At 42.9% G+C, this 72,089-nt stretch overlaps 1 protein-coding gene across 5 annotated transcripts; it reads right to left on the minus strand.

Annotated features, from left to right (window-relative positions):
• Positions 1-1,204: 1,204 nt before the first annotated feature.
• Positions 1,205-52,239, minus strand: SPDEF (SAM pointed domain containing ETS transcription factor). Of its 5 annotated transcripts, none has more exons than XM_040337773.1 (7): positions 52,117-52,239; positions 51,252-51,384; positions 45,925-46,316; positions 15,675-15,872; positions 12,753-12,800; positions 3,351-3,503; positions 1,205-2,103 (listed from the first exon to the last, which is right to left on the minus strand). In XM_040337773.1, exons 2-7 carry the CDS (start codon positions 51,275-51,277, stop codon positions 1,925-1,927), a joined length of 996 nt encoding a protein of 331 aa, XP_040193707.1. In that variant the 5' UTR covers positions 51,278-51,384; positions 52,117-52,239; the 3' UTR covers positions 1,205-1,924. The 5 variants fall into 5 exon arrangements, with proteins under 5 accessions (XP_040193707.1, XP_040193706.1, XP_040193708.1 ...); XM_040337772.1 differs by having other exon boundaries at positions 51,679-52,239; XM_040337774.1 differs by having other exon boundaries at positions 52,177-52,196.
• Positions 52,240-72,089: the final 19,850 nt, after the last annotated feature.

Below are 72,089 nucleotides of genomic sequence, written 5' to 3' on the forward strand. Positions count from 1 at the left end.
CTGTAAGGAATGTCATTGTCATTGGAGTTATTGGACAAAAAGTCAAGTACGGTAAAACCTTGGTTTGAGAGTAACTTGGTTTGAAAACGTTTTGCAAGACAAGCAAAAAGTAAATAAAAAATTTGACTTGATATACAAGCAATGTCTTAATATACAAGTAGCGTCTCGTCACAACTGAGTATAAAAGAGAAGAGAGGCACCTCTGAGGCCCCATACACACCATAGAATCCATCCGCAGATAAATCCCAGCAAATGGGTTTCAGCGGATAGATCCTATGGTGTGTACACGCCAGCGGATCTTTTTCCGCGGATATATCTCCCCTGGGATGGATTCCAGCAGATCGGATATTCGCCGACATGCAGAACAAATCCATCTGCTGGAATCCATCCCAACGGATGGATCCGCTGGTCTGTACAGACTCACCGAATCCATCCGTCCGAAGGGATCCCCCGCATGCGTCGCAATGATTCAACGCATGCGTGGAATTCCTTATATGACAGCGTCGCGCACGTCGCCGCGTCATAATCGCGGCGACGGCGCGACACGTCATCGCCAGAGGATTTCGGCGCGGATTTCAATGCGATGGTGAGTACACTCCATCGCATTAAAATCTGCTGAAATCCTCGAGAGGATTTATCCGCGGAAACGGTCCGCTGGACCGTATCCGCGGATAAATACTCCTGTGTGTATGGGGCCTAAGTGTAGCAATATGGTTACATTTAATGAAGGTACAACATTTAGCAAAATATTGCTACACTTAGAGGCGCCTCTCCTCTTAAACCAGATCATATGAGTGTTCATACCCATCTGGTTTAGTCAAACGTACTGCGACCTACTTTTGGGGTGTCGTTAACTTTTAATCGACTCCTCCCGCAGATCACTGCAATGAAATTGAAAAAAAAAAGTAGTGCAGGAACTTTTTTCAATGTCGGTGCTAATTGAGTCGCAAGGATTTGAACGACTCCATTGCTGGCAATGGGGTGCGACTTGTTAATGCGATTTTAAACAGGGCTATAAAAAAATATATATATATTCTCTACAACATAAGAAACACATCACATAATACTTCCAGCCGTTAAATACAAATATTATTTAATGTGTCACTTGTAAATAAACTGTGGAAGGCACAAAAAAAAAAAGCACTAAAAGAAAGCAAAAAGAAAAATGTGTACAACTATACATTTTTCTACGAATGTTAAAATGTATCTATAAAAATCACTTTATTTGGCAGTATTGTGAGCTAGGCTGAAATGTAAAATAAAAAGTGATCACATGAATAATCCAGCAAAACAACTGTAGGTTTTACCTAACAGTGATATATACATACAATGTATATTCATGTACTTTTACACCCATAATGGCACTATGAGTTCTGAGTTTTATTCAGTATGTTGTACAATTAATTTATGTGTTATGCTGCTACAATAAATAATTCATCTAAAAAAAAAAATTACCACTTCATGTAGTACAGATCCAAAGCATACATTCGTGTCAAGTTTTTCTCTAATGTATTTGATTTTGTATTATTTTTACAGTGCTTTGTGGTCACTCTGTCCTACTCTACCCACCTCCTATTGTCCTATAAGGTCACTGAGTCCAGCAGGTCTCACATCAGTGAGTATCTCTAAGAAAGAAGGCAGTGATGATAACTGAGTAAATGGAAAATGTACTGGATTCTACGTCTCCTGTGCTGGTTGAAGTCTCTTGAAGCATAACATTCAGCAAATATTGAGTTTTTGCTGATCTAAAAGCCTTGATCAGCTTGTTGGAGAAATTTTTTTCTGTAATAAATATAAACTCTGAAACAATGGGACTGCTGTATTCCAGTGTGTGGATCATCCAGTGTTTTGGGCCTCGTTTCCTCTTTCTGTATTTCACTTACAACGCTTTACTTTGTTATGGATCCATATAGATGGACATCTCCTATAATGGTTGCACAAATTGGTAGACAAGGCGCTGTGATACATCCGGCTTGCGGATAATTCCCTTTTTGTAATATTGTCGAATTGATCGACTCAGTTTATCATAGTTCATTGCTGGGCGGTTTTTGCGAATACCCCAGAGGCGTGCAACTTGAGCAGAGTCTTCAATTTTAAAAATACCTGTAAAAATAGCACACAGTATAGTCAAATTAGCAAAAAAAAAAAAAAGAAACATAGAAGGATCAATGATCCAAAGCATAAAATGAAAGATTTACTTTGTGTGAGAGCCACCAGTAACATTCACAAATGTGTAATTCTCTACAACCTGCACAGAAATGTCTCATATAATCTTAAAAGAGGAGTTTTTTTTTTAAATAATCATACTTACCTAGGTGGATGTCCCCTGCCAGCTCTAAGACTGAGAACGGAGCGATCAAACACCACTGATCGCTCTGTTCTCAGAGCTCCATGAGCAGAAAGCTGGTGACTGACACAGCTGTCTGCTCTGCCCCCCCCCCCCCCCGGGCTCCCTTGAGCGCTGGGCTGTAGAGAGGGCAGGAGGAGTTGGCCCAGGCTCTCAGCGGCTCGCTGACAGACTAAGCGAGGTGCCGGTCCAGGGTTTTGGGCTGATCCAGACCATATGGCAGTCTTTCCCAAGCCTTGACTATTACATCAGCTGACAGAAGTACTTTGGCTGTACTTCTCCTTTAAAGTTGAAGTTTAGGTATGATATTATCACCAGCTTGGACCAATTGAGTTATGCATATCTCATACCTAACTGATCCCTATGTATGCTGCAAATCACTTCAATAGTCATCTAAAGTGATTTTCAGCACCTAGAGTCACTACTTCAGTGATAGCAGCAGTCTCCTGGGTCTGGTCCTAACTTTTGGAGAAAGCCTTGTATTTTTTAAGTTAATACAGGTTGTTCTCTGATTGGATGAGTTGGAGATTGTGACATCACCATCCCCTCTCCACCTCCTCCAATTAGAAAACAGCTTTAATTCACTGAGAAAAATACAAAGCTTTCTCCAAATGGTGACAGTGCCAAGTGTCGGATCTGTAAGGCTGCTATACAATCATGCCTAAATTTCAGTTTTAAACATGTTAAAGTGGTTGTAAACCCTTAAAGACCACTTTTACCTACAGGTAAACCTAGATGAAGGCTTACCTATATGTACAAGAAATATCTCCTAAACCTACACGGTTTAGGAGATATTTGCAGAAAAGGCTGCACCGATGTCTACGGTGCATGCACGCCATAGACAACGGTGCAGGCGCACTAAGCGTGCCATTAGTAAAGGCGATCTTGCCATCACTAGCGGGCCCCGCGCAAATGCGCAAGTGGCGTCACTCCGGGAGTAAGGCGGTGACGGAGGAGGCGAACGAGGGCCGCTGCGGGGGCTTCGATCTCAGGTATGTCTTACCTTTTTCTTTGTTAAGCCAGCGTATAGAACTTCCATAGTTGTGTGGCTTTAGCAAAAGCTCTTTCAAGAATTGCCATAAATGAATGGGCTGCCCAGAGCTGGAGGAATCTACTTCTGTGTCTGCCCAGCATTCACCAACGGATCCATTTCCACCTGAGAAGATACAACACACGGTTATTGGGTTTGCAGCAACAAATTTGTTCAAGAAATATACACAATACTGGGTGTAATTTAATATAATATAAAAACTGCGGGTGATTGGGTGTTTGAATGTGATAACAGTGTAATAACTGGATCGTTTCAACATACATTGGCAAAAAAAGCCATACACTTGGAATTTTAAAGTAGGGATACAGTTAAATAACATTATGGTGGCTACAATAATATATGAGGCTTTGCAAAGCTTAGTTACAGTTGCGGGGGCAGCTTCATCATGCAAACTAGTAAATCTAAAATGATATAGGACAAGCTTTTGTTGTGTACCCCCTTCGTCAAAGTTCCAAGCAGTTGGACACTTGTAGAAGGGGGTACACCTCGAAAGCTTGCCTTAAATATTTGGATGGTAGTGCAACTATAAGTATAATGGACAGTACTCAATGTTTTTTTTATTGCAAGTGCCCTACTACAGCTGCAATCACCTCTAGAATGAAATAGAATCCTAAGTACTTGCAAAAGATGCTCCAGTCGCATTACCCATTCATTAAATGACATTCAACAAAGTGCGTTCCTCCATTATTTAGAAGTGATTCACTACTGAATTCTCCAGATACTAAGGTCCAGGCAAACTTGAAAACAGTTAATTTGAATATGGTCTAATTTAGAAAGCTGTTAAACTTTTAGCATTGAAAAAACATATTTTTTTCATTCAGAAGGTTCGATTGATATACAGGTGGTTCTCAAAAAATTAGCATATTGTGATAAAGTTCATTATTTTCTGTAATGTACTGATAAACATTAGACTTTCATATATTTTAGATTCATTACACACAACTGAAGTAGTTCAAGCCTTTTTATTGTTTTAATATTGATGATTTTGGCATACAGTTTATGAAAACCCCAAATTCCTATCTCAAAAAATTAGCATATCATGAAAAGGTTCTCTAAACAAGCTCTTAACCTAATCATCTGAATCAACTATTTAACTCTAAACACCTGCAAAAGATTCCTGAGGATTTTAAAAACTCCCAGCCTGGTTCATTACTCCAAACCGCAATCATGGGTAAGACTGCCGACCTGACTGCTGTCCAGAAGGCCATCATTGACACCCTCAAGCAAGAGGGTAAGACACAGAAAGAAATTTCTGAACGAATAGGCTGTTCCCAGAGTGCTGTATCAAGGCACCTCAGTGGGAAGTCTGTGGGAAGGAAACAGTGTGGCAGAAAACGCTGCACAACGAGAAGAGGTGACCGGACCCTGAGGAAGATTGTGGAGAAGGACCGATTCCAGACCTTGGGGGACCTGCGGAAGCAGTGGACTGAGTCTGGAGTAGAAACATCCAGAGCCACCGTGTACAGGCGTGTGCAGGAAATGGGCTACAGGTGCCGCATTCCCCAGGTCAAGCCACTTTTGAACCAGAAACAGCGGCAGAAGCGCCAGACCTGGGCTATAGAGAAGCAACACTGGACTGTTGCTCAGTGGTCCAAAGTACTTTGTTCGGATGAAAGCAAATTTTGCATGTCATTCGGTAATCAAGGTGCCAGAGTCTGGAGGAAGACTGGGGAGAGGGAAATGCCAAAATGCCTGAAGTCCAGTGTCAAGTACCCACAGTCAGTGATGGTCTGGGGTGCCATGTCAGCTGCTGGTGTTGGTCCACTGTGTTTTATCAAGGGCAGGGTGAATGCAGCTAGCTATCAGGAGATTTTGGAGCACTTCATGCTTCCATCTGCTGAAAAGCTTTATGGAGATGAAGATTTCATTTTTCAGCACGACCTGGCACCTGCTCACAGTGCCAAAACCACTGGTAAATGGTTTACTGACCATGGTATTACTGTGCTCAATTGGCCTGCCAACTCTCCCGACCTGAACCCCATAGAGAATCTGTGGGATATTGGGAAGAGAAAGTTGAGAGACGCAAGACCCAACACTCTGGATGAGCTTAAGGCCGCTACCGAAGCATCCTGAGCCTCCATAACACCTCAGCAGTGCCACAGGCTGATTGCCTCCATGCCACGCCGCATTGAAGCAGTCATTTCTGCAAAAGGATTCCCGACCGAGTATTGAGTGCATAACTGAACATAATTATTTGAAGGTTGACTTTTTTTTTATTAAAAACACTTTTCTTTTATTGGTCGGATGAAATATGCACATTTTTTGAGATAGGAATTTTGGGTTTTCATGAGCTGTATGCCAAAATCATCAATATTAAAACAATAAAAAGGCTTGAACTACTTCAGTTGTGTGTAATGAATCTAAAATATATGAAAGTCTAATGTTTATCAGTACATTACAGAAAATAATGAACTTTATCACAATATGCTAATTTTTTGAGAACCACCTGTAGTATTTTACCATATGTATGGAAAATTGAGCATCTACGGAAAGCAAAGACCTTCTTTTCTAAATATATTTTCTTTGTACTTGATTTGCAGTGGAAACATGTAAAATCGTTCTCTGTTTAGTTTATCTATCTTGTGGACTTTTCCACAGGCACAAAGCAAGTCAAATGTGCATGAAGACTGTCCCATGGGCTGATGCACTTTCTGTGTAATCAAATCAGTCAGCACTTTTTCAATGCAATATGGTTCTTAGGGATTTATTTACTAAAGCTGGAGATTGCAAAATCTGTCTCACTTCATGCATAGAAACCAATCAGCTTCTAACCTCAGCTTGTTCAATCAAAGTGTTTGTTAACCTCCCACAAAAAAATTGATATCCTGGTCCCTTAAAGCGGGAGTTCACCCATTTAAAAAAAAAAAAAAAATCTCCCCTTAGCTTCCTGCTCGTTCGGTCTAGGGGAATCGGCTATTTATATTAAAATAGGTGCAGTACTTACCCGTTTTCGAGCTGCATCTTCTTCCGTCGCTTCCGGGTATGGGTCTTCGGGAGCCGGCGTTCCTTCTTGAGTGACAGCCTTCCGAGAGGCTTCCGACGGTCGCATCCATCGCGTCACTCGTAGCCGAAAGAAGCCGAACGTCGGTGCGGCTCTATACTGCGCCTGCGCACCGACGTTCGGCTTCTTTCGGAAAATCGTGACGCGATGGATGCGACCGTCGGAAGCCTCTCGGAAACCTGTCAATCAAGAAGGACCGCCCATTCCCGAAGCCCATACCCGGAAGCGACGGAGAGGATGCGTCTCGTAAACGGGTAAGTACTGCACATATTTTTAAATAAATTGCCGATTCCCCTAGTAATAACGAGCAGGAAGCGAAGGGGGAAAAGTGCCCTCTAAGGGTGAACCCCCGCTTTAAAGCAGATTACACAGCACAGTGCTTGTGCTGTGCAATCTGCCCCCCCTCTAAACTGTGAAAAAACCTCCCTGAACCTGTCACTTCCTGTATCCCCCTCTCTTTACCGACCACAATAATCAGGGCTGCTTAGCCATGACCACCGTGGTCAGAGTGTATCCCTCCGTCACCTGCAGCCTGCTCTCAGCTCTATTCTCTCCCACTCACCCCTTCCTCTCTGCCTGTCAGCTCCTTGTTGTGTGACTGTGTCTCCCCCCCAAAACTTTAAAATGGTCACTGCCAGCCCCTCTATGATACTGAGGCATACCACACTGTATATGTCTTTTCTAAAAACAAGACTTTTAAATACCTATTTCTTGAATTATAAAATGGTGAAAATTCTATAGCATTACCTAAATTGGTCCTTGTATCTCTTACTGTTTTTATGAATTATCAATTTTATTCAAAGCCCAGTTTGGGCCAGATCCACAAAGCAGTTACGCTGGCGTATCTATTGATACGCCGCGTAACTGCTAGGTTGCTCCGGCGTATCTTTGTTTTGTATCCACAAAACAAGATACGCCTGAAGCTGGGCTAGATCCGACTGGCGTACGTCTTAGTACGCCGTCGGATCTAAGGTGCATATTTAAACTGGCCGCTAGGTGGCGCTTCCGTCGATTTCCGCGTCGAGCATTCAAATTAGCTAGATACGCGAATCCACAAACGTACGTCCAGCCGGCGCTTTTTTTTACGTCGTTTCCGTAAGGCTTTTTTCGGCGTAACGTTACCCCTGCTATATGAGGCGCAGCCAATGTTAAGTATGGACGTCGGGCCAGCGTCAAATTTTCCGTCGTGTACGTCGTTTGCGTAAAACGTTCGCGAATAGGGCAATGCGTAGAATGACGTTCACGTCGAAAGCATTGGCTTGTTGCAGGTTAATTTGGAGCATGCGCACTGGGATACCCCCACGGACGGCGCATGCGCCGTTCAGAAAAAACGTCATTTACATCGGGTCAAAACGTATTAACATAAAACACGCCCCCATCTCATCCATTTGAATTGCGCGCCCTTACGCCGACACAGTTACACTACGCCGCCGTAACTTACAGCGCAAATTCTTTTCAGGATACGGGAAATACGCTGTAAGTTACGGCGGCGTAGTGTATCTGAGATACACTACGCCAGACGTAAAGAAGCGCCGGGCTACGTGGATCTGGCCCTCTATTTATAAAAAAAAGTCTTCTGGGGTAATTCCCTGTGGGGTAGCAGTGGTTGCAGTACAACCCAACAAGCAGATGACTTCCGGTGTCCCTCAATAGACCAGAAAGAAAAGTATTTTCATGTTTCACTTCTATCACAGATTCAGAAAAAAAGGGATCCAATTCTCATTTTAGGACTGTGGATGGAGCACATTAAAGCGGTTCTCCACCCTAAAGTGGAGTCCCGCTGATCGGAACCCTCCCCCCCTCCGGTGTCACATTTGACACCTTTCAGGGGGAGGGAGGTGCAGATACCTGTCTAAAGACAGGTATTTGCACCCACTTCCGGCCACACGCTACGAGCAAAAGACGTGTTTTTCTGACTTTCTGTCTGTCGCCCGTTGTGTGCTGGGAACACTCGGCTCCCAGCACACAGGGTGTGAGCCAATCGGCGGGCGCAGCGCGACTCGCGCATGCGCCGTAGGGAACCGGCAGTGAAGCCGTAGCGCTTCACTTCCTGGTTCCCTCAGCGTGGATGGCGGGGGGAGTAGCAGAGAGACGAGCGATCGCTCGTCCTCTGCTGCGATCGGCGCTGGACTCCAGGTGAGGTAAGTGTCCTGATATTAAAAGTCAGCAGCTGCAGTATTTGTAGCTGCTGGCTTTTAATATTTTTTTCCCATGGCACATCCACTTTAATATAAACTGCATACAACTGTTTCAGGCTAGTTAGCTGTATGTAGTTTGAAATAAATGACTTTATGATATTATATATTAGATATAAAAGTAGTATGATAATATTGAAGATATGTTCATAATTCATCTAAGTGAACAAATGTTCTTAGATCACTACCTGAATAAGTCTATAGACCTGAATCAAAGCAGAGCTAAAGTCTCCATACTTACCTGTCTAACAGTCATGCACCAACATCTTCTTCTGAGAGCCAGTCTCAGGACCTCTTCATTGGCCGACAAGGGATGACACATGCGCAGGAGGAGGTCAACCTGGCACTTGGGAGACCGGCCCAGCACTGTAAGCTGAGCTGCACATGCGCAGCTTAGCTTACAGTGCCAGAGGAGATGGAAAGCAGGCAGTTAGGGGCATTTTATTTCAGAAGTGACAGTGCATGTCGCTTCTGTAATAAAAGCCTGCCTTCTCACATTTTTTTACAGCAGGACTTTAGTTCCACTTTAACACCTAGGTGCTTACCAGTCTCTAACAGAAACCCTCCCTCGACTCCCAGACAATTGTATAGGCTTGTGCCACAAGGCAATGGTCACCTTGCTAGGAGCAGGACAAACCACACCTTTTGTGTGCTCATTGTTCCTAAATAGACAGTAAATTCACTGGTAATTTGTGTGAGATCGAATCTTATGGCTGCGCCCTCATGCTCTCTGTAATTGCAGTAGTTAACTAACAGGAGATGGGCAATCTGATTGCATGCTAATTAGTGTCATTCTGTGGATTTTATCATATCTGCCAAAGGCTAGAACATATCCTTTTACCAGCAATAGGGATCTGTATCTATGTAAGTCTCCCTCTAGTGGTGGCTGATGGGATGGCAGGGTATGACAACAAGTGCCCGAGTGTGCTTGCTGTTGTTTTCAATCACTACTTATTCTGGATCAAGAAACTGTGTTTTCTCATAATAATTTGCCAGGATGCTGGTTGATTTGCAAAAACTGTGAAAAGCAGGGTGAAACCATGTGCATCATCTTACTTCCCCCATTTCTGTGCCCTGATTTATGACTATTAAAAAGCGTTATCTGTACTATAAAGCAGGGATTCTGGGTGTACATTTGGCCACCAGGGCATAAAAGGAATATTTGCATCAATCTGCCCACTATCCTGAAAAGGCAATATGGGGTGAACAGTTCAATCTCTGTATTTGTGGACGATACTAAGCACTAAAAAGGGGAATAACTCCAGAGATAAAGCCTTAATTATCCCGCTCTACAAGACTCTGGTCTGGCCACACCTGGAGTATGCTGTCCAGTTCTGGGCACCAGTCCTCAGGAAGGAGGAGCTGGAAATGGAGCGAGTACAAATAAGGGCAACAAAGCCAATAAAGGGTCTGGAGGATATTAGTTATGAAGAAGGGTTACGAGCACTGAACTTATTCTCTCTGGAAAAGAGACAGTTAAGAGGGGATATGATTTTAATTTACATTGACCCCAAAATAGGGATAAAAGGTTTTTGCTGAAGACACGTGGCCACTCATTAAAATTAGAAGAAAAGAGGTTTAATCTTAAACTAAGTAGAGGGTTCTTTACTGTAAGAGTGGCAAGGATGTGGAATTCCCTTCCACAGGTGGTGGTGTCAGCGCTGGGCATCGATATTTTCAAAAAACTATTAGATAAGCACCTGAACGACCGCAACATACAGGGAAATACAACGTAATATTGGCATATATTTACACATATTAGGTTTGACTTGGTGCACTTGATGGACTTTTTTCAACCCCACCTACTATGTAACTATGTAATAAACTATTGTTTTGGGGGTCTGCAATGGAAGTGAAACATTCACATACCTGTTGTAGGAAGGTTCAACTATGTTTCTCATTAATTAAATCTGTATTTCTCCTTTGGATCACAGGAATGCAGTTCTTTCGAAATTCCTGTCACCTGTTTCCAGCCAACAACATACTAAAGCCCATTGTCGGCTGATGTCACAAAGCCAGTCCAGGCTCTGAAAAGATCCCAACCAACCAAAAGCCTGGACCAGCACCTGGCTCAGCCTCTACACGATCCAAGAGCCCAAGCCAGCCACTCCCACTCCCTCCACAGCCCAGAACTCCAGTGAGTGCTGGAGGGGCAGAGCAGAGAGTCAAAGACTGACATTCCCAGCTCTCTTCTCAGAGCAGAGGGGTAGAACTGAGCGATCAAGGTATTTGATTGCTCAGTTCTCACTGCAGAGACGGAAGGGGACAGATGCAGCATTGTTCTGACTCCACCTAGGTGAGTATAAGATTTTGTATTTTTCTTTTTTTGCAAAGCCCATACTTCTCTTTTAAGTGTGTGTTGGGGGGGGGGGGGGGGGGGGTTTGAGAGGTTTTGCTTAATTGCGCAGTACAGAATCACAAGACAAGTCTTCGGTCCAATCCATAATCACTTTGAAAACCCTGCTAAATCTGACTGCACTGTATTATATATAGGCTACAATTAAAGAGAAAGTTAAATCAATTTACAAATTTGCCCAGGGGACACAGATGGTCAGATCTCTAGACTATCTGGGCAATTATGGTGGAATCACAAGCTCTCTGTTGAATTTTGTATGTATGTTATATTATGGGGAATGCACCTACAACCCTGTTGCAGTAAGAAAGGTGAGACTCTAAGATGAGTTGTACCGGAACCAAGAAAAGTGAAGGAGAACTCTTACCACTAGTGAATTCAAGAAGAGATGGAAGCAGGGCCATCTTAATGCAAGGGCACTCCTGGGAACCGCCCAGGGGCCCCAGGTACATTGGGGGCCCCACAATAATCTTGCATTACATCATACTTGCCAACTGTCCCGGATTTGCTGGGACAGTCATGCTTTTTACTAAACTGTCCCGATATGGTCGTGTCCCGGGAAGCGTAACCTATACTGTGCCCTCCTGATCCCAGTGTCGTGCACTCCTGACCCCCCCCCCGTACTGTGCCCTTCTGATCCCTCCCCCGCGCCCCCCCCCCGTACTGTGCCCTTCTGCATTCCCCCCTGTACTGTGACCTTTGAGTTGACTAGTCTTTGATTTATGGAATGTTTTCATTTTGTAAAATCGATTTTATTGAAAGTACTAATGAATATTAGGTAGATTCAGTAAGAGTTAGGCCGACTTATCAGTAGATAAGCCGACCTAACTCAGAATCTACGCCGACTTATGTTTAAGCGTATGCTCAAACAGAGATACGCTTAAACATATCTAAGATACGACGGCTTGCGCCGTCCTATCTTAGATTGCAATATTTTGGATGGCCGCTAGGTGGCGCTTCCATTGCGGTCGGCGTAGAATATGTAAATGAGGAGATACGCCGATTCACGAGCGTACGCCCGGCCGACACAGTACTTTTACGCCGTTTACGTAAGAGATAGGCCACGTAAAGTTAGAGCTAGGCCCTATTGTAATGTCAAGTATGGCCGCCGTTCTCGCGGCGAAATTCAAATTTTTTACGTCGTTTGCGTAAGTCGTCCGTAAATCGGGATTTACGTCGTTTACGTCAAAATCAATAGGCCCGTGCGGCGTACTTAGCCGCAATGCACACTGGGAAATGTAGGCACCCGGCGCATGCGCAGTCATAGAAAAACGTGAAAAACGTAAGGTCAAGCACAATTAGCATACAACACGCCCCCCTAACACACATTTGAATTAGGCGCCCTTACGCCCGCCGATTTAGGCTACGCCGCCGTAACTTAGCAGGTAAGTACATTGTGAATCATGTACTTGCCTAGCTAACTTACGGCGGCGTAGCTTAAATGCCTTAAGCTACACCGCCGCAAGGTTAAGCTAATGTACCTGAATCTAGCTATATATGTTTAATTCTATCAACTATTTATACTTTATTTCTTGAAAGTAGGTGTGTAAGTTGGAACAAGCTGGTGGGGCCCCAGTGAATTACTTTGCCCAGGGGCCCATGATGCTATTAAGATGGCCTCGGATGGAAGAGATGCTAGTAGGCTCATCCCACTAGTTTTTGACCTTGTAAACATCAGTGGTGTACATTAATGAATTATATTAGATATGTCCACAACCCCCAAGGTTATGGAGAATTACTCAAAACAGTAATAACTGCTGCCATATGCTCAGTGCAACATAGGTGGTATACTTTATCGCTCTTACCACAGTATCTCATATCACTAGATCCTGTCTTCTCTTTCATCCAAGCTGCTGCAGAGACAAAAGCAACATTAAAGCATAAGTCAGGATAATATAATAAAACGTATATGCAGAACTTCTCTACAATACATGCGCATGCCCATATTTTATCCCTTTAAAGACCCTGCAAGTACATAAAACTGCCGATCTTGGATAGCAAATCCCTCCCCTGTTCCTCCCTCCTCCCCACCTCCTTCTCCAAGCTAACAAACTGACTTGAGACTATACTGTAGACTGTTAACTCTTTCCATTGAAGACCAGAGGTTCAGGGAAGCAGCACTGAGAGAGAGCAGGAGCCAGCAGCATTGAAAAGCATTGTAAACTGCAAGTGCTAGGATTCTCAACAAACGGTTTGTTTGTTTTATTGTGCTCAACTAAAAATCGTTGAGGGTTACATAGTTACACAGTAGGTGAGGTTGAAAAAAGACACAAGTCCATCAAGTCCAACCTATGTGTGTGATTATATGTCAGTATTACATTGTATATCCCTGTATGTTGTGGTTGTTCAGATGGTTATCTAATAGTTTCTTGAAACCATCGATGCCCCTCGCTGAGACCACTGCCTGAGGAAGGGAATTCCACATCCTTACCGCTCTTACAGTAAAGAACCCTCTACGTAGTTTAAGGTTAAACCTCTTTTCTTCTCATTTTAACCGCTTCCCGCCCGGCCCATAGTCAAATGACAGCCGCAAGAACCTTTCGTCTCCCTGGGCGGCCGTCATATGACGTCCTGGGATTCCCGCAGTGTGGAGCGCTCGCGCGTTTGCTGCATCACTGGGGACACGATGCGTGTGGACGGCGGCCGCGATGTCCGCCGAGCACCCGCGATTGCTCGTCACAGAGCCAGGGATGTGGATCTCGGTGTGTAAATACAGAGATCCACATCCTGTCAGGGAGAGGAGACCGATGGTGTGGCCCTTGTACATAGGGACACAGATCGGTCTCCTCCTCTTGTGAGTCCCCTCTCCCCACAGTAAGAAACACTCCCTAGGGAACACATTAACCCCTTGATCACCCCCTAGTGTTAACCCCTTCCCTGCCAGTCACATTTATACAGTGATCAGTGCATATTTATAGCACTGTTCGCTGTATAAATGTGAATGGTCCCAAAATGGTGTCAAAAGTGTCCAATCTGTCCGCCGCAATATTGCAGTCCTGACAAAAATCGCCGCCATTACTAGTAAAAAAAATAAATAAAAATAAATGTCATAAATCTATCCCCTATTTTGTAGACACTATAACTTTTGCTCAAACCAATCAATAAACGCGTATTGCTATTTTTTTTCTACCAAAAATATGTAGAAGACTACGTATTGGCCTAAACTGAGAAAAATATGTTTTGGGATATTTATTATAGCAAAAAGTAAAAAATATTGTTGTTTTTTTCTCAATTTTTTTTCAATTCTTTTTTTGTTTATAGCACAAAAAATAAAAACTACAGAGGTGATCAAATACCACCAAAAGAAAGCTCTATTTGTGGGAAAAAAGGACGTCAATTTTGTTTGGGAGCCACGTCGCACGACCGCGCAATTGTCATTCAAAGCGTGACAGTGCTGAAAGCTGAAAATATGGCCTGGGCAGGAAGGGGGCGGAAATTCCGGGTATTGAAGTGGTTAATGAGTGGCCACGTGTCTTGTTAAACTCTCTTGAATACCTTTAACTACCCAACACTGCCACATTCCTATCTCTACAACATAGACAATGAATATTCTGTAGCCCAAGATAAGAACTATGGGGTAGATTCACAGACAAGATACGACGGCGTATCTCCAGATACGCCGTCGTATCTCTGAGTCCGGCCGGTCGTATCTATGCGCCTGATTCTTAGAATCAGTTACACATAGATTTATATTAGATCCGACCGGCGTAAGTCTCTTACGCCGTCGGATCGTAACTGCATTTTTCCGCTGACTGCTGGGGGTGTGTATGCTGATTTACGCGTCGAAATATGTAAATCAGCAAGATACGCGAATTCACGAACATACGCCCGGCCAACGCAGTACATTTATGCCGTTTACGTTAGGCTTTTCCCGGCGTATAGTTACCCCTGCTATATGGTGGCGTAAGTGCGGCGTACCAATGTTAAGTATGGCCGTAGTTCCTGCGTCTAATTTTGAATTTTTTTGCGTAATTCGTCCGTGAATGGGGCTGGACGTCATTTACGTTCACGTCGAAACCAATGACGTCCTTGCGGCGTACTTTGGAGCAATGCACACTGGGAAATTCCACGGACGGCGCATGCGCCGTTCGGGAAAAACGTCAATCATGTCGGGTCAAGCCTAATTTACATAACACACGCCCACCCCTTCACTATTTGAATTAGGCGGGCTTACGCCGGCCTATTTACGCTACGCCGCCGCAACTTTCTTTTAAGAATACGACACTTGCCTGTAAAATTTGCGGAGGCGTAACGTAAATAGGATACGTTACGCCCGCACAAAGAAACGCCGTTCTACGTGAATCTACCCCTATGAGGTCTAGTTATTTTGAAATTACTAGCTTTACATACCCGAAATGACCAGCAATATGCTTTAAATGGTACATGTAACCATTAGTCAGTGTTATAAATTGGCCATGATGAAGGCCGGTAGCAAGGGCACACAGTTATGAAGTTATTGGGAGCCTATCCTACCAGCTCCCTATCATCGGTAGTTCACCGTGAACTGCCGTTGACAGCTTGGTCACAGTTCTGGAGGTGACAATTGAGCCCCCAGGCTCTAACAACGCACTTGCCCTCCGTATTGTTGTCAAAAAGAGGTAAACAGTCCAAAAGTTAGAAATCAAGAGAAGTTTGTTGTTGGGTTTTTCATGCACTTTAAGATAAGTGAATATAATTCTAGCGTCAATCATAAATGTAACATATGGTTCCCAATGTTCTTGCTTTACCTGACTTCCATATGTCCAGGTGAGCATACAAGACATCCCCACACAGTGGAGACCTGTCTCGGAAACCATCTTCATTTACGGCACACAAGTCTCTTCCAGTCAGATCCTGAAAGCTACGACCCACTTGCGGAAGGCGATACTGGTGCTCCGTCCATAGAATCCACTTCTGAACATTACCTGAGGACCATTCCATGGGATCTGATCAAACAAAAGAAAACACTAAGTTTAGGACAATAATCTTTTATAACGACCCCATGAGTTATATTTAAAGCGGGGTTCCAACCACAATTTCATCCTGCGTTTTTATAATATAAATCTGGTCACTTACTATTTTACAATCCGCCACCGCTCTGCATAGTTATTCAAAAAAGATAGGGCTAGATTTATAGAGAGTTACGCCGGCGTATCAGTAGATACGCCGTCGTAACTCTGAATCTACGCCGTCGTAAATTTAAGCGTATTCTGGAAACCAGATACGCTTAAATTAGGCTAAGATACGAGTGGCGTAAGTCTCTTACGCCGTCGTATCTTAGGGTGCATATTTACGCTGGCCGCTAGGTGGCGCTTCTGTTGATTTCGGCATAGAATATGCAAATGAGCTAGATATGCCGATTCAGAAACGTACGTGCGCCCGACGGATTTTTTTACGTCGTTTACGCAAGGCTTTTTCCTGCGTAAGGTTACTCCTGCTATATGAGGAGTAACCAATGTTAAGTATGGACGTCGGGACAGCGTCGAATTTTGCGTCGTTTATGTCGTTTGCGTAAGTCGTTCGCGAATAGGGCTTTGCGTAAATTACGTTCACGTCGAAAGCATTGACTATTTGCGACGTGATTAGGAGCATGCGCACTGGGATACGTTCACAGACGGCGCATGCGCCGTTCGTTAGAGACGTCATTTACGTGGGGTCATGTTTTATTTGCATAAAACACGCCCACCTCTTGTTAATTTGAATTTGGCGCGCTTACGACGGGAGATGTACGCTACGCCGCCGTAACTTAGGGCGCAGGTTCTTTGTGAATCCAGCCCCAGTATCACTAAGTTATGGCATATCTGAGATACGCTACGCCCGCACAAACTTACGGCGGGCTATATGAATCTAGCCCATAGTTTATAAAACTATGTCCACACCGTTATCATTTTGCTTGTGGGCATTGTGAAGCCCACAAGCACTTACTTCCTGGAAGTCTTGGATGGGGAGCAATAATTGGGTAGCGCACTGCATCCTGGGAAATGATGACACACATTTCCCAGGAGCATTAGAGGGAGATAATGTCAGGATCCTAGGTGATTCCAAAGGCAGATTTCGTGGGACTGCATAGCAACAGGCATTTCCAGATGAGTAAAAAATTTTTATTTTATTTTAATTTTTTTAGGTCTAATGAGCACAATAATTAAAAAAAAAATTGGGATGGAAACTCTGCTTTAAAATAAGATTTCAATTTTATTGTCTGTAGCAAATTACTAAATACACAAGTATTTGTGTATATATATATATATATATATATATATATATATATATATATATATATTATTTTTTTTTTTTTAATCTAGCTTGCTTTCAAATATTAAGTGGTTAAGCTTATGCAAAATCAAAACTATAAATGCAAGGCTGTTTATTTTAGGATCATAATACCCTAAGCACACGCGAGTGAAGGTTTCCTTTCATGCTTTTTTGTATGCAACCATTCTAAATGTTCTGAAAATGTAAATAAAAAATGCTTTGTTGAAAACGCCCTGAAGTCTTATTTACACGTAGCTCTGCAATTGTACTTTTGCCATGTCTAGCAATTTCCATTCACTGTGGTTAAATCTACAAACAGATAATCCGAAAATATTCACAAGGGCACAAGCTTTTGTTATGTAGGTAGGTTTATCTGTTTTAACCTCCCTGGCGGTATGATTCTTTCTGTTTTTTGGGTACAATTGTTTTGCATGGAAATTTGGCGTTTTATACTGTAGGCCTGTAATTCTTAGGAATAACTCACTTAAATCTGTCCAAACAAGAATCTAGGAGATATCCCGGGTATGGTAAAGTTTGAAACAGGAAATCATTAATTATAATATAATAAATAACTATAAATAATTATAACAAAAAATAATAACAATTATTCAATAATGTAATCAAATCAAAAACACAGAAATTTGCTCAGTTGCAGAACTGTCGCTGTCATTACTTTCAGTGTTTGATGACGAATTTCCCCACAAATCACTATCGCTCAATTCTGCAAGTGATTCTAAATTATTATCGCTGTTTTCTAGCTGCTCTAAAACCACTTTTGACATAAATTCATTCGATCCATGTAGAGTTAGGCAGATTGTACCCAAGTCATTGGTGGCACACCAAGAAGATGAGGAGCCAGGAATGCCAGCAGGGGACATGAGAAGAGGAAGATCAGGGCTCCTTTGTTATAAGATGTTTGTTATTTAAAATTTTTTTTTTTACAATCATTTGAAACACTCATGCACTCTGTATACCAGGTTGTAATTACATACTCCTGACCCCTGCACTCTGTATGTTACAAATTCCTGGCCTTTGCACTCTTTACATTAGATACTCCTGACCCCTACTATGTATGCTATATTGTACATTACATAGAAAAATAAAATTAAGCTGCGCTGCACAAGTAATATTTATCGTATCGCTTGTTCCTTCCGGATGGCGATGAGGTACACACAATAGTGGCGTCAGCACGCCGCTCCTCCCTACGCCGTTTCGTCCTATCGTGGACTTCTTCCAGGGGGAAGAAGTCCACGATAACGAGCGATAATGAGGAACGAGCGATACGAGAAAGCCGGCCGGCTAGAGACATAAAACGCTTACTGTTATTCTACCAAATGTGAGTGAAATTGACATTTTTTTATTAAACTAGCTTTGTTTGCAATACTGCTCTATGTCGATTCTTTTTTCCTTTTGGATATTATCTGCATGGCGACTTGTTGGAGAGCGGTAATGTGAACATAAGGGGAAAGCTAGATTGCAAACTAAGAAGTGAGGACCCTTTGCTTGTTGGATCGATTGACTGCCATCTGGGCTGTAGAGCCACAAGCGCATTTGATTCCTTACTATAGGGATCCATCCCATCCGGTAAGCAGGATATAGATAGGAGGTGGTGGCTTTTCATCTATCCTGCTACTTGGACACTTCTTCCTGAGATACTTTCAGCACCTTTCTTTCTGGCATTCATGTCCGCACAGAATTTGGAGTTTTGTTGAATTTTCCTTGGGACTTTGTACAATACGGATTGCACTTTATTTGTGTGCACTAAGTCACTTTATTCCTTAATATTTGTACTTATATATGGTTATATCTCTATTTTGTGACCTAATAGGATATAGACTGAATCCAAGCCATATTACTTGTGCAGCGCAGCTTAATTTTATTTTTCTATTGCACTTGATGTTTATCTAACATTTTTTTGCTGCAGCAGCAATCATTTATTTTCATATATTTGTTTTATTTATATTGTGGTACTATTTAGATCAATTTAATTTCCACGTAAATTTTTTAGACCAGCGCAGTATCACTTTAAGGCCCCATACTCACGAGCAAACATGTCTGCTGAAACTGGCCCGCAGGCCAGTTTCAGCAGACATGTTTGGTCGTGTGTGGGCGCGAGCGGGCCGAATTCCAGCAAACATTTGCCCGCCGGGCCTTTTTCCAGCGGGCAAATATTCCTGGACTTGTTTTAAAACAGTCCGCTGGAATTCAGCCCGCTCGGACATGTACGGTCGTCAGTACAGACCTACCGTACATGTCCAGGCGCCCGCCGTCCCTCGCATGCGTCGAATGACTTCGACGCATGCGTGGAAGCATTTTAAAGGCGGGCCGCCCACGTCGCCGCGTCATTGTCGCGGCGACACCGCGTCATCGACGCGGCGACACCGCGGACACGCCCCGCGTATTGTTTACGCGCGGACTTCTGTACGATGGTGTGTACAACCATCGTACAGAAGCCCTCTGGCAGACATGTATGGTGGAAACGGTCCGACGGACCGCTTTCACCATACATGTTTGTCCGTGTGTACCCGGCCTTACACAAATTTGTACATTACATACTCCTGACCCCTACTATGTATGCTATATTGTACATTACATACTCCTGACCCCTACTATGTATGCTATATTGTACATTACATACTCCTGACCCCTACTATGTATGCTATATTGTACATTACATACTCCTGACCCCTACTATGTATGCTATATTGTACATTACATACTCCTGACCCCTACTATGTATGCTATATTGTACATTACATACCCCTGACCCCTACTATGTATGCTATATTGTACATTACATACACCTGACCCTATTACTGTATGTTATATTGTACATTACATACTCCTGACCCCTACTATGTATGCTATATTGTACATTACATACACCTGACAAAGGTGTTTATTGTTTCAACATCTGCTGTTTTCTACATGTTTTCTGATCTTCAAGGGGACCCATCAATGCCAGACCAATGTAACTATGCAATAAAATTCATCCCTAAACTTAAATAATATGCATGTATTTATTAAATGAAAACAATGGCTAACCTATGTGCACACACCGATCTGAGTTAAAGCGCATAGGTGCGATGGCAACCACACACTATTTATGACGTTGTGGGACGTTCACGTTAGCCTCTCTACCCCACGCTGAGGAAGTTCCGCCCATAGGAACGTAACGCGTACGAGGGGGAGAAGCTTTGTGACGTCACCCGCGCTCGCCGACCCAACGCTGACGTGTGAGCTGTGTAAAGATTCGGAAGCCCTGGAGCTCCGTGTTATGCTGTCACGCTTTACACTCGGCTCTGAGTGTTGTATTATGTGAGTTTATTTTGATATTTTTACCTATTAAATCCAGTTTAAGACAGAGAGCACTAGTCTGTCCCCTTTTTGTCTTATATATTTCTCCGTGGTCTTTGGGAGTGCTGAGCCGTCTGCTGCCTGCTGTAAACCTTTTAAGCTTGGAAGCGTCCTTATACTTACCTTGGAGGTTTTTCAAAAGTTTTGTGACCTAGCCATGGTCGAATGGCTTAGGTGAGGGGTCATCTTTAGCTATTGGTGGAGGAACCTTCCTGTTGATCACAGATTTTGAGATTTATCACAATTAGTCACTACATTATTTGGAGCACCTTTTGGACTTTTTTCACTGATGCACTTTATGGATTTCTTGTGTTATTATTAGAGTTATATTTTTGTATATTTGATCACCATTTTTGTTATTGTTTAAATTTATATGTCTTTGCGCTGCACTTTATTGTTACTGATCACTATTGGGATTTCTATTTGAATTTATCCTCCAGTGCTGGCTTGCAATTTTTAGTTTTTTTTGTGTAATTTTTCCAGCGCGGAATTTCTTCTCTATTTTTGAAAGCGCATAGGTGCCAATGAGTTTCTGGTTCCCCTAAAATAAACCTGTGCTTTGTTCATGCGGGCAAGGTAACAGGTTCACTTTAAACCCTTTACCACCACTTTAACCTACAGGTAAGCCTAGATTAAGGCTTAACTGTAGGCGCTTGAAATATCTCCCAGACCTGCATGTTCTAGGAGATATTTGCAAATCGCCGTACAACGGTTTGTTCTGCGCATGCACCACGCTGTGCCCTTTCTAACTCGGGTCATGCTGTGAGTGAAGGCTCCCGCGCGCACGCGCGGGAGTGACATCACACGACTTCGGCCACTCACAGAGCCGAAGTTCGTGGCCCCCGAAGGCCTCACTACTCGCGAGGAAGACAGGGACATCGCGGGCTTCTCCTGCAGGTAAGTGTCACATAATGGGCTACTATGCGATGCATAGTAGCCCAATATGCTTTACCTTTGCAGGGAAACAAAGAGCAATTTAATTTCTTCTTCCCAGCAGTATTACTCTCTTTGCCCCCACCACTCCTTTTAGCTGCTAGTAGCTGGCATAGCTTTTTGTGTAAACTATGTGTCACTCAATAGGCATGTGACAGCACTGGTGATTAACTTTTGGAAGTATTGGGTATTTACCGAACAGAGCGGCATGGAAGTAAAGAAACAAAGTATTGTATGTGTTGCTGAGGAGGGGCAAAAACTAAAACAATTTCTGTTTTGCCCTCCATGGAAGCAGATTGATCAAAACCACATACTGTAAATGAGTACATAAAGCCTTGATATACCCCAAAATCTAGCACAACCGTATGACCCTGAAAACTGCTTTTGCACTATAGATGGTCTGATATTTGGCAGGTTAGTTTTAAACTATTTTGTTCAAGAAGATGAATATAAACAGCTTTATAGTTGAATGGTCTTTTTAATTTTTTCTTAAAGGGGTTGTAAAGGTAAAAAAATGTTTACCCTAAATAGCTTCCTTTACCTTAGTGCAGTCCTCCTTCACTTACCTCATCCTTCCATTTTGCTTTTAAATGTCCTTATTTCTTCTGAGAAATCCTCACTTCCTGTTCCTCTGTCTGTAACTCCACACAGTAATGCAAGGCTTTCTCCCTGGTGTGGAGAAAGCCTCTTGAATCTGATTGGCAGCATTTTACAGGGCACAGTGGGGACAATTGATGTGGGGACAATTGATGTGGGGACAATTGATGTGGGCACAGTGGGGACAATTGATGTGGGCACAGTGGGGGACAATTGATGTGGGCACAGTGGGGGACAATTGATGTGGGCACAGTGGGGGACAATTGATGTGGGCACAGTGGGGGACAATTGATGTGGGCACAGTGGGGACAATTGATGTGGGCACAGTGGGGACAATTGATGCAGGGACAATTGATGTGGGCACAGTGGGGACAATTGATATGGGCACAGTGGGGACAATTGATGCGGGCACAGTGCAGACAATTGATGTGGGCACAGTGGTAACAATTGATGGCATGGCACAGTGGCTGCGTTTGATGGCACAGTGGCTGCATTTGGCATGGCACAGTGGTGACAATTGATGGGCACAGTGGTGACAATTGATGGGCACAGTGGTGACAATTGATGGCACAGTGGCTGCGTTTGATGGCACAGTGGCTGCGTTTGGCATGGCACAGTGGCGAAAATTGATGGCACAGTGGCAAAAATTAATGGCATGGCACAGTGGCGACAATTGATTGCATGGCACAGTGGCGACAATTGATGGCATGGCACAGTGGCTGCATTTGATGGGCACAGTGGCTGCCTTTGATGGGCACAGTGAGGCTGCAATTGTCTTCTTTTTTTTTGCGCCCCCCCAAAAATGTTGTAGCACCAGCCGCCACTGGTCAGGACTCCCACTAACACACAGCTCCTTTCTTTATCTGCAAAGTAGAGAGCGTCCTGACCCTCCTGCTCGTCCCCTCCCCCCTCAAGAGGCTTTCTCCACACCAGGGAGAAAGCCTTCCATTACTGTGTGGAGTTACAGACAGAAGAACAGGAAGTGAGGATTTCTCAGAAGAAATAAGGACATTTAAAAGCAAAATGGAAGGATGAGGTAAGTGAAGGAGGACTGCACTAAGGTAAAGGAAGCTATTTAGGGATTTTGTTTTACCTCTACAACCCATTTAAGGCAGTTTTCCTCTACTTTGTGAGGCCTCTGACAACTTTTTTCCTTTTCTGAACTAGACCTAGCTTTCCAATTGCAAATATTTCACACATGAAATTTCACCCAAAAATGCTATATGAGCGCTATGTTGCTGTTGATATGTTAAATGAAATGCTGGCCTCTTTAATCTGCCAGTTTCATGATAAATCTACCAGGTTTTCTCAGTTCTGTCAAACTCAGTTGTGCATTCTGAGTCATAAGAGGTTTGGATGTAAGATTTTTTTATTATTATTATTATTTTATTACTAACTGCTTTGATTGTATGATCTGAAAATGTCATAACTAAAAATCATAAAACCGTTTAAAACAAATTTTATTAATTGTGTTAACACCTAGGTCTCATAGGCTTTCCCTGGTTTTAATCACTAACTTTTCTGCAATTATTGTTTAGAAATTAAGAATTGTTAACAATGTGCCAGTAAGTTGGTAATATTATTATCATTCGCGATAACAGTAAATAATGATATTTTGTGATATTATACAGAAATTGGATACAAAATGTAAGCATCTATTAGGTTCATGTAAATGGGCATTGTTGCCAATTGTTAACTTTGGGGGATATTTACAAAAGGCAAATCCACTTTGCACTACAAGTGCGAACTACAAGTGCAAAGTGCGCTTGAAATTGCACTGAAAATGCACTTGGAAGTGCAATCGCTGTAAATCTGAGGGGTAGATCTGAAATGAGGGGAAGCTCTGCTGATTTTATTATCAAATCATGTGCAAGCTAAAATGCTGTTTTTTATTTTCCTTGCATGTCGCCCTCGGATCTACAGCCACTGCACTTCCAAATGCACTTTCAGTGCAATTCCAAGTGCACCTTGGACTTGTAGTACAAAGTGGGTTTGCCTTTCGTAAATAACCCCCTTTGTGTTTAACCACTTAACCCCCAGACCATTTTGTTGCTAAATGACCGGGCCCCTTTTTGCGATTCGGCTCTGCATAGATTTAACTGACAATTGCGCGGTCGTACGATGTGGCGTCCTTTTTTTCCCCACAAATAGAGCTTTCTTTTGGTGGTATTTTATCACCTCTGCGGTTTTTATTTTTTTGCGCTATAAACAAAAATAGAGCGACAATTTTGAAAAAATTCAATATTTTTTACTTTTTGCTATAATAAATATCCCCCCAAAATATTCAAAAAAACATTTTTCCTCAGTTTAGGCCGATACGTATTCTTCTACATATTTTTGGTAAAAAAAAAATCACAATAAGCGTTTATCGATTGGTTTGCACAAAAGTTATAGGCCCAGATTCACGTAGATCGGCGCATCTTTGAGCGGGCGTAATGTATCCTATTTACGTTACGCCTCCGCAACTTAGACGGGCAAGTGCAGTATTCTCAAAGCACTTGCTCCGTAAGTTGCGGCGGCGTAGCGTAAATAGGCCGGCGTAAGCCCGCCTAATTTAAATGTGGAACAGGGGGGCGTGTTTTATGTAAATGTTATGTGACCTGACGTGATTGACGTTTTTAACGAACGGCGCATGCGCCGTCCGTGGACATATCCCAGTGTGCATTGCTCCAAATACGCCGCAAGGACGTAATGGTTTTGACGTGAACGTAAATTACATCCAGCCCCATTTACGGACGACTTACGCAAACAGCGTAAAATTTTCAAAATTCGACGCGGGAACGACGGCTATACTTAACATTGGTACGCCGCATGTACGCCTCCATATAGCAGGGGTAACTTTACGCCGGGAAAAGCCTAACGTAAACGGCGTATCTGTACTGCGTCGGAGGGGCGTACGTTCGTGAATTCGTGTATCTAGCTGATTTACATATTTCTAGGCGTAAATCAGCGTACACGCCCCTAGCGGCCATCGTAAATATGCAGTTAAGATCCGACAGCGTAAGAGATCCGCCCAGACTCAGAGATACGACGGCGTATCTGGAGATACGCCGTCGTATCTCCTTTGAGAATCTGGGCCATAGCGTTTACAAAATAGGGGATAGTATTATGACATTTTTATTAATATTTTTGTTTTTACTAGTAATGGCGGCGATCAGCAATTTTTATTGTGACTGTGACATTATGGCGGCCACATTTGACACATTTTTGGGACCATTGTCATTTTTAATAGCGATCAGTGCTATAAAAATACTCTGATTACTGTGAAAATGACACTGAGGCCCCGTACACACGGTCGGACCAAACCGATGAAAATAAACCGAAGTTCCGTTTCATCGGACCAAACCGACCGTGTGTATAGGCCATCGGTCTGTTTTCCTTCGGTCCAAAATTTTAAAACATGCTTCAAAACCGAACCGATGGACCGCTGCCCGATCGGACCAAACCGATGGTTAGTACAGAAAAGCATCGGTTCAAAACCTGTGCATGCTCAGAATCAAGTCGACGCATGCTTGGAAGCATTGAATTTCGTTTTATTCAGCACGTCGTGTGTTTTACGTCACCGCGTTCTGACCTGATCGGATTTTGAACTGATGGTGTGTACGCACATCAGACCATCAGGCCACTTCAGCGGTGAACCGATGAAAACGGTCCGTCGGACCATTCTCATCGGTTTTGTCCGACCGTGTGTACGGGGCCTGACAGTGAAGGGGTTAACCACTAGGTGGCGCTGTAGGGGTTAAGTGTGCCCTAGTGAGTGTTTCTTACTGTAGAGGGATGGGCTGTGTGTGACATGACACTTATCCCCGCTCCGATTACAGGGAGCAGAGATCAGTGTCATTGTCTCTAGGCAGAGCGGGGAGATGCTTGTTTACATTAGCATCTCACCGCTCTATATCTCCGTAGAGCGGTCGGGTTCATGGAGCTTGTGCGCGTATGAATGTATTTTATTGAGATTTTATGTGATAGACCAACATAATGTGGCACATAATTGTGAAGTGGAAGGATTATGATAAATGGTTTTCCAAATTTTTTACAAATAGATTTCTGAAAGGTGTGGTATTCAGCCCCCCTGAGTTAATTCTTTGTAGAACCACCTTTAACTGCGATTACAGCTGCAAGTCTTTTGGCGTATGTCTCTACCGGCTTTGCACATTTAGAGAGTGACATTTTAGCCTATTCTTCTTTGCAAAATAGCTAAAGATAGCTGGTAATTCATGTCAATGGGGCCACGCCGCAACCATGAGCTAAATGTTTGACTCCCAGTTGCGGCATATTAGCTCTATTATAATCCAGAATGCGTGTTACTGGGCAGATCACCGGTAAAATTTAAGGGGGAAAAGCCTTAAAAAACTTTTGTGTGATGGACTTGTGTATTGACCATCAGAAAATCTGACAACAGATCGTTGTCCACGGAAAATTTACTAGCATGTCATCCAACATTTGTTGGCCGAAAGTTGGATGACAATTTGGAGCATACTAACGGTCAGATTTTAGTCCAACAGTTTGCCAACAAACAATCCGCTTCGTGTGTACGAGGCTTAAGTCTCAGGAAAACTGGAGTGAGATTTGGTGATATCCCTATTGTACCCATGGGCATCCGCTGAATTTTTTTCAGAGGGGGGCGCTTTGCCAGCGGGGATACACAGTTGCATTTTACCCTTTCTTCGACCGCTAGCGGGGGTTAAAAGCGCCCCCCCATGTTAAAATGGAAAAACACCCCACTGTGCCCCCTGCATCTTTCAATATCTCTTTGTCACTACTGTGTACCCCCTCTCCACAACTGCACCTCTGGACCCCTTTACATTACACAGCACCTCACAGCTCTGGACCCCTTTACATTACACAGCACCTCACAGCTCTGGACCCCTTTACATTATACAGCACCTCACAGCTCTGGACCCTTTCACATTACACAGCAGCCTGCATCACTGGACCCCTTTACATTACACAGCACCCTGCACCTCTGGGCCCCTTTACATTACACAGAACCCTGCATCACTGTCCCCCTTTACATTACACAGCACCCTGCATCACTGGACCCTTTTACATTACACAGCACCCTGCACCACTGGACCCCTTTACATTACACAGAACCCTGCATCTCTGGACCCATTTACATTACACAACACCCTGCATCTCTGGACCCATTTACATTACACAGCACCCTGCATCACTGGACCCCTTTACATTACACAGCACCCTGCATCACTGGACCCTTTTACATTACACAGCACCCTGCACCACTGGACCCCTTTACATTACACAGAACCCTGCATCTCTGGACCCCTTTACATTACACAACACCCTGCATCACTGGACCCCTTTACATTACACAGCACCCCTTTCCTTTGACTGAAACACTACACTATATTGACAGTATATTTATTTCAGGTCTAAAAGAGGAATCTTTTGGAATGAGGGACAAATGGATTTGATTCCAGAAGAGGGACAGGCACTCTAAATAAGGGACAACTAGAGGGGAGGGAAGCACTGCAGTCACTGCTTAAATCGGCCCCAGGGCCAGTTCGGCCCTGCTCCTGGCTCTCCCTGGCAATTCCAGGGGGGGGGGGGGCAAACAACACCCCTTGCCCTATGGAGCGGATGCCCATGATTGTGCCTCTTGCTGTTGTTCTTCATAGAGGCTCTGAAATAAAGAAGCAAGACACTTCCTCGATCAAGATGTCTGCCCATACACAGAGACACAATCGGTATTGGGGAAAATATGAGCTGCAGGGAGACCTCAGGCAATAATGGTGACTAGTTACTTGCCCATTGCCTGCTTTTTTCTCTGGCACAACTTCCAGAGATCAGTTCCTTTTCAGGTAAATGGGAATCTGCTGACCTGTGTTTGGTACGTGTTTGAAAGACACGTCATATGCAAGAAAGCAACGCCCATCTCCATAAGCCTTTACAGTGCAATCAGATAGGTCACAAAGGGAAGTAAAAGTAATTTTAATCCTGTATATAAATGTAAAAAAAGAATAAATAATATATCCAAACACACACAGCTGCTTAATTACGTACATATTAACATTAGCCTATTACTTTCTCACCCCGCCTAGAAAAACTCGCTTTCCCACTTAACTGCTTTGAATATTTTGTGTCTGGAGGCAACAAAACTGTTTCTACCCCTGAGAAATAACTGAAATGTACTCATTTACTAGCAAAGTACATTTACTGGTGAGTGCAGTTGATATATTCAAAGTGTGTATAAACATACGACTTTGTAAAAAGTGTGTGATTTTAGATTGATTTTAATATTTTTATTTTACACTAGCAGAGTCCCCACTCCATCATTGGAAAGGCTGGAGATACACTATAATAAACAATACTAAAGTAAGGATTTAGTGAGTAGTATATGTATTTCGGAGTGTATAGCAGTAGGTAGCATGTACAGGAGAGGAGTGCAGGGGATATGACAGCAGGTAGCATGTGCACAAGAGAAGTGTAGGGGGTATGACAGCAGGTAGCATGTGCAAGAGAGGAGTGCAGGGGATATGACAGCAGGTAGTATGTGCAAGAGAGGAGTGCAGGGGGCATGACAGCAGGTAGCCTGTACAGGAGAGGAGTATAGGGGGTATGACAACAGGTAGCATGTACAGGAGAGTAGTGCAGGGGGTATGACAGCCAGTAGCATGTGCAAGAGAGGAGTGCAGGGGGTATGACAGCAGGTAGTATGTGCAGGCAGGATAGGAGTGCAGGGGGTATGACAGCAGGTAGTATGTGCAGGAGAGGAGTGCAGGGGGCATGACAGCATGTAGCATGTACAGGGAAGGAGTGCAGAGGTTATGACAGCAGGTAGCATGTACAGGAGAGGAGTGCAGGGGGTATGACAGCAGGTAGTATGTGCAGGGAAGGAGTGCAGGGGGCATGACAGCAGGTAGCATGTGCAGGAGAGGAGTGCAGGGGGGTATGACAACAGGTAGCATGTGCAGGAGAGGAGAGCTGGGGGTATGACAGAAGGTAGCATGTGCAGGAGAGGAGTGCATGGGGTATGAGAGCAAGTAACATGTACAGGAGAGAAGTGCAGGGGTATGATAGCAGGTAGCATGTGCAGGAGAGGAGTGTAGGGGGTATGAAAGAAAGTAGCATGTGAAGGAGAGAAGTGTAGGGGGTATGACAGCAGGTAGCATGTACAGGGAAGGAGTACAGAGGGTATGACAGCAGGTAGCATGTACAGTAGAGGAGTGCAGGGGGTATGACAGCAGGAAGTATGTGCAGGGAAGGAGTGCAGGGTGCATGACAGCAGGTAGCATGTATAGGAGAGGAGTGCAGGGGTATGACAGCAGGTAGCATGTGCAGGAGAGGAGTGCAGGGGGTATGATATAAGGTAGCATGTGCAGGAGAGGAGTGCAGGGGGTATGACAGCAGGTAGCATGTGCAGGAGAGGAGTGCAGGGGGTATGATAGCAGGTAGCATGTGCAGGAGAGGAGAGCAGGGGGCATGACAGCAGGTAGCATGTGTAGGAGAGGAGTACAGGGGGTATGACAGCAGGTAGCATGTACAGGAGAGGAGAGCAGGGGGTATGACAGCAGGTAGCATGTAGAGGAGAGAGCGCCAGGAAGCATGACAAATGGCAGTATGTGCAGGAGAGGAGACAGCAGGGGGCATGTGTAAGGGAACAGTGCAGGCAGTATGACAGCAGGCAGTAAGGTCAAGAGTGGAGTGTGAAGGGTGTAGCAGCAGGCAGTATAAACAGACGAGGAGTGCAGAGGGTACAGTATGGAAAGGGAAATATGTGCAGGAGAGAAGTGTGGTAAATGGGGTGATTATGTGCAGGAGGAGTGTGGAGGATATTAATGTATGTGCAGGAGAGAAGTGTGGTAAATGGGGGGATTATGTGCAGGAGGAGTGTGGAGGATATTAATGTATGTGCAGGAGGAGTGTGGAGGATATTAATGTATGTGCAGGAGGAGTGTGGAGGATATTAATGTATGTGCAGGAGGAGTGTGGAGGATATTAATGTATGTGCAGGAGGAGCGTGGAAGATATTAATGTATGTGCAGGACAGAAGTGTGGTAAATGGGGGGATTATGTGCAGGAGGAGTGTGGAGGATATTAATGTATGTGCAGGAGATAAGTAAGCAGGAGTGGGCTGTACCACAAGAGGACCTGCACATTGTCGGGAAGTGGAAAGAATGATACATATTCCTCTGCTCTTGCAGTAGATTAAAGTGCAGAGTAAGTGGAAGATAAGTAAATGCCGCTACAGAAAAGTGAACTTGTTATTTTGGCAAGCATGGACAACATTCGGGTTCACTTTTAAGAAGCTTTTAGCAAGCTTAATGAAAATTGAATCCTTCTGTAGCTAGCTATAACATGCTAAAAGCTCAATGAAGAGACATTGCTGCTCTAATCTAGGAGGGTTGAATATGGGTGTTAATGGTTCTTACTGTAACTTTAAAGTGGTTGTAAACCCTTTTTTGTGACTTCCACCTATAGGTAAGCCTAGAATAAGGCTTAGGTAGGTAGGTAGTGGAAATATCTCCTAAACGTGCGCCGTTTAGGAGATATTTCACTTGTAGTCCGCCGATAATGTAACCGGCGCATTCGCTGGGAAGACACAAAACTCTGTGACGTTTCTTACCTAGCCTGTGCCGTTAATGGCGGCTCAGCAGGAGTAACGTCACGCGGCTCTGGCGAATTACAGAGCTGGAGTCCGCGGCCCGGAAGGAGGAGGGGCCAGAAGATGGGGGACAGGGGACATCGCTGGATTCTTTTACAGGTAAGTGTCACATAATGGGCTAGCATGCAATGCATACTAGCCCATTATGCTTTTAATTTTCAGGGAGCAAAAGAGAAAGTAAAACCTGGATGCTCCTGGATGCTGAGAAATACTTGTTTTTATATGCTGTATGGGCTAAGCCCCAAATAGACACTGTCACTTTGCCCTTTTCTGTGTAAAGTCACTTTGCCGACACAAGAATATTCACTTCTGCAGTGATCAATCATGCTCCTTCCTCTGTAGCCGCTGCCACAAAATACCCAGTGTAGGGAAGCATGTGACCCATCTTTCATGTGACTCAGGCCTAGCAGCTAATTGATAGGCCTAAGCACTGCATAATGGGAGGAGGTCACATGTTGTTTCATACCTAGACGCACTAAGTTGCTAGCAGTGACAGAGGAGATGCAGTGGAGAGTCACCTGTTTGATACACTATATTGTCAAAAGTATTGGGACATGCAAGGTCCATAAACACCTGGATAAGCAAGTTTGGGGTGGAGGAACTTGACTGGCCTGCACCGAGTTCTGACCTCAATCCGATAGAACTCCTTTATGATGAATTAGAGCGGAGACTGCAAGCCAGGCCTTCTCGTGCAACATCAGTGCCTGACCTCACAAATGTGCTTCTGGAAGAATGGTCAAACATTCCCATAGACACACTCCTAAACCTTGTGGACAGCCTTCCCAGAGGAGTTGAAACTGTTATAGCTGCAAAGGGTGGGCCAACTGAGTTGAACCCTACAGACTAAGACACCATTAAAGTGGAGGTTCACCCAAAAACTTAATTTTTTATATTAGATTGAGGCTCATTTTGTGAAGGGGAATCGGGTTTTTTTTTTAAATAGAAGCAGTACTTACCGTTTTAGAGATAGATCTTCTCCGCCGCTTCCGGGTATGGGCTGCGGGACTGGGCGTTCCTATTTGATTGACAGGCTTCCGACGGTCGCATACATCGCGTCACGATTTTCCGAAAGTAGCCGAACATCGGTGCGCCCAGGCGCCGTATAGAGCCGCACCGATGGTCGGGTTCTTTCGGCTACTCGTGACGCGATGTATGCAACCGTCGGAAGCCTGTCAATCAAATAGGAACACCCAGTCCCGCAGTCCCCCAGCCCCCCCCCCGTTTTACTTACCTGAGCCTGTTCACCTGCTGTGTGCATCCCCCGGCGTCCTCTTCTCCACTGCTTCTCAGCGTTGATTGGCTAGATTGATAGCAACGCAGCCATTGGCTCCCGCTGCTGTCAATTAAATCCAATGACATGGCCGCCGAGGGGCGGGACCGAGTCATACACTCTGTGTCTATGGACCCAGCGTGTATGACAGGGAGCGCGCCCGCAAGCTAACCCCCTAGGGATAGAGCTTCCAAGAAGGGGTTAGCTATTGCGGGGAGGAGCCAAGACAGCCTCCGAGGGACCCCAGAACAAAACGAACTGCACAGTGGCGGTAAGTATAACATGTTTGTTATTTTAAAAAAAATATTTAAACCTTTACAACCACTTTAATATTTAATCCTTTCCAGCCAAAAAGTGGAGCTATTAGCTGTTTTTTACATAATTACCAGGTTATGCTTTACCACTTTACTGAAGAAAAAAAAACATTTATAGAGTTCAATAGCTCAAGCTTAAATTACACACATAAGTGAATAAGTCAGTTGAGTTACTTTTGCCCCCCTCTAGAGTTACTGTCTGGGCAGTATTTGTACTGGCCTGGCTGGAAAAATAGGATATGTTGCCAATAGGAAAGAGATTATAAGGCCACTATTTTTCCATAGAGAAGGCCACCTTCTCCATCCCTTCCCATCTCTTTTCAATCTGTACAGAATTTCAGCTAAAAAGAGCTAGTCTGCACATGAACAGCGTTTGCTGTGCACGCTTAGAAAACAGAATGCTCTATCTCAGTGGTGTTCTCAGCCCGTTTCGTGCGCTTTTCCCGCAATGCAGGTGATCACACCGCCCTTTTGATCTGCATGCAGGTGCCAATGTATTGTTCATGACACTCCAAGTGCAGATTGCAAACACAGTATGATTGTGGGCATCAAGGTGCATGGTACCGCAGTACCATGTGGTTGGGTGCAGTGCATTTCTAAAAGTAGTGCAAACACTTTTCCTATGGTCCAGTGTGTTATGCAGCCTATTCAAATGAATGAGCTGTTAAAATACACAGCATTGGAACACGTGGGCATCGCATGGTCCTGGTGTGAATCACTCCTTCTGAATTGTTTATTTCTAAAATATTTAGACTTGATCAACATACTTTTTCGTTTGTATAAATAAAATGTCTTATGGGTATGTTAATCCCCCAAATTATTTCATTTTATTTTCGTATTAAAAAAATGCAACCCTCAACAAAGCTTTTTAATCGCATAAAGACTTATCCTACTCAGGTTGGCATCCCACTTTATAGGGGAGGAGCTCTGTTAGGATTGGCTCAGCCCCTATTCCTTTATATTGTGAAGGAAGGAGCCAACCAGGGTCTTGGATACCAACAGCTATGATGATGACACTCATTTCCCAGGAGTCTCTGGGCATTAATGTGCCTAAAAATCGCCCAGCATGCACCTCTCCCTGAAAACCAGGAAGAAAAAGGAACTGGGATTCACATGCCCACACATATGATGGATACGGTCACAACATGAGCTGGAGGATATAAGGCAAGTGTTTGCAATGATTTCTGGAACGATTGTTGAGCTATTAATATGTTTTAGGGACTATTTCATGTGATTCATTTTAGCTTGCAAGAATTTCTAACTGTGCAGGCCTGGTCGGCTCGGGAGAAGATGGTGGTTAGGAGACAGAATTCACCCTCCTGGCAGTGAGCGAGAACCCCCTCACATTATATGCGACAGGTGACCAGGGCTCCCATGTGACATAGGCCTCAGATGACCAGGACAAAATTGCAGGGCCCTACATGAGTGGTAATCCGGGGTATAAGGGGTTAACAGGACTATGGAACAGGAAGATGAGTCAGTGAGGACTTTGGCCAGCATCCGTGCACGTGGACAACATGTGAGCTTGGGTGCTGGAAACAATGGGTAGGTGAAGCTCTCTCTGTGGGTGGGGGCTTAGCTGCACGTGCTGGTCACGCATACTGGAAATTGACAGCCTGCTCACAAGTTTATGCCATTTAGGTCCAATGTGGCTGCCTTTGGGTGCCCGTGCCATCGCCTTCAGAATTAACAACTTTGTAAGGTTATAAGTCCATCTAACCCAGCGGTTTAGTGCTTTTTGCATTTTGCAGATTTGCACTACAGAACGTGTTCCATAGGAGACCATGGTAACTGGACTGGAGTGCAAATCTGCAAAATTCAAAAAGCGCAAAAAATGCATAGGTGTGAATCAGGCCTTATGCCTTGTACACACGATCGGAATTTCCGATGAAAAAAGTCAGATGGAATATTCTGACCGTGTCTATGCCACATCGAACTTTTTCCGTCGGAAATTCCGACGGACTTAGAAAGAGAACAGGTTCTCTTTTTTTCCAACGGAAATTCCGTTCATGTGTATGGAACTCCACATGGAGCACTATGCAAGCTGAGCTGTATATTACATACTCATTATCAGCCATCCCCCTTTACACCACGCCTAGTATTCAGCACAATTTAGTCATGTCTACTTTTCAGCACAGCGTACTGCACACCCTGTCAAATTCTGTCCCTCTTTTTTTATTCTAAAATTAAGAGTTAAACTTTTCTGACCAACCCTAACATCAGAAAAGTTAAACGGAGTGTGCAGTATATACAGTGAAGAGGCTCATGTTCTTTTTAACCATTCCTCTTAGGTCATGAACAGAGGCGCTCCAGATGACGTCGGATGACGAAACCGGTTGAGCAAACACACGGCTGTCACTACACACTTCCGCAAAACGATTGTTTATATCGCTTGTTTAACCACTTCCATACAGGGCACTTATACACCTTCCCGCCCAGACCAATTGTTAGCTTTCAGCGCTGTTGCACTTTGAATGACAATTGCGCGGTCATGCTACACTGTACCCAAACTAAATTTGTATCATTTTGTACCCACAAATAGAGCTTTCTTTTGGTGGTATTTGATCACCTCTGGGAAATTAATTTTTGCAAAAAAAAAAAAAAAAAAATGACCAAAAATTTAGAAAAAAAATGTTTTTTTTGTTTCTGTTATAAAACATTGTAAATAAGTAAGTTTTCTCCTTCACTGATGGGCACTGATGGTACTGCACTGACGGGCACTGATAAGGCAGCACTGATGGGCACCGATGAGGTGGCACTGATGTGGTGGCATTGATGGGCACTAATATGCGGCACTGATGGGCAGCACGGATGGGCACTGATAGGCGACACGGATAGGCGGCATGGATGGGCTTGGATAGGCGGCACGGATGGGTACGGATAGGTGGCACAGATGGGCACAGATAGGCAGCACGGATGGGCACGGATAGGCGGCACGGATGGGCACGGATAGGCGGCACGGATGGGCACGGATAGGCGGCATGGATGGGCACTGATAGGCGGCATGGATGGGCACTGATAGGTGGCATGGATGGGCATAGATGGGCACTATCGTATGTGTTGTACCAATGGATGCCAATCAGTGCCAAACAATGCCTGCCAATCAGTGATGCCCATTGTGGGCACTGATTGGCATCCATTGCTGCACTGATTGGCATCCATTTTTTGTGTCTTTCTCATCCCTGGTGGTCAAGGGTGGCATACCTTTTTTTTGCATCCCTGGTGGTCTAGTGGGCATCCCTGGTGGTCCAGTGGGCATCCCTGGTGGTCCAGTGGGCATCCCCGGGGGGGCTGTGCTGATAATCGATCAGCACAAACCCCCCCTGTCACAGGAGCAGCCGATCGGCTCTCCTCTACTCGCGTCTGACTGACGCGAGTGAGGAAAAGCCGATTACCGGCTTTTCCTGTTTACATCGTGATCAGCCGTGATTGGACACGGCTGATCACGTGGTAAAGAGTCTCCGTGAGAGACTCTTTACCTTGTTCAGTGTTGCGGGGTGTCAGACTGACACCCTGCAACAACGATCGCCGCGATGACGTCCACTCAGGATTCTACAACCACTTTGCCGACGTCAATTTGTCATTGGCGGGCAGCAAGTGGTTAAACTGCCTAAAATGTGAGTACCTAGTTTTATCAATAAAGAAAAACGTTTGTTAAATGGTATCACACTATTGGGATTCCTCTCTTTTGTATATGAGCTAACATTGAAAACCTCAGCAGCAATGCAGGGGGACGAGAAATTGCCAGAGTGCCGCACAGGGCATACACTGTGAAAGTGTTTCACCCCAAGAAGGGGTGGAGGATCTGGTGAGTGCGGGCCACCCAAGAGCACAGCAGGAGGGGTCACTGTGTGGAACGCAGGGAAGCGCCTTGAGGCGATTTAGTTTGCATTTGTTGCGCTATATAAGTTACTCACTCACTCTAACACGTCAACAGCGTTGGATTTGACACAAAGCACTTTTTACTATGCAAACTCCAGCACTTCTCTAAAGAGAACACAGTTGCACATGGACTGTTTTTATTTATAGCACAATTCACGTGCACTTTTTGTATTTAATTTTATTTAATTTTTCATTACTTTTTATTTATATTCATTAATTTTTCCATATTTATGGTTATTTTAGAGTATGTATTTGGTAAGCACACTCACACTATAAGAATTTATTAGGCTGGCGCCAACTCTACTAGCTTTTTCAATTCCATGAACACTGTTCAACTAAATGCATACCATTTTCTGCTGACACCAACGTAGCAAAGAAATTACATCAATGTAGTGGAGAAAATGACCACCATTGTTAAGGGGGAACTATTGACCACCAACCTAAGGCTGGCCATACATGGATAATTTTTTTTTCAATCAGCCAGCAAGCTGTTGAAAAAATAAAAAATAAACTGAGCAAATCACCCCATCCACACAAGCAAGGTGGATGAAGGAATCCTGCCCACTGTGTTATTGCATTCTGGCAGTGGACTTCTCCATTGTCAGAATAAACTGATCAGCGCTGCATCTGATTAACTGCAGTGCTGATCAAAGGAAAACTTTCCAACAAGCCAGTTCAAGAGAAGTTGATAATTAGAATGGGAACGACCATAGGTGGATTGAAATTCGGTCGGGTCTGCTGATTCGGCCGAACATCGATCCATTTATGGCCAGCTTAAGAATGCACTTCTTTACTGGCTACCAAAGTAAGAGGGCACTTCATCATTGATCAGCAACGTAATGGCCACTTTATTTTTACAGATCTTCAATATAAGGGGTTCTACACTTACCATTCTGCACAGTACACACCCATAAAACACTCCCTGTTCTGCTGTATTTTACATATTCCTGACCAAAGTCTACATTGTACAACAGTTGCTGGTTGCCAAGTGGTCCCCAACTACTTTAGTGAAGTGGGCTAAGATGTTTACTCTATATCTACATTCTGTGTTTCAAAAACAATATTTAATGGAAGAGTTTTATTTTTTTATGACCCTTTGTGCTGAGGGTTATGTGTGTCTTGGAGATTCTCACCGGGGGAAAGTATTTAAAGCATGTTTTGTAGTCAGAACAACTGTGACATGCTATATATGCACAAAATAAATATTTTGCTGTATTTAATCATGCATATTTAGGCCCAACTTCAGCATGATGTACAGTTTCCCCCCCGGAAAGTATTTTCAGCGCTTCACTATTTCCACATTTTGTTATGTTACAGCCATATTCCAAAATGTATTATTTTCCTAAAAATTCTGCAAATTCTGCAAACAATACCCCATCTGGTCGCTCTACCATACAGGCCTATTTGGTGGAGTGCTGAAGAGATGGTTGTTCTTCTGGAAGGTTCTCCTCTCTCCAAAGATAAACTCTGGAGTTCTGTCAGAGTGACCATCGAGTTCTTGGTCAGAGCCCTGGTGGTTCCAAGCTTCTTCCATTTATGGAGGCTACTGTGCTAATTGGGACCCTTCCCCAGATCTGTGCCTTGATACAATACTGTCTCGGAAGTCTACAGACAATTTCTTGCACTTCATGGCTTGGTTTGTGCTCTGACATGCACTGTTAACTGAGGGACCTTATATAGACAGGTGTGTGCCTTTCCAAATCGTGTAAAATCAACTGAGATTACCACAGGTGGACTCCAATCAAGTTGTAGAAACTTCTCAAGAATGATCAGTGGAAAAAGGATGCACCTGAGCTAAATATTGAGTGTCATGGCAAAGGCTGTGAATACTTAGGTACATGTTATTTTTCCGTATTTTATTTTTAATAAATTTGCAAAGATTTCAAACAAACTTCTTTCACTTTGTCATTATGGGGTATTGTTTGTAGAATTTTGAGGAAAATAATGAATTTATTCCATTTTGGAATAAGGCTGTAACATAACAAAATGTGGAAAAAGTGAAGCGCTGTGTTTCATTCCTACAAAACTCTTGAAAGAATGCACCGACATCTTGGCACCCACCATAACACACATCATAAACCAATCGTTCAGGGAAGGCATGGTTCCGATCACCCTCAAGCAAGGCATAATTAAACCCCTCTTAAAGAAACCCAACCTCGACCCCAAGGACCCTAACCATCGCAGACCGGTAACAAGCCTGAACACCATCTCCAAGATCATGGAGAAAGCAGTAGTACAACAGCTTCAGCCCCATCTGGACGACCACAAACTCCTAGATCCACTACAATCAGGTTTTTGCCCAGGCCACGGGACAGAAACCGCTCTTCTCAAGATATGGGATGATGCCCTCGAAGCAGCAGATGACGGAGAAACCTGTCTCCTAGTGCTGCTGGACCTAAGTGCAGCCTTCGACACGGTAGACCACAACACATTACTCACGTGACTCAAAGAAGTAGCCGGAGTCTCAGACTCAGCCCTACCGTGGTTTGCATCTTTCCTAGAAAATCGCACTTAGACCGTGAAACTTGGAGGCTTTACGGACCATTACATGCGGAGTCCCTCAAGGATCACCCCTTTCACCTGCACTCTTCAACATCTACATCCGCCCGCTCCTCAAAATCATCAGCAAACAGGACCTGCGCTAACACTCCTATGCTGACGACACGCAGCTTTACTTTCGAATCACCAACAAAAAAGACCAATATCATGAACTAGGAAAATGCCTCACACTGAATGATAATTGGATGACTGAAAGCTCCCTCAAACTCAACGGATCCAAAACAGAACTCCTCATCCTTCACGCAAATCGGAAATCTAATTCTAGGACCACTTGGACACCACCCACCATCCTCGGACAAACCATCGCGCCAGGCAACAAAGTCAAAAGACTCTGAGTCATCTTTGACTCAGACATGACTATGAATGCACAAATAGGGTCAGTAGTCAGCGGATCTCATCATCTTCTCCGCATGCTACGTAGACTCATCCCCTTCATCCCAGAAGAGGACACAGCAGTAGTGGTTGGAACAATCATCAACTCACGACTCGACTACGCAAACTCCCTCTACTTAGGACTACAAAAATATCAGATTTTACGTCTACAAGTCGCCCAGAACACGGCAGCCAGACTGGTAACAGGTAAAAAACCGTGGGAATAAATCTCTCCGGTCTTGAAGGTCCCTCCACTGGCTGCCCATACAGGACCGGGTGACTTTCAAGACGCTCTTCCTCACCCACAAATGTACACAGGGTAACGCTCCTCAATACGTACGTGAGAAAATAAAACCCTACGTCACCAAGCGCGTGCTCCGGTCAACTAACCAAAACCTTCTCCAAATCCCTAAATCCCGCTACAAAGGGAAAACGTAGATTTGCAGTCCAAGGACCCCGGCTTTGGAATGCTCTACCCACGACCATCCGCTTGGAAGAAAACCATTGGGCTTTTAGGAAAAAACTAAAGACCCACCTCTTCTGAAGGATAAGGACAACGCTGGATGCAAGCGCCTTGAGGCGATTAAGTTCGCATTTGTTGCGCTATACAAGTTACTCACTCTGTATACTTTACGGATGCACTGTAGCCATTCATATCCTTTAAATGCTAAACTGTTTTCTCTTATGTTCACCCAAGGGCAGGGCCGGCGCTACCACTAGGCGAAGTAAGCAGCCGCTTGGAGCGCACTACCACCTAGGGCGCAAGCGCCAGCTGCGAGTGGGACAGATCAGCAGGGGGATCGGAGCACACTGAGAGCTCCAGAGAGAGAGATGAGCTGGGCGTATCACAGCCAGCTCTGACATCTATCCCCTCCCCTTGCTGCCCACACAGCCAGTTAGAGGAGAGGAGCTGCTTTTACTCCTCCCCTCCTCTCCTTGTGTCTGCCCCGCCCACTCTCCCCGGCATACAGGGGATGTGGGCGTGAATTTTTAAGCACAGCAAACAGAAGGGAAAGATGGAGGAGTGTGATATCCATCCAGTGAGTGAGTACACTGTACACTGATGTAGGGGTGGCCTTCATTCCCTTCTCTCTCTCTCTCTCTCTCTCTCTCTCTCTTCACCTTTCTTTCTTTCTCTCTACCTATTATCTATCTATCTGTCAGATTATCTATCTATCTATCTATCTATCTATCTATCTATCTATCTATCTATCTATCTATCTATCTATCTATCTATCTATCTGATTATCTGTCTATCTGATTATCTATCTATCTGATTATCTATCTATCTATCTATCTGATTATCTATCTATCTATCTATCTGATTATCTATCTATCTATCTGATTATCTATCTATCTGATTATCTATCTATCTATCTATCTATCTATCTATCTATCTGATTATCTATCTATCTATCTATCTATCTATCTATCTATCTATCTGATTATCTATCTATCTGATTATCTATCTATCTATCTATCTATCTATCTATCTATCTATCTATCTATCTATCTATCTATCTATCTATCTATCTATCTGATTATCTATCTATCTGATTATCTATCTATCTGATTATCTATCTATCTATCTATCTATCTATCTATCTATCTATCTATCTATCTATCTATCTGATTATCTATCTATCTATCTATCTATCTATCTATCTATCTATCTATCTATCTATCTATCTATCTATCTGTCAGATTATCTATCTATCTATCTATCTATCTATCTATCTATCTGATTATCTATCTATCTATCTATCTATCTATCTATCTATCTATCTATCTATCTATCTATCTATCTGTCAGATTATCTATCTATCTATCTATCTATCTATCTATCTATCTATCTATCTATCTATCTATCTGATTATCTATCTATCTATCTGATTATCTATCTATCTATCTGATTATCTATCTATCTATCTATCTATCTATCTATCTATCTATCTATCTATCTGTCAGATTATCTATCTATCTATCTATCTATCTATCTATCTATCTATCTATCTTTCTTTCTTTCTTTCTTTCTTTCTCCTCCCTTTCTTTCTTTCTCTTTCTTTCTTTCTCCTCCCTCCCTTTCTTTCTTTCTTTCTTTCTTTCTTTCTCCTCCCTTTTTCTCCTCCCTTTCTTTCTTTCTTTCTTTCTTTTCTTTCTTTCTCCTCCCTTTCTTTCTTTCTTTTCTTTCTTTCTCCTCCCTTTCTTTCTTATTTTCTTTCTTTCTTTTCTCTTTCTTTCTCATCCCTTTCTTTCTTTCTTTCTCCTCCCTTTCTTTCTTTCTTTCTTTCTCCTCCCTTCTTTCTTATTTTCTTTCTTTCTTTCTTTCTCCTCCCTTTCTTTCTTTCTTTCTTTCTTTCTTTCTTTCTTTCTTTCTTTTCTCTTTCTTTATTTCCTCTTTCTTTCTTTCTTTTCTCTTTCTTTCTTTCTTTCTTTCTTTCTTTCTTTCTTTCTTTCTTTCTTTCTTTCTTTCTTTCTTTCTTTCTTTCTTTCTATCTATCTATCTATCTTTCTTTCTTTCTCTTTCTCCTTTTTCTTTCTTTCTTTCTTTCTCCTCCCTTTCTTTCTCTTTCTTTCTTTCTTTTCTTTCTTTCTTTTCTTTCTTTCTTTCTCCTCCCTTTCTTTTTTCTTCCTTTTTTTTTTTTTTTTTTTTTTTTTTTTTTCTTTCTTTCTCCTCCCTTTCTTTCTTTCTTTCTTTCTCCTCCCTTTCCTTTTTTCTTTCTTTCTTTTCTCTTTCTTTCTTTCTTTCTTTTCTCTTTCTTTCTTTTCTCTTTCTTTCTTTCTCCTCCCTTTCTTTCTTTCTTTCTCCTCTCTTTCTTTCTTTCTTTCTTTCTCCTTTCTTTCTTTCTTTCTTTCTTTCTTTCTCCTCCCTTTCTTTCTTTCTTTCTTTCTTTCTTTCTTTCTTTCTTTCTTTCTTTCTTTCTTTCTTTCTTTCTCCTCCCTTTCTTTCTTTCTCCTCCCTTTCTTTCTATCTATCTTTCTTTCTTTCTCTTTCTCTTTCTCCTTTTTCTTTCTTTCTTTCTTTCTTTCTTTCTTTCTCTTTCTTTCTTTCTCCTCACTTTCTTTCTTTCTCCTCCCTTTCTTTCTTTCTCTTTCTTTCTCCTCCCTTTCTTTCTTTTCTTTCTTTCTCCTCCCTTTCTTTCTTATTTTCTTTCTTTCTTTCTCCTCCCTTTCTTTCTTTCTTTTCTTTCTTTCTCCTCCCTTTCTTTCTTATTTTCTTTCTTTCTTTCTTTCTCCTCCCTTTCTTTCTTTCTTTCTCCTCCCTTTCTTTCTTTTCTTTCTTTCTCCTCCCTTTCTTTTCTTTCTTTCTCCTCTCTTTCTTTCTTTCTTTCTTTCTTTCTTTCTTTCTTTCTTTCTTTCTTTCTTTCTTTCTTTCTCCTCCCTTTCTTTCTTTCTTTCTTTCTTTCTTTCTTTCTTTCTTTCTTTCTTTCTTTCTTTCTTTCTTTCTTTCTTTCTTTCTTTCTTCTCCCTTTCTCTCTTTCTCTCTTTCTCCTTTCTTTCTTTCTTTCTTTCTTTCTTTCTCCTCCCTTTCTTTCTTTCTCCTCCCTTCCTTTCTTTCTTTCTCCTCCCTTTCTTTCTTTCTCCTCCCTTTCTTTCTTTCTCCTCCCTTTCTTTCTCCTCCCTTTCTTTCTTTCTTTTTTTTTCAAAATTATCTATCTATCGGTGAAGAGGGGGGGGGGGGGGCGCCACAGGCTTTGCTCGCACAGGGCGCCTGAACAACTAAGGCCAGCCCTGGGCGCAACCACAGCCCCTGTTCTGTGTGAGCTCGGCTCTCCTCTCCTAATCGCTCGTTGTGCGCCGCCACCACTAATCCCTCATGTGTCCCGCTGAGCGCCCTGCTGCACTGTTACATCTTCTAGACCGGTCACACAGCGCTGCTCCGGGACTCCTTTGCTCTAGCCTGTCCCTCTGGTGCAGCGCTGTGTGTCTGTGTGTGCAGCGGAGGGGCGGGGCTCAATGGAGATGGGAGCCCGGAGCATTGAGAGGAGCAGCTGACCTCCGTGGAGCGGGAGGATGGCGCTGGCCTGGTCTCGGCGGGGACACTGTGGAGCGGGAGGATGGCGCTAGCCTGGCCCCTGAGCAGAGACTGGATGATGGTCGATGACGATGAAGCTAAAAAAAACAGCCGAGGTAGGAGGAGGACGGATCCCTTCTGAACTACATTACACTGTCTGTGGAGTGCCGAGTGGGGGTTCTGTCTGTGTGGTGTGTGTGAGAGTCAGGTGGGCCAGTCACAGTGTATGTGTCAGGTAAGGGGGGGTCAGTGTCAGGTAAGGGGGGTCAGTGTATGTGTCAGGTAAGGGGGGTCAGTGTGTCAGGTGAGGGGGGGTCAGTGTGTCAGGTGAGGGGGGGTCAGTGTGTCAGGTGAGGGGGGTCAGTGTATGTGTCAGGTAAGGGGGGTGTCAGATAGGTCACATGTGTTGCAAGGGCAGAGTAAAGTGATGTCAGGGGCACAGCGGGGAGGGGGGGGGCGCAAAATTAGGATTCGCCTAGGGTGTCAAAGATCCTTGCACCGGCCCTCCCCAAGGGGGCTACAATATGTATTATTATTACATTGTTTCTGCTTACTATGTGACATATTTTTTTTTCCTTTCAAGGCCCCTTTCACACGATCGGCCCACAAAGATCTGCCTGTCTTTTTTTCAGGTGGATCCAAGCAGGCCACCCATTGACTTGTATGGGCAGGCGGATATCAGCGGAGATGTGTTCGCTGACACCTGCCTGCCATCCTATTCTACAAGATCCGCTGAAAACAGCCGGCTGACGATAATTTTGCCATCCGTCCAGCGGATCGGATCAGATGAAAACGAACAAAAGCCCCCATTGAGAACAGCGGGGCTCTGACAGGTCCGTCCCTGCACAGTGAGTAGAGACAGACTTACAATCCGCCTGCTCAGCAGGGATCAACAGAGCAATCCTCCACTGAGCTAGTGGAGTCCGCTGAGCGGATCCGCCCCGTGTGAAAGGTGTCTTAGTGTTGTACTTTAGATAATATAATTCATTTTTTATAACTTGGGGGATTCCCCAACTTATATAAAATAAAATAAAAAAGCAGTAAAAAAAAAAAAAATTACTAGAGCTCTAGCGCTGCCCCTGGAACTGACATTATTAGTTTGCATTTTTGTTATATCCCAAAACAACATATCCGTATTGAAAGCAATAAATTGATTATAGCACCAACAATTTGCGCAGCACTTTACATACTTCATTCTCATCAGACCCTGCCCTCAAGGAGCTTAAAATTAACATTATAAATATCTTGGGATTCCAAGTTAAATGCTGAAACAGCACATCTCTGAACTGGTAAATGGAAAACATGAGGTTGGCAATGTGTAAGTAGGGAAAAGACAATGGGTTTCAAAGTAAAGAATAAGCTCAGTGATTCCATGTGAGATACTGTATATCTAATGCTTTGCATTGGCTTGCTTTATCTGAACAACTGAGCTGTTAATTGGTGTAATTTTGGCAAACAGCGGTGCAGCCTAGAATACTAATAGCATTTAGGAACTTGTTTTCTTATCCTTTGATTATCGGCATAATCATGATAAATATTTTGTAATAATTTAGTGCTTATGCAACAGCGTACTGTTTTACAGTAACATTTTAAATGCATTTTCTATTTATAGCACATTCTTTTGTATTTCTTCTAAGCATGCTTTAATCTTTGGGGTTATAGAGATGATCTTCTTTAGCTTTTTGTATTTTAGTTAGTGGGGATTGTTGAGAAAAAAAGCTGTATAATATATGGCTATTTTCTGACCGTAACCTGCAACAACCGTGCAGATCAGTATAGTCATACCTCTTAATATGATTCCTGGTTCTACATCAGTGACTCAGAAAGCACTAAAACCACTAGCCATAATAAAGACAGTCATGGAAATCAAATTTTTAGAAATAGAGACCAACAAGGCAATTCCCTTACTACCTCAGTGAGGCTGGGTTTACACCTATGACAGGAGATTGTGATCGGCTCTCTATGGAGCCGTTGTGGCTGTGGAGCGGCTTGCACAGGAACGCTGTGCGCCTTTGGCTCCATTTCAGGGCCGAATTCAGGCAAAAATTCAGCCCTGATTCGGCCCGAATTCAGGCAAAAATTCGGCCCTGATTTGTCCCTGAAACGGAGAACAGGGACGCACTGGACCCCTGCTTCGAGCCACATCCGTCAGAGGTGTGAACCCAGCCTAAAGCTTTTCTTAATTGTTCCCCTCCCCATCTGTTTCCCTAATCTTGGAGCAAAAGGTAACTTATCTTTAGTATATCCCACTGGTTAATCTAATGCCCCGTACACATGATCGGAATTTCCGTCGGGATAAACTCCGACGGATTTTTCCAACGGAATTCCGTTCAAGCTGTCTTGCATACACACTGTCACACCAAATTTCCGACCGTGAAGAACGCGGTGACGTACAACACTATGACGAGCCGAGGTAAATTAAGTTCAATGCTTTCGAGCATGTGCCGACTTGATTCTGAGCATGCATGTTTTTTTCTGGGAGTTCCACACAGACGAAAGGGAATTTCCGCTAGAATTTTTTTTCATTGGAAAAAAAGAGAACATGTTCTCTTTCTAAGTCCGTCGGAATTTCCAATGGAAAAAATCCGATGGGGCACACACACGGTCGGAATATCCGACGAAAAAATTCAGTGTGACTTTTTTCTTCGGAAATTCCGATCGTGTGTACAAGGCATTAGACTGTGGTTTGCCCTTGCATACGTTCATAGAGCACATCATATTCAAATTATCTGCATGGTTTTCGTTTATAAATGAACTTTTTAATCAAGCTGTATAGCAATCCACATGTGACTGTGCACAACAGAGATGTTCCACTCACCTGCGGATATATTGAGTAGTTTGCATGCTGTCTCAATATCTTTTAAAACTTCCCCTACAACCATAGTCTGCATTTGTTCCAAAGAATGTTCCTCTAGGTGTAGTGATGTTTGGTATTCCAGCTCATGATGAAGTCCTTGACTGTCTATAACAGGGCATTGCTCAGGTTCCTTTTGAGCTTCTCTTTGTGCACTTGACAAGAGACTTTTGGGAACCCAGTTTCCTCCATCACCACTGTACAGCATGTCACAAAATGGCAGATAGTACCCAGGTGCACCCTCTTCAGAAGGCTTATCCAAGCTAGTCAGTGAGGAATCCTGCAGCTCCAAGTGCGTGACCGTTGGAAGGTTTGTTCCACTGCTCCCCATGCCGTAAGACTGTAAGCAGGAATACCTGGAAATCAAATTGTAAACATTCTCATTTTTACTGCAACATTTCATATTCATCTAAGTTATACTTTGTTCTGCTTTTAGTGCTGATTTCAACACATTATTACTACTGAAACATGTCAAACTTTAATACATTTGGTGCATCATACTGTAGTTCAGAATACGTATTTGCATAGCAAAGCTGGATACTGTAAGAGATGTTTCTTTTTTATGACACATAGGCCTGGATTCACGTAGCACTTACGCGGCGTATCTCCAGATACGCCGCGTAAGTGTAAATGTGCGCCGTCGTATCTATGCGCCGTGCCCATAGATAGATACGCCTGAAATTAGGCTTCATCCGACCGACATAAGTTTCCTACGCCGTCGTATCGTCGGCGCATATTTACGCTGGCTGCAAGGGGTGCTTCCATTGATTTACGATTTGAATATGCAAATGAGGGAGATACGTCGATTCACGAACTTACTTGTGCCCGGCGCATTCATATACACGGTTTACGTAAGTCGTACGTCCGGCGTAAAGGTAAGCCTCATAAAGCAGGGGTAAGTCATGTTAAGGTATGGACCAGGGAACAGCCGCCGTATTTTACGCTGTTGGGATGCGTCCACGGGACGGCGCATGCGCTGTTCATTCGGCCCATCATTTGCATGGGGTCACGGTTCATTTAAATGGATCACGCCCACTTCCACCTACTTTGAATTAGGCCGGCTTACGCCGAGGAATTTACGTTACACTGGCGCAACGTAGGGAGCAAGTGCTTTGTGAATACTCTGCTTGCCTCTCTGTGTTACATCAGCGTAGCGCATATGAGATGCGCTACGCCGGCAGAAAGATGCGCCGAGCTACCTGAATCTAGCCCATACAGTATAGGTTTTCAGTTTTTGCTGGGATTGTGTTCCTGATTAATTTGTGTATTTCACATGAAACTTTGTTTTTTCTTATAACCGATAGAAGTCATAAGCTATTGGGTTTTTCAATATACCAACCCAAGTTTGTCTGACAGCAAAGCTCAGAACTCAGTAAATCTGTTTATAATATCAAATCTCAGTGTATTTCTGCACACAGGGAACAGCACTGGAGGCGCAAAAATTACAGGATGTCTCCTGCACTCAGCATCATTCCCACCTGTGTGTTTAGTGTTATTTCAATTCAGGCTGTGTCATTTTTCTATTCAAAGGGATCTTAGCATTGGTAGGGCAGGCTCCTGAACATGCAATCAACATGGTTGACTGTTAAGCCTCGTACACACGGCCGAGGAACTCGATGGGCGAAACACATCGTTTTGCTCGTCGAGTTCCTTGTTAGGCTATCGAGGAACTCAGCGAGCCAATTTTCTCCATTCCCATCGAGGAAAAAGAGAACATGCTCTCTTTTTGGCTCGACGAGTTCCTCGACAGTTTCCTCGTCAAAATGTACACACGACCGGTTTTCTCGGCAAAAAAAAAAAAACAGCAAGTTACTGGTTTTTGCCGAGAAACTCGGTCATGTGTACGAGGCCAAACAGTGATCACATGATAGGGAGGCCATCCTACTGGCTCTAGATCTTCACTGTGTGACCAGGAGCCTTTAGTGACAGGGCAGTCACAGTGCTAAGAGAATATTTTGTGCTAAACATGCTGCTTGCACAAAATATATTCCATTCATAGTCATTTATATGGGGCAGCATAGCATAATGCCCAACCCTGTGCCACTACATGTGAAAGGGGTTAAAGTAAAACTGTGCCCAGACCATGGTAATTAAACTATACACATATTCACCAAGTTTTAAAAAGGTTTAAACCAAGCCATCCATGTTTTACAGTATCTAGCTGCTTTTAATGTGAAGTTACTCCTTCTCAAAGATCAAGGCAAAGACTCTGAAGTTGGGTTTTAGTCTGTTTCTAACAGCTTAGAAAGATCAGTTGGGTGTTTACATTAGAGGGCTAACATCTTGCCAAGATCTGTTCTCATCAAAAACCTGCTGCCTGTATTATGAACTTTGAAAATGAGTTTCTTCACAGCCCTACTGCAAACACAGAAAACATTATCATATGTATACTGCCATTGTAAATCATAGTTGCCTTGCCAAAATTCTGTTCTTCTGTCTTTAGTACTTTCAAAGACACTGACTTGAAACAAGTATGCAGCAAGTTAGAACTTCTGGCTGCAGCAATCGGGATTGTTTGTAAAACTGACAGGCAGACCCCTGGCCTAACCTGGCGGCACTGCTGCCGATTGCACTGCATGCACGCCTGTCTTGAACTGACATGGCGGGTGCCGGCGGGTGGAGGGAAGGGAGAACAGCAGACACATGTCCGCTCTCCTCCTCTCCTTGTTGGCTAGCATAGCCGGGAAAGGATGTATTGCAATGCAATGTGCATTGCAATACATCCAGTGGAGCCCAGAGAAGGCATGCAGGGTTTTTTAGACCCCGCTTCCCATTAAATAGAACCTGTCACCTAAAAATCATCAAATATTGGACTTTTTGGTCCTATATGTGATGGGAAAAATATATATATTTTTTGCAAAAAATAAAGTTACACCCGAGCACATAAAATCCACCCCCAAAAAATATCGAGCCCCCCCCTCACCCCCGTATGAACATAAATGCATGCGTCGGAGTGCCTACATGTGAAAACGGTAATTGCTATACACATGTTACATATTACCACACATGTAAAACTGAGAGCAATAATTCTAGCACAAGACCTCCTCCGTAAACATCAGTTTAGTATTAGGAGGTCTTGTGCTATTATTTCTCTTACTTTTACGTGTGTGGCGATATGTAACATGTGTATAGCAAGCACTGTTTTCACATGTAGGCACCCCGGACGCATTCATTTATAGGTCATCTGACCCTATAGGGGGCTTTTGAAGCGTCACCTATAGGGCGCACACAAGTTAAAGGTTTGACATGTTGGGTATCTGTTTACTCGGTACAAACTTGTCTTTTATATTTTCCCAAAATGTGGGTAGTTTATTGGGTTTGTTTGCCCTAAAATTCACTTAAGTGTGATTTTTTATTTATTTTTTACTGAAATTTGACGTTTCCTAGACCTTTGCGTCAATTTATCTAGGAAAGAAAGTCTGTTTTGCTGTCTATTTTTGAGGGGGGCGCTTCAGAATTCTCTGCCTATAGGCTCCTGAGATGTAAATGCAGCCCCGGTACCACTAATTATGTTAAGTAAGAAATTATCTGAATTATCATGAAATTATTGTCATGTAGTTAGCTATAAATATTAGAAAAGCTCATTGATAAAATAATACCAACAGCACTTTTATGCTGCTAATTAAAGTCCAACATCGATATTGAATTCCTAATAGATACCCTCTTCTATATTCAAAAGAAACTTAGTTTTAGGATAATTAGCTTTTGCCCTAAATGAACCTAGTGTTATGGTGCCTGTAGAAATATGCTAAGAAAGTTAAATTCCAAGCTCCAGTAGGGACTGATGTTAATTCTGAATATTTACTCTGCAAAACAATGCAAAAAAAAAAATATCAGCACTGTGTAAACATAGGTTGAGCGGATAAACCACCAGACCTGATTAAAATGATGCCCTGCAAAGTAAAAAGGGTAACTAATGTGGTTGAGCAGCATGGCAAAAAGTTAAAACACAGGACGCCGTCACAAGCAAACATATCAAGGTACAAATTTTCAAAGTCAGAGTGTAAAAGCTTTCTTTTCAAAATGGAAATAGGTTCTTCTTTTTCCTCTTGTTACATTAATATGGTACTATATTTCCTACCCTTCCACCACATACTGGGCACAAGGAAAGTAATTACTCAAAGTAACCATTAAAATTTCAGCTCTGGCAAACTTAGAACCTAACAAAAAGGTTTGCGCATAGGTTGCTACAAACCTTTGCAGACTGCAAAATAAACCTGGGTGACAGATTGTTAATATATCTTGGTTATCTTAATATATCTTGGCTCTGTTTAATGACCTGCTCAATAGTTAAATATACACACAAATGTATTACAGGACTGTGCAACTAATACATAAACCACTAACTTACTAGGTTAAATACGGATTTCTACAAGATAAGGAATCATATAGTGGTGTTGGTTTTACTAAAATGCTATCTAAAAAGATGCATTCATATTTTACTGATAACTAGAATTCATTTGACAGATGTCTGTACCTGAAAATTTTGCATTGTAAATGAAAAAGTATTGTAGATTGCTCTAAACTAATAACAGTTTATGTTTTATTAGATTATGTTCAATTCACCAGTCCAATCTCTTTTGCTAATTCTATATACGTTGCTAAGTGGTGTTTATAACACTGAAATCCCATATATTCCAGTGGATGAACATGGATAAAGACATTTCTAAGCTTGTTAAAGGGACCGTCCCTAGCATAATAAAAGACCTCCCTTTGAAGGAATAAGACTTAAAAGATGGTGACATGAAGTGGCAGCCATGACCATACCAAGGTCAAATGGTTTAGCCTCACGGGATATTTTGTCATAATAACACTTATGTTAGTTTTAAAAGTGAATTTTTGTAAATGTTTGCTGAAGTTATCCAGTCTGCAGAAAGACAATTAAAAGGTAAACTAGACATGGCTTCCTTTTGGAAGCAGCAAACCGTACCATGGCCACACCTGTAGATTTTACTTTTGCTAACAGCTACGTCACTCTGTTGCCTTAGGTCATCTATTCACATCATATTGTACATAAGAGATGTAACTAGAAAGCATACATGTACATTATAGACGATAAATGCTACATTTTTTAAGCTACAAAATAATTATTTAAAAGACTATGCCCTTAAGCTGCCTGCTTTTCGAACAACCCCGTATTATAAAAATGTTAGAATTTAAGGTGTTTGAAACAGAACATTCTATAAACGATATAAAAAATCACAGGGTCCAAACAGTGACATATAATCTTACAGCATACAGAGTCACCTGTTTGTGTCATCTTAAACTCTTTCAATATGGCTCATTCTTACCTGTTTAAAACAGAAGAGATTTCCATGTGGTATTCAGAAACGATACACTGCTTTTGGTTGAAGTCATAGAAATGTATGCTTGGGTATCTTTAAAGTAAGTGCTTGTGAATAATTGGATGATAGGATATAGGATCTGTGGGTACCAAACTCAAAACTAAGTAACAGTATGGTACAAACCCTAAATATAGCGGCACTATTTTTACCTAATGGCTTTACAGTTAGTATTTTGCTTGGAATACAGATAAAGAAAACATCGTAAAGGCACAAAAAAAAATCTGCAATATGGAAAAATATTGGCAGTGCCAAAGATGCTAAGAAGGTCATAAAATATTTAAAACATTATATCTAAGTAACAGGATTTAAGTTCTAATGCGTAAAATGAAGCATTGTACTTTTCCCCCACTTTTAATAAAATGTAGAGCTTTACCTGTCCAGAAAGTGAAGTGCCACCTTGGGATATCACAGTGTCATTTGTATCAAGTCACAGACAACTCTCTTTCACTTCTGTTTCACGTTCTCTCTCCCAATCTCTGTTCCCTTCTCTCTCTTTCCCTCCTCTTTTTCTTTAAGGCCCTCTCTCCTCCCTCTGTCTCTCGCTGACGATGCTTTAAATCCTGGAAGAGACACGTGTCCCTGGTGCAAAGGATGTCTCTTCTATTTCTTCCTCCTCTCTTTGCTTTCCTTATTAAATACCTTGCATCTCCCAACTTCTTCCTTCAGTTTTTTTTTCTTCCTATTCGTTATCTTTAAGATAACAAAGATTTCTTTGTTTTTTGTTTTTTCTTCTATCCTTTTCTAGTTATTTCATTGTTTCTATGATTTTTAACTTCTTTTAACTCATTTCCTTTCTATAAAATGTCTTTACCTCTATCCCTTCTTTTCTGATTCCCCCTTTTTCTTCTTGCTGAAGTCTCCCTGTATTCACCTTCTGTCCTTTTCTTTCTCGTTTCTTATTCTCTTTCTCTCTTCTCTCTAAAGGAATCATCTTAGTTTATATAGTGCTATCCCGTACCTGAGTAAACACACCCTGTATGCTCACATTTAACAGGTGCAGGACCTGCCCGCTTAACTCTTCAGTGACACTATTGTGACATTTAGCTAAAAACTGATAACAACTAAGTCAAGAGCTGGAAATTCCTGTAACTTGCATTTGCCAACAATTGATAATATCTATAATCACTGTGACATATACACAGGTAGATGTGAATTACCTTACTACTGCACAGAATATTTAAGCTACAGTCACACCTCTGCATTTGTCATGGTTTGTTAAATCTTGCTTTCGGCATCTTATGTGCGGCTTTGGGCAAATTTTCTTTAGAGATAACGAACGTCTAAAACTGCATAAAAATCAGAAAGAAATGAATAAAGCCTCAACATGACACTAAACTTTGGTTTTAAAAATATATATTCTATTCAAGTGTGTATAAGTGCCTTCTGTTGTGCTCAGCCTCCTCCAAGTCTCCAAATTCCTTTTTAATGCTATGATCCAACTTTCTGTTAGAGGATGGCTACATTCATCCATACTCATCCATCGTGCCATACCATCAGGGAGGCGTGCGATTGGCCCCAAATGTATTCTGCAGCAGGACAGCGACCACAAACATACAGCCAATGTCAATAAGAACTATTTTCAGTGTAATGAAGACTAGGGAGTCCTGAAAGTGATGCTTTGGCCCCACAGAGCCCTGATCCCAACATCATCGAGTCTGTCTGGAATTACATGAGACCAAAGGATTTGAGGCAGCCTACATCCACAGAAGATCTGTGCTTACGTCTTCAAGATGTTTGGAACAACCTACCTGCCGAGTTCCTTCCTGTGTGTACTGGACTGGGTGTACCTAGAAGAGTTGTGCTGGTTTGAATCCAAAGGGTAGCCACACCAAATATTGGATTTAGATTTTTCTTCTCTTCGCTCACTTTGCATTTTGTAAATGTATAAAAATAAACAATTAAATATATATATTTTTAAAGCATTTCTTTCACACCTGCCTAATACATTTGCAGAGTACAGTACATCCACAATCTAGTTGTGCGACCTTCTTTAGGCATCACAGAGTGCCATCTGCTCATCCAGATAGAACTGTGGAAACTTTAATACATTTCCTACCCCACTAAATCCCAAAGTTTCTGTGATGATTCCGTTTCTATCCCACACAAAGCACATTTCATGCATGATTGTGTAAAAAGTAATTGCATGGCCAGCTGTTGTATCTTGTATTTGGTGGTGGGATCAATGAAACATAAGCAAAAAAGTTTCTAAATTCTACCAAAATTACAAATTGCTTTTGATCTTTGCTAAGCCCACAAGATCCAGATGATCATTAATACAATAAATACAATTGCATTAATACACACCATGCTGAAAAACTTCTGGTACTGGTTCTTCTGGGTTTTATCACTACAAAATGCATTTTCATTCTTGTTAAAAACCAATTAAGGACCTTGCCTGTTTTTCGGACTCGGTGTTTACAAGATTAAAACTGTTTTTTTTGCTAGAAAATTACTTAGAACCGCCAAACATTATATATTTTTTTCTAACACCCTAGAGAATAAAATGGCGGTCATTGCAATACTTTTTGTCTCACCGTATTTGCGCAGCGGTCTTACAAGCGCACTTTTTTGGAATAAAAAAATAAGACAACACTAAAGTTAACCCAATTTTTTTTATATTGTGAAAGATAATGTTATGCCAAGTAAAATGATACCCAACATGTAATGCTTCAAAATTGCGCCCGCTCGTGGAATGGCGTCAAACTTTTATCCTTAAAAATCTCCATAGGCAACATTTAAAAAATTCTATAGGTTGCATCTTTTGAGTTACAGGGAGGGTCTATGGCTAGAATTATTGCTCTCACTCTAACGATAGCGGCAATACCTCACTTGTGTGGTTTCAACACCGTTTTCATATGCGGGCGCTACTCACGTAGGCGTTTGCTTCTGCGCGCGAGGTCGTCGGGACGGGGCGCTTTTTTGGTTTTCTTATTTAATTTATTAATTTTTACACTGTTTAAAAAATAAAATGGGTCACTTTTATTCCTATTACAAGAAATGTAAACATCCCTTGTAATAGAAAAAAGCATGACAGGTCCTCTTAAATATGAGATCTGGGGTCAAAAAGACCTCAGATCTCATATTTAGACTAAAATGCAAAAAAAAAAAAAAGCATGGGCGGAAGTGACGTTTTGACGTCGCTTCCGCCCTGCTATGCTATGGAGACGGGTGGGGGTCATCTTGCCCTCACTCGTATCCCAGCCAGGCAGGAGGAAGGACCCGGTAAGAAATCTACATCCTGCAGTTTTTACACAGAGCTAAGGAAGATGGTATATTAAAGCGGGGGTTCACCCTAAAAAAAAAATTCTAACATTACATTGAGCTCACTTCCGACATTGACAGTATGCTGATCTTTTTTTTTTTTTGCCTTACATACCGTTGTATCGTTATTCCCCCCCCCCCCCCCGGCTTCCAGGTAGTGAATCCCGCGGAAGTGAGCGTTCCTATGCACAGGCTAAGTGATTGACGTATGACAAAAGCTTCCCCCCGGCGCATACGGCCACGTCACGAGTTGCCGAAAGAAGCCGGACTGCGAGTCGGCTCTATACAGCGCCTGCGCACCGACGTTCGGCTTCTTTCGGCAACTCGTGACACGTCCTTATGCGCCAGGGGGAAGCTTTTGTCATACGTCAATCACTTAGCCTGTGCATAGGAACGCCCACTCCCGCGGGATTCACTACCCGGGAAAAAAAAAAGATCAGCATACTGTCAATGTCGGAACTGAGCTCAGTGTAATGTTAGAATTTTTTCTTAGGGTGAACCCCCGCTTTAATAATGTTAATGGTAATATGTACTCCTGATCTGGCCACTATGGGTGAGTTTTTGATGCTTGAAATAGACTTCCAGCAGAGGCAGTGAGTCAGTCAATAGTAAGTGGATACAATCATGGATCAATACTCAAATAAGAAAAAAAAAACATAAATAAAATAAAAAATTGGGACAGACTTGATGAACCACTGGGTCTTTTTTCTCTGCTGTCACTCTTTTATGTGTCTATGTTTCTTCTGTACACCTTTTAAACAATTGGTTTGTAGATCAGATACATTTGAACAGGTGTGAATGTTTGCAATGCAAGTAATTACGAAAAAGATAAATAATCCTTTGTGTTTGTGTTTCATGAGTAATAAGGATTAAAAGAAATGTTCAATGGTTGCAGTTTACTCATTTGGGTAAATTTTTTTATTTACTGGACGATTAATAGAAAGTAACTTTCACCTTTCCTGTGAACTTGAAAAGCATGTGGGGGTCTAGCTGGTTCCTGGATCAAATGAGTCTTCTACATAACAGGGTTGATTTACTAAAGGCAAATAGGTGCTTCATTTTGCAAAGGGAAGTTGCTCTTAGCACTTTCACTTTGCAATGAATACCCAATCATGTGCAAGGAAAATAAAGAAAATGTACATTTGCTTGCACACAAAATCATCAGAGCTTCACCGCATTTTCTAAGCTGAGGAAAAATTCTCTTGCAAAGTGAACAGCTTATATGCCTTTAGTAAATCAACTGCATAATGTAACTGGTGTACTGGTTTAAAGGGGTTGTAAAGGTAAAAGGTTTTTCACCAAAAAACTTCCGACAATACCGCCCCCCCCGCCTCCCGTTATACTTGACCCCTCGAAAGTCCCGCTCTCGGCCCCGACATCCTCTTTACCGCTCAGCCTGGCCGTTGATTGGCTAGAGTGGATGGATTGAAAGCAGCTTAGCCATTGGCTGGCTCTGCTGTCAATCACATCCAATGACGCGGTGCGCCAAGGGGCGGGGCCGAGTGGTACAGTGAGCGGCTATGGCCGCTCGCTGTATCAGGGGAGTGCGCCCGCAAGGACTCCACACAATGCGAGGGAGCTCGCATTAATGTGATGAGTTCCTGTGGGGAGGACCAGAGACAGCCGCCAAGGAACCCCAGAAGACGTGGATCGGGGCCACTCTGTGCAAAACGAGCTGCATAGTGGAGGTAAGTATAACATGTTTGTTATTTCAAAAAATATGGGCTAGATTCATAAAGACTTACGACGGCGTATCAGTAGATACGCCGTCGTAAGTTCGAATCCGCGCCGTCGTATCTGTAAGCGGTATGCTCAAATTGAGATACGCTTCTCTGTTGCTAAGATACGACTGGCGTAAGTCTCCTACGCCGTCGTATCTTAGCTGCATATTTACGCTGGCCGCTAGGGGCATGTACGTCGATTTACGCCGAGAATATGCAAATGATCAAGATACGCCTATTCACGAACGTACGCACATCCGTCGCATGTAAGATACGCCGTTTACGTAAGGCGTGTTCAGGCGTAAAGATAAACCACCAAAAAGATGGCGCAGCCAATGTTAAGTATGGACGTCGGACAGCCGCCGAATTTCACGTCGTTTACGTCGTTTGCGTAAGCCGATTCAGAATAGGGCTGGGCGTAGGTTACATTCACGTTGAAAGCAAGGAGTATTTGCGACGTAATACTGAGCATGCGCGCGCATGCGCCGTATGATCGGCGCTTCATTTACATGTATGGTAATGAATCGTGAATTCATTACCATACAACACGCCCCCTACCTGCCTATTTTGAATTAGGCGGGGTTACGCCGGGCCATTTGCGCTACGCCGACGTAACTTAGGAGGCAAGTGCTTTGTGAATACAGTACTTGCCTCACTATGTTACATCGGCGTAGTGCAAATGGGATGCGCTACGCCGACCTAAAGATAGGCGGCTGTATGTGAATCTAGCTGATTATATTTATTTACAACCCCTTTAACGAAGAACCCTACCCATGGGATAATAGCATATAGGAGTTGATTTACTAAAGACAAAAAGACTTTGCAAATGCAGTTGCTCCAGAGCTTAGTAAATGAGAAGAAGCTCTGCTGATTTCCATTATCCAATCATGTGCAAGCAAAAAAAAATTATTTTTATTTTCCTTGGACGTGATTGGGTGCTCTTTGCAAAGTGAAGCTTTACCTCATTTACTAAGCTCTGGAGCAACTGCACTTTGCAGAGGGCAACTGCCATTCGCCATTTGCCTTTAGTAAATCAACCCCATAGTGTGTAAAGATATACAGCCTTTGTTATACTGCCATTGTTAACCATACTGCCTTAAGTTCTTTCATCAGTCGTTTTTGCTCACTATTCACATTATCTGTAACTACAAGAATTAAGGTAGATGTAAACCATAACTGAATGATATTTAGTTTGATAGAGCACTGATTATCATAAGCAACTTTTTTTTTTTTTTTTTTTATAAAAAGGCCTATTTTCGAAATGTTCCCCATTTATTGTACCTTGTTGCTGCTGATCTCCTGCATCCTCTTTAACACCATCTCCTGTCTACATCCCTGTTCTCCAGTGATGGTTGTATGGCAGTTCTCTGGGCAGGTTTTCTGTAATTGAAACATGCTTTTACAATGGGTGTTAAAGTGCCCAGCTGACCTCTCCTTCATAAGCATGAGTGACAACACTGGGACACAGTTGACAGTGAGAGAGCTTGTCACTTAATAATAAGGAAGTGCCAGAACAATGACCTTTAGGGCAGGATCACAAGGTATTCCTTTAATCAGGGGCATACTTACCATTCTGGCACTCGGGCACTGCCTGAGTACCCCATGCCACTAGGGGGCCCCATCAGGGATGCCAGCCTCAGTAAAACCAGGGACAGGGACATACATAAAAATCTGTGTTTTTTTTAAAATCCCAAGATTATAGCTGCCCTGTCTCTCCAGTACCCTTTCAGTGTGTGTATGTGTATTCTGTGTGTATGTATACTGTGGGCCAGATCCACATACATGTAGAACGGCGCAGCGTATCAGAGATACACTATGCAGCCGTACCTTACCTGGCGCATTTTCAAATCCTCAGCGATTTCGCGCCGTAAGTTACGGCGTCGTAGTGTATTTCTGGCGGCGGATTTTAAATTGGGCGGGTTGGGGGCGGGTTTCATTTAACTGAAGCGCGTCCCCGCGCCGAAAAAAACGCGCATGCGTCGTCCAGAAATTTCCCGCCGTGCTTTGCGCGAAATGACGTCGCAACGACGTAATATTTTTAACTTAGACGTGAGTTACGTCCATCCCTATTCACGGACGACTTACGCAAAAAGAAAAAAAATTCAAATTTCGACGCAGGAACGACGGCCATACTTAACATGGCAATTCTATCTATACGCCGTAAAATACCAGCTTCAACTATACGCCGGAAAAAGCAGACTACAGACAACGTTAGAAAATGCGACGGCCGCACGTACGGTCGTGGATCGTCGTAAATCGCTAATTTGCATACCCGACACGGAAAACGCCACCCAGCGGACGCCAAAGTATTGCATCTTAGATCCGAAGGCGTACGAAGACGTACACCTGTCGGATCTAACCCAGAAGCCGTCGTATCTTGTTTTGAGGATTCAAAACAAAGATATGACGCGGGAATTTTGAAATTACGCGGCGTATCAATAGATACGCCGGCGTAATTTCTTTGTGGATCTAGCCCTCTGTGTCTATATTGTGTATGTATACTGTATGTGTGTGTGTATGTATACTGTGTGTGTATATTGTGTGTCTATACTGTGTATGTATAGTATATGTGTGTGTGTGTGTATACTGTGTGGCCCCATAATCTATTGCCTGGGGGACCCCATAATCTCCTATTGCCCCATGAGTTGTCAGTCCGCCCCTGCCTTTAATGATACCTGCAGATTACTTTTGAAAAGGCATTACCTTAGTAAAGCTTATATGAGATTTTTGGCGATTGGGTTAACATACAGTATATTTTAAGTAAGGCTTCATTGGCAGGCAGAGTGGCAGAACCAGTAAAGGAAACTAAAAGAGTCATAATGTGAGATTATTAAGGCACATTCCTTAAACTAACTTTAACGTTGCATACAGACAGCATTGTTTACCATGTTCATTCAATTCTCGGACTTCTCATAAAACAAATATATCTAAAATTATATTCTCACATTTACCCTCGAAAGCAAAATGTCTTTCAAACTGTAGAGATGAAGACCAATACAATGTCTACAGAGTAGTGTTTCCATTAATGAAAGCTTCTAGTTTGTTCAATGAAAATGTCAATATATTCTACCTGGCCCCTCCCACTGCTTCAACTGTTTCAAGATTTTCCCAGGCTCTTCAATCTCCACCTCATTAAAAAAAAAAAAGAAAGAAAAGAAGGAAGAAAAGATAATGTTATGGCACATAGACCAGGCTTAGACTAACTGTAGTAACTGCTATAAATTTTCCCAGAAAAAAATGATTAGTTTGTCTTTTTGTTCAAAGGTTTGATTGTTTTTTTTTTTCTTTTCATTTTTGTAAATTTTACGTGATAGAACTTTTTTCTATGAGTAGCCCAACCAAAAACGAATGTGTGTGTACATATTTTTGCAGTTTAAAAATAAATATAAATGACTGACAATCAGTTAACAATGGTGTAGTACTCATTGGAGGTCTTAGTTAATTTTACCATTGTAACTTGCTATTGTGTGTCTATTTTGCTGATGGTATCAAAGCCTGTTTTGATTCCAATTTCTATCATTTGATACATCAGGTCCCTCGAAATGCGTCAGCTAAAGTTTGTAAGTTGCTGAAGGAGTAATTCCATTAATCATTTTGAGAACAGAGTTGTGAGGAAGTTTTGAGGAAATCTTGTCCTTGGAATGTGATGGACGATTACATGACTGTATTTGTGTCCACTGTGCACATTTTACGCCTGACCCATATCCTTTAACACTCAGGCCCCGTACACACATCCGAGAAACTCGACGGGCAAAACACATCGTTTTGCTCGTCGAGTTCCTTGTGAAGCCGCCGTGGATCTCGGCGAGCCGAAATTTCCCATTGAACAACGAGGAAATAGAGAACATGTTCTATTTGGCCCGACGAGATCCTCGTCGGCTTCCTCGGCCAAAAGTGTACACACGACCGGGTTTCTCGGCAGAATACGACTCCGATCGAGTTTCTGGCTGAATTCTGCCGAGAAACTCGGTCGTGTGTACGGGGCCTTATAGCACAGATAGTGTGTTTGTCACAGAAACAATACCAAGTTCAATAAGGTAGTCTTAAAAAAAATACTACTGTTAAAAGGTTACATTTCAAAAACCCAATAAGTTCCTTGGTCATGAAACTTAGCAAATCTGTTGAACATTAAGTGGTTAATGTACTGTACTTTCAGTAACTGTTTCCACATTTATGGATTTGGATAGCTTCATGTTAAGTTTGCAATGGCCTTCATAGCTCAGGTAGGTGAAGTTTAGGGGAAATGGCTGTGGTATGTGTGTGGGAAACCTAAGTATATGGTGGTCGATTTGGATGACCTGGCAAAAAAATGAATTACTACTGCTGAGTGGGTTACAGTCAGAAAGATAAACTTTGTGGCACAATCCATGACTTCTTAAGGCAAGAGAAACTTAAAGTGCCTAACAAAGTCAATTCACAGTAAATTTTGAAATCCTTGTCTGATTTTTATATCAAGTAAGTGACTCAGTCCACAGGGGTTTCCGACATGATCTACCCATCCATCACATGCAGGTTTTGGGTAGGCTGCTTCCCCATAAAGCCGCCACTCATTGGCTGCCGGTCCACTATAGCACCTTATTTAAGGCAGGATGTATCATGTTTGAGATTATGAGAGGCCTGGCCCCAAGCTAGCTCTTGTCAGATCACTCAGATCTACCGGCAGAGATCTCCTCTACATCTTGGTGCCCAAGAAGATCTGGCATGGTGGTCGGGGCCTTCTACCACCAGGGTGCCGTAATATGGAATAGCCTCCCTGTCGAGCTCCAGGAAGCCCCTACTATCCAGGTCTTCCGCGGGTTACTGAAGACTTGGCTCTTCATGCAAGCCTTTCCTGCGTAGCCTCTCTCTTCCACCCTTTCTGCCGCTCTGTACTGCTTTTGGTTCCTGGGTCTTCTTTTCCCATGAACTCTGCAATGCGCATCGGGACCCGTCGGGGTAAGACCACGCTATATTTATTTACCTCTCAACTCAACTCAGTTTATCTGCTCCTCTCAATGCAGAGCAGTGCAGAAAAGCAAGATACCTACGAGGGGCATTCAAGTCAAACTGGGACTTTTGAGTTTATATAATAAAAGAACAAATTTCAAGGAGTGGAAACTACATTTATATTTTAACATACTCCCCTGCTACATTTATACACTTATACCAGCATTTAACTAATGCCTGGAAAGTTTTGGCATAGAAAGATTTGTCTGTACACCTGAACCATCCTAGGATAGCCTGCTTCACTTCATCATCAGTGCTGAAATGCAGAGTTGCTGTAATGTGCATGTAGTGCGGTGAGCAGTATGAGCTTGTGTGTTGTCCTGGAGAAACAGGACACCCTTAGTGATCAAAACAGGCAGTTTTTTGCTTTTTTTGCAGATGCGTATGCACATCACTCAGAACACAACAGCAATATTCTGAATATTCTCCCACTGCTTTGATACTCATTCTGATTCCGGAGTTAAATGATGAGCCCAGGTTTCATCACATGTAAAGATCCAAAAATTCCTGGCCACCCCTGTCAAAACGCTCCTTAAAGCGGTTCTCCACCCTAAAGTGGAGTCCCGCTGATCGGAACCCTCCCCCCCCTCCGGTGTCACATTTGACACCTTTCAGGGGGGAGGGGGGTGCAGACACCTGTCTAAAGACAGGTATTTGCACCCACTTCCGGCCACACGATACGGGCGAAAGACGGGCATTCCGTCACATCCTGTCTGTCGCCCGTTGTGTGCTGGGAACACTCGGCTCCCAGCACACAGCGTGTGAGCCAATCGGCGGGCGCAGCGCGACTCGCGCATGCGCCGTAGGGAACCGGGCAGTGAAGCCGCAGCGCTTCACTTCCTGGTTCCCTCAGCGTGGATGGCGGGGGGTGCAGCAGAGTGACGAGCGATCGCTCGTGCTCTGCTGCGATCGGCGCTGGACTCCAGGACAGGTAAGTGTCCTAATATTAAAAGTCAGCAGCTGCAGTATTTGTAGCTGCTGGCTTTTAATATTTTGTTCCCATGGCACATCCGCTTTAAACACAGTACAGACTTCTGTGCCGGTTAAAAGCGGAAAGCTGTCTTGGTACTCAGCGTGCGCTAACTTTTTGAAAATGCAAATGTTTGTGAATGATCGTGTTCACTGTTCCCACAGAAAGATTCATGTATCAATTATCCAGGATCAGGTGTTCCATGCACTGAATGTTCACAGGAATGAGTGCTGTGGGCTGGGAACCACCGCCGCTGGGACGAGCGTACAGCCATCTTTAAAACGTTTACACCATTCAAATTCGGTTTTGACACTGAAGCTGAGTGTCATCACCGTACTGTGTTTTAAGTCTTCCGTAGATATCCACAAGTTTTACGCCTTCGTTCACAAGAAACTTCATCACCACACGCTGTTCCATGCACGCACAAACACTGTTGTCTGCCATCTTGATTAACAGTGTCTGGACTGGCCCAGGACATGTGCACTGCCTAGCAGTAATAGGACACACTAGCCACTTACTACTGTGTATAGTACCACCACATAGCATCCAAGTTATTTTATACCTGTAAAATTAAAAGTCCCTGATTGACTTGAATGCCTCTCGTAGTTGTTCTGGGCCGATCGCGGCTATCTCTCCTCTACTGTGCATCCCAAAGCACTTGTATATGACATCACACAAGAGTGAAGAGAGGGCGGATAGGGATCAGAGTGCCAGAAGAAATACAGCAGCTTCGCTGAGCTGCTTTGCATGAGGAAATCTAGATTATAAAGACCCAAGTACTGAATTCATTCGGACAGAGGCTTTCTTCGTAGGTCACAACAGGGGGGATGTAGAATGGAGGTCAGATGTAGAGATCTCACTGTCCCTTTCTTTATTGACGTACTTTTTTTTTTTATTAAAACATAATTTTTAATAAATACAGCAAGGTTACTTCAACTTTTTTACTGGCGTATTACAAATTGAATATATTATAATAATAATATAATATAATAATTAGCACATTGTGATAGTATATATCCACCATGTAACAGAATTAAAGATTCCAAAATAAATATGCTATATATTTTACGTGTCCTTGGTTAGGTGTCTGGTTGGTCTAGAAGTGTATTTTGTTAATCAGAAAACAGCTAATAAACCTAGAAATAATCCACTTAAAGCTTTGGTCAACATATCCTCCCTGATTGCTGTCACACCCAGTTTTGCCTGTCCATTCACTGAATTAACATACTTGCAACACAACTGTGCCCACCCAGACGGTATTCTCCAAAGCTGCTTTGCATGATGCCTTATAGACATTTAAGGACTTAAGCCCTCAAGGCAGCAACCTTCCTCAATGATGCAGACTGCTGAATACGCTTGCAGAGTGGGTTCAAGCTTACACCATAAAAGAATAGAGGAAAGAGGAGAGCAATGCAGACAGACACTGCCAGTACCATTTTTTCCAACTGCGACAGGACTTCTAAACTGACAAATTAGTGTTCCTTCAAAAATGTTAGTAATGTTATCTAATGTTTATGGGTTAAAATGTCATATCAACTCTTTTTTCACGTAGAATCATCTGTTCCTAGCCATGGTTCACACTACTGCCGCTCTATAAGCTGCGTTTTGCGCGGGCACGGCAACTTATTGATTTGAAGGTTGTGCTCCTGAAAACTGCATAATTTCTGAAATCGCAGCCCACACAGAACCCGCAAGCGCAGTGAAGTTTTTAGTACCGGAAGCAGCTGCTGCGATTTCGAGTGTGTGAGGGTGCTCTTGGCATAAATAGCACTAGCATGCATCTCCTGCATTTTTCTGTGCAGGTGGTTGAAGCTGTGGGAAAAGGTGCCGACCCGCAGTGGGAACCACCTGCACAAGTGTGAACCAAGTCTTAGCTCAGACATGCAGGCAGGAGGGTGTCATTCTCTAGGCTCGTTTCACACCTATGCAGTTTGCTTCTGATCTGTTTATACAGTGCTTTTTGCACACCCGATTTTACTGCTGTTTTGCCATGATTTGCGCTTTGCATTTTTTATGCACTTTTTTTGGAGCCAATTTGTTGTTGGGCAGATTAAATTTTTTTAAAGTGTGGCAAAATCGTGGCAAAAACACACTACATGCTTTTCTGCAGCTTCTCCATTGAAGTCTATTGAACCAAAAAAGCAAAAATAGCACCATTTTGCATTTAGAAAAGTCCCTGGCCCTTTCCAAAAACGCAGTGGCTGAAAAAAGCATAGATTTGAACGTGTCCCATAGGAAACAATGCAAAATGAACTGTAGTGTGTTTCTGAAAAAAGCATTAAAAAACACATAAATGTTACCGAGCCTAAAGACTCCTGGGATGTATGATATATTTTGCCTAGGCCTGGAAACCAAAAGCAAATAAAGATAATTAAAATTTTTTTTTTAAAACAAGTACATATATTATACCGTAATACCTATTTACTGATGCTGGCAGCATTATGCCGCGTACACACGATCATTTTTCGTCATGAAAAAAAAAGGATGTTTTTCGACATGTAGGAAAAACAAAGGGCCAAATCCTCAGCCAACGGGCGTAACGTAATTTTTCCTATTTAAGTTACACCGCCGCAAAATTTCTACCTAAGTGCCCGATCCACAAAGCACTTACCTAGAAATTTTGAGCGGTGTAACTTAAATCCGGCCGGCGCAAGGCGTTCCTCTTCTCCAGGGGGCGATTCCCATTTAAATGAGGCACGCTCCCGCGCCGGCCGTACTGCGCATGATCGTGACGTCATTTTCCCAATGTGCATAGCGCGAAATTACGTTACGTCGGGCTTTGTGGATTGCGATGGGACAATAAAGTTGCGTCGGGTAAAAAAAAAGATACGGCGCCAAAAAAAAAATTTAAAATAAAAAAAAGATCGCGTCGCTAGCAAGAAAGGTCTGTTTTTACAAGGTGTAAACAGTTTACACTTTGTAAAAGCAGCCCTAATTTTGCGTTTGCAAACTAAAACTTACGGAGAAAAAACGAAGCTGAAAAGCTTCGTGGATCTCCGTAAGTGCTAATTTGCATACCCGAGGCGGCATTTCGACACGAAATGCCCCCAGCGACGGATGCGGTACTGCATCCTAAGATCCGGCAGTGTAAGTCCCTTACACATGTCGGATCTTCTGCCTAACTATGGAAAACTGATTCTGTGGATCAGTTCCATAGTTAGGAACAGGGATACGACGGCGTAACAGCAGCGTAACACCATCTCATAACTTGCTTCTGAGCATGTGCGGGTTTTTAACGTTGTTTTAGCCCACACACGATCATTTTTTACAACCCGAAAAACGACATTGTTTAAAACGTCGTTAAAAAATGCAGCATGCTCGAAAAAAAAATTGTCATTTTTCAGAAGCCGAGAAATGATGTGAAGCCCACACACGATCATTTCAAATTACATTTTTGTAAAACAAATTTTTTTCATGCCAAAAAATGATCGTGTGTACGCGGCATAAGGATTAAAAATAGTTGAGGGAAAGAAAGAAGTTTCACTTTAAGTCTAGCCATACACGTTGGCAAGTGTTCCCCTTTTCTGCGTGACAGCCCCAATTTCTCCCATGCTCTGCCATGTATTTGAGAATGTCTTTCCATATAGGGTGCAATACACCAATTGCTACCACAGACATCACCTGAAGCTCATTGCCTTTCAAACCTATGGAAGTAAAATGAGCTCCTTATTTTTCCAATAAATTTGGCCACTATGGCAATCAATGTGATCTGTTAAAGTTTAAATATACATTTATTGTCAGCCTATTGTCATCAAGTTCACTACCCACCAAAATCATAATGACTTTTACCCTGACTGTTCATATTTATTCCTATGTGTATGTATCACTTGATCTTCAGTTTTTGCTGTTTTATACAAAAAAAAGACCAGTTTGGTGGAAAGAGCTGACTATCTGTGGCAAGCAAAATCAAAAAACAACGTTATTTTTGTGTGTTGTGTGCGTTCTCACTCTTAGGTTACACCCCTGTGACATGTTTTGCCCCTCCTAGGGCTTAACCAAAGTGGTGACCTCTTTACGCTTCATTGTTTATGAATGGAACTGCAGTCCACTATCTGACCATAGCAAGAAAAAGGGCTGCTTGATAGCACTGTTGGGGCAGTACTTCAAAGTTGAGGATTTTTAAAACCTAACTACGGATGGAGTATTCTTTTTTTGATGGAATGAGGGAGATTAAAAACTTCTGTCAGGTTTTTAATTTTGTTTGTGACCACACTACAGAGGATTTTTCTTCACTTTCTGTTGCTATGATGCCTATACTAAAATAAGGAATAACAGTTGTTGCCAATACAGACAGCATTAAAATCGTTTTAAAAAATGTAACACCTTTTTGTAAAAAAAATGTGCACCTTGCTAAAAAGTTATGTTTAATTTTGTTATTGTCCCCATTGGAAAGCTTTCCACAACTATTACATTGATGGTAGTAAAAACTTGACAGGTAAAAAACAAAATACAACGTTTTAGTTTGAGCGTAACTAAACCCACCAATTTAACCATTCCCAAACATAGTTACACTCGAGGCATGCCTCTGCTGATAACTGTCATGGTCATTAGAGTGCTTATGTACGCTCTCAACCAAAATGTCAAGCCATCAAATGGCTGATGTCATAGCTGATTACAGTACAATGGTAACAGCAGATCAACAATATGCTAAGATGGCACCCTCCTTGGCTGTAAAGGCTAGTATGGTTTGGTTCCACTTTAACCTGAAGGGACATTTTTTAATGTTGCTGCCTAGTTGAGCAGCACACATTTTATGCTCAGTGTTGTTTCTTTCAGTCATTGTTTTTATTCTTGTTTACTTTTACAAACATAAATTTATTTATTGTTATCTTCGACTCCTTTCACACTGGGTTGTTTTACAGGCGCTATTGCACTAAAAATAGCGCCTGCAAACCGACCTGAAACAGCACACTGTGTCTCCAGAGGGCTTTCACACTGGAGCGGTGCTCTAGCAGGACGGTAAAAAAAGTCCTGCTAGCCACATCTTCGGAGAGGTGAAGGAGCGGTGTGTAAAATGCCCATTAAAATCAATGGGACACCGCGACTATACCGCCAGCAAAGCGCCTCTGCAGAGGTGCTTTGTGGTGGTTTTTAACCCTTTCTCCGCCACTAGCGGGGGGTAAAACTGCCCCGCTAGCAGCCGAATAGAGCCTTGAAATTGGTGATAAAGTGCCGCTAAAAATAGCATCGCTTTACCGCTGACGCCGCTAAAAATAGCAGCGCTTTACCGCCGATTCCGCCCCAGTGTGAAAGGGGCCTTAGTATATATTGTCGTGAAAAAAAATATACACTATGGCCCGGATTCTCAGAGGACTTACGACGGCGTAGCGCCATGTACGCCGGCGTAAGTCAGAATCCGAGCCGTCGTATCTATGCGCCTGATTCTTAGAATCAGTTACGCATAGATTTCTATTCTATCCGACCGGCGTAAGTGTCTTACGCCGTCGGAGCTTAAGTGCATTTTTACGCTGGCTGCTAGGAGCGTGTAAGCTGATTTACGCGTTGAAATATGTAAATCAGCTAGATACGCGAATTCCCGAACGTACGCCCGGCCGAAGCAGTAAAGTTACATAGTTTACGTTAGGCTTTTCCCGGCGTATAGTTACCCCTGCTATATGGTGGCGTAAGTGCGGCGTAACAATGTTAAGTATGGCCGTCGTTCCTGCGTCGAAATTTGAAATTTTTACGTCGTTTGCGTAAGTCGTCCGTGAATGGGGCTGGACGTCATTTACGTACACGTCGAAACCAATACGTCCTTGCGGCGTACTTTGCCGCAAAGCACACTGGGATATTCCACAGACAGCGCATGCGCCGTAAGTGCAAAGCGTCAATCGCGTCGGGTCACAGCACATTAACATAAAACACGCCCCCCTGTTCAACATTTGAATTAGGCGGGCTTACGCCGGCCGATTTACGCTACGCCGCCGCAACTTACGGAGCAAGTGCTTTGAGAATACAGCACTTGCCCGTCTAAGTTGCGGAGGCGTAACGTCAATCGGATACGTTACGCCCGGGCAAAGTTACGCGGATCTACCTGAATCTGGCCCTTTATTACCAAAAGTATTGGGATGCCATCCTTTACACTCACATGAACTTTAAAGGCATCCCAGTCTTAGTCTGTAGGGTTCAATATTGAGTTGGGCCAACCCTTGCAGCTATAACAGCTTCAACTCTTCTGAGAAGGCTGTCCACAAGGTTTAGGAGTGTGTCTATGGGAATGTTTGACTATTCTTCCAGAAACACATTTTGTGAGGTCAGGCACTGATGTGGACAAGAAAGCCTAGCTCACAGTCTCTGCTCTAATTCATCCTAAAGGTGTTCTGTCGGGTTGAGCTCAGGACTCTGTGCAGGCCAGTCAAGTTCCTCCACCCCAAAGTCGCTCATCCATGTCTTTATGGACCTTGCTTTGTACACTGGTGCGCAGTCATTATTGAGCTCGAAGGAGCCATCCCCAAACTGTCCCCACAAACTTTGGGAGCATGAAATTGTTCAAAATGTCTTGGTATGCTGGCACTTTAAGTGTTCCCTTCACTGGAACTATAGAGGAACTTCACCCTCTGGCCGTTATGCCATTACTGTGTCCTGTAGTGATGTAGAAGATGATGGGCTGAACTACAGTCCTTAGCAAAAATAATTTATTAATTTAATTCTTGCCCTGGACAGGTGAGTATTCTTCTTATAAAATAATGTGAGTTTCACCGGCGCAAAAAAAAAAAAAAAAAAATATATATATATATATATATATATACAGTATATATATATATATATATATGTGTGATCTGCTGCAGTACCGCATTTGCCTTCAAAAGGCTTTCCTGATGACGCAATAACTGCGGAACGCGTAGAGGCTGTTGGGATACATACAGAGCGGAAGTGCGTCACGTGCCGTGGCCGGCCGTTGAAAGGCAGGATAATAGAGATGTGGAACGCACGCCGCTCGAGGAGCAATACGAACGCTGGTGAGCGGCTGTAACGCTCGACACTGCCAAGGGGACTCAGTGCCGGTCATAGGCACCTTTCTTGTAAGTGTACCACTGTTTTTATTACTTTTATTAAAAATCTTTTTGATATACTACACCATGATGAGCCCCTTGTTTTTGAGACATTAAGGAATCCCTGTGAGAGGGAGAAGGAGGACAAATTCAGTTTTCAGTTTTTCAAGCTTTCCTTGCATACACACTGTCGAGACAAAATCTCGTAGTTCTCAAACGCGGTGACGTACAACACGTACGACGGCACTATAAAGGGGAAGTTCAATTCCACTGGTGCCACCCTTGGGGCTGCTTTTGCTAATCTCATGTTACTGCGTGTTAAGTAAAAGTTTGGTGAGAGACGATTTGCGCTTTTCAGTCTGTTACAGAGTAACAAATGTGCTATCTCCATTACGAACGCTACTTTTACCGAAGGTGCGCTCCCGTCTCATACTTTATTCTGAGCATGCGCGGGTTTTTAAGCATTCACACGAACGTGTTTCTCGTTGTAAACCAGCCCGATGAGAAAATTGAGACTCCCGACGAGAAAAAAAGAGAGCATGTTCTCTTTTTTTCTCGTCGGAAAACATACACACGACTGTTTTTCTCGTCAAAAAAGCTCTGCCGGCATTTTTCTTGATGGTTTTTGCCGAGGAAAACGGTCGTGTGTATGAGGCATTACTGTTATTACTTTAATACTCTGATGGGCATTTTTTTTTTAACTATATGCTGCTGCACAGAACAGCAAAACTTTCTAGTGGCTCATTCAACCACTACTACAATTTCATAGACAACCATAGTTGTCAGTAAAGGGTGCTCTGGGGTAGGGTTTTAGCTTGTGAGATATACCCGCTACAGTGCTTCTGAGTGAATTTGAGGATGACTTGCTTTACTGTGGCTGCAGTTTAAAGGTCAGAGAGGCTTTGTTTTAATGCTTATTTCGTTTTTGGGAATAATCTATCATTACTTCAATGTCCATAGCCTGGCTAAAGATTCATTATAAGGAAAAAGGACAACCTAATGTTTTTATAGTAAAACTCCTGTAGACCAACTAACTAATCCCGATAAAACCCATAATGCTTTCTTCAATTTCTGAAGTAAACTAAACTAATACCAATGCAACCAAAATAGAACAGATAAATCCCTTTTTAAATTAAATTATAACTACAGTTTTTCTTTCGAGAAACATGCTTGAATAAAAAAATAGCACTAGAGGTGGCTAAAAGCCTCCTTATATTTGTAGAGGTTAACTATACTTTTAAGCACATTCACTCCAACCCTGCAACTTCCATGCACTGGAGATTCTGCTTAGCAAGTGACCTCAAGCAAGACCTGAGGCCTAAGTTAGGCTGCACACCTCCTCTGAGCCAGCAGAACTGCACATGCACAACCATTTCTTCATAAACTCTAATGGAGAAACTGTGTATTTGTGAGTCTGCAAAGCAATGCTTCAATAGGCCTGTGGAGAAAAAAACATGTATTATTATTATTATTATTATACAGGATTTATATAGCTCCAATAGTTTGCGCAGTGCTTTACAACATCAGGGAAGACAGTACAGTTACAATACAATTCAATACAGGAGGGATCAGAGGGCATTGCTCATTAGAGCTTACAATCTAGAAGGGAGGGTCAAGTGGAACAAAGGGTAGTAGCTGTGGGGGATGGACAGATGGACAAAATGAAAATACAGTTGTTAGGTGTGGGTAGGATAGGCTTCTCTGAAGAGAAGGGTTTTCAGGGATCGTCTAAATGCTAATAGAGTTGGAGATAGATAGACAGATTGGGGTAAGGAGTTCCATAGGCTTGGAGAGGCTCTGGAAAGGTCCTGGAGACAAGCATGGGAGGAAGTGATGAGAGAGCTAGAGAGCAGGAGGTCTTGAGAAGAACAAAGAGAACGATTAGGATGGTATTTTGAGACTAGGTCAGTGATGTAGCTGGGGGCAGAGTTGTGGATGGCTTTGTAGGTAGTTGTTAGTATTTTGAATTGAATTTGTTGGGTGAGCGGAAACCAGTGGAGGGATTGACTGAGAGGAATAGCAGAGACAGGGTGGTTGGTAAGGTGGATGAGTCTGGCAGCAGTATTCATGGTGGACTGAAGGGGGGATAGAGTATGCAGAGGTAAGCCAATGAGGAGGGAGTTGCAGTAATTGAGGCGAGAGATGACCAGGGAGTGAATTAAGAGCTTTGCTGTGTCATTTATTAGAAAGGGCTGTATTTTGGAGATGTTGCGGAGGTTGAGGCGGCAAGATTTGGGCAGTGATTGGACATGGGGCTTAAAAAAGAGTTCAAAGTCCAGGACTAATCCTAGAACCATGGCATGTGGGGATGGGCTGCTAGCTGTGCCATCGATTTTGACAGAGTGATCAGGGGAAGAGGCACATGGGGGAGGAAAAATTATAAGTTCAGTTTTGGATAGATTGGATGTTAAACCACTTTCTCAAACTCAAACTAATATATATGATAGTAAATTAGTGATACGTGAGGAGACTGAAGGAGTGAGTTGAGGGGTAGAGAAATAGATTTAAGTGTCGTCAGCATAGAGATGGTATTGGAAGCCGTGGGAGGCTGACCCAGGGAGGAGGTGTAGGTTGAAAATAGGAGAGCTCCAAGGACAGAACCTTGGTGGACTCCAACAGAGAAAGAAAGAAGAGAGGAGGAAGTAGAATTGTAAGTAATGCTAAAGGTGCGGTTGGATAAGCAGGTAAAGAACCAGTGAAGAGCACAGTCACGGAGACCAAAGGTGTGAAGTTTTTTGAGGAGGAGGGGGTGGTCAACCATATCGAAGGCAGAAGAGAGGTCCAGGAGTAGGAGTAAAGAATAGTGTCCCTTAGTTTTGGCCGTTAGTAGATCGTTTGTTAGTTTTAGGAGAGC

The sequence above is a fragment of the Rana temporaria genome, chromosome 2, assembly GCF_905171775.1.
Source record: "Rana temporaria chromosome 2, aRanTem1.1, whole genome shotgun sequence".
Lineage (NCBI taxonomy): Eukaryota > Metazoa > Chordata > Amphibia > Anura > Ranidae > Rana > Rana temporaria.

Bases quoted from the DNA above. Each gene is read 5' to 3' on its own strand.
- SPDEF (XM_040337773.1), bottom strand. From the start codon at position 51,277: ATGGAAATCTCTTCTGTTTTAAACAG. The intron at 46,317-51,251 runs GTAAGAATGAGC...TTTGATTTCCAG, and splicing joins ATCTCTTCTGTTTTAAACAG to GTATTCCTGCTTACAGTCTT. The intron at 3,504-12,752 runs GTAAGAGCGATA...GTATCTTCTCAG, and splicing joins TAGTGATATGAGATACTGTG to GTGGAAATGGATCCGTTGGT.